The following is a 72,089-nucleotide window of genomic DNA, read 5'->3' on the forward strand; positions in this document are numbered from 1 at the left end:
AATAATCAACTATGCCAGATTATTTGTTCACAATGGCACATCCTCAATTCAGGTTCCCAAGGATTAGCCATGCCTAAACCAGTCTTTGCTTTCCGTAGGAATAGGAATCTCCAGAACCATCTGGTCCATTCTAAATTTAACACCACCGTCTCACCCCTCCAGAAGTCCATTACCGGTAGTAATCCCATCTATGGCACTCACAGATGCGGTAATTGCCACGCTTGTAGTGCAGCGATTATTTCATCAGAATTGGTATGGAGTAAGAGAAAGTTCCCCCTTAAGGAAATGACCAATTGTAGATCTGCTAATGTGATTTACCTCATACTGTGCCCATGCCCAAAGGGGTATATAGGGAAGACTAGTCGTGAGTTTAGAATTAGACTCAGTGAACACAGGTCTGCCATCAAGAACAGTAAAAGAGGGGCTCCTCTGGTGGCACATTGGCTGGAAAAACAACATTCATTGACTGACATTAAATGGAGAATCCTGGAGAAAGTACACAAACCACAGGATAATAACATCAATGGCCTGAGAGTGAAGAGAGAGGTTTATTGGATCTATACCCTTCAGACAGCGGTCACAGGCTTGAATGAATCCATACCCTGGCACAATGCGCTATTGTGATTCTGTCGGTCCATCCCTTTCGTTACTAGCCTCCTGTTCTGATAATCTGATATCTATATAGCCTTCTCCAGTATCTTGTTTTGTAATCTGCTTGGCTTGAGCAGCTTGTTTGGAGTATCTTATTATATATTCATACTTATTATTTTTCTGCCAGTTTTCTGTTTTAGTTTACCTTGCTAGTCGGGATTAGTGCCCGTTTTTCATTGCTGTTTAGCATTGCACCTTGTGAGGGATAGGGTGCGTTACCGGTTGGTGTTCGGGTTTATGTCTTTTTTGGGCCCGGTTCATTACGTGCCGCATATGGGCTTTGAGGTTTTAGTTTTATGGATGTGTTTGTGCCTTTTGAACGGACCACTTACTACCTGCTGATCTTCGGCTGTATTATGCTGCTAGTATATATTTATTTTCCCATATTTCCAACATGGCGCCTCCGAATTAGATCACTGCCCCCGTCAGTCCTCTTTCCGTGCTTGTGTATCTCCACGCCACGCAGGTGCGCGGAGTTGTGTATGATTGACGGATATATATGGAGGCCGAACGGGGTAGACTTTACTTGTTCGGCGTTACCCGTGGACGCCCTGCCGCTGCAGGACTTGCCATTTTGGGTTCAGGTATGTACCGGGAGAGTTCGTGTTTACCAGGATTCCCCTCCTCCACTTTGGGACGTTATGACAATTCGGTCCTGCCTAGACAGATTCTCTTTAATTTATCGATTAATTTGGCATCTGTCTTTTGTTTCATGCAGTCCCTGTGAATTACGAGGAAGTTTTTCTATCCTGGTTTTTGCTGTAGTGGCCATTTTGGATGCTACGTTCCTGTTTTGTTGCTAGAATTAGCTATTAGGTATGTGGAATTCTCTATCTTTTCCACGTTTTCTAGGACCTTTTGTTAACGATAAATCACGTAAGTCTTTTTTCCCTTTCTTCCTTATTTGTTCAGCATATAAGAATATTGGCTTACCCGGACGCCAGAGGGGCGTACTTTACGTCACGCCCTATAGCCAGGATTTTATTGGGAATAGTGTCATCGTCCTGTACATATTCAGGGTAAGTTTTACCTGCTGTGGTCCGGCCCTTTGGGCAGAATTGCATGTTTACTAGCCTCCCTGTATAGCATAGAGATCAGGCAGTGGATTAGGTGTGCATGATTTTAGTTTCTGTAGGATCTTCTTTTAGTCTTGTAGCCAGGAGCCCCCATCTTGGCCTAGTGTGGGATTGTTCTTTTATTATATTAGATCCAGGACGTATTTGCGTCTTGTTTGTACAATAGGCCCCCGAGCTCCATGTAACTTAGCTGAATCGTACCATAGTGATCGAGATAAACGTGTGTAGGATATGTTCTTTTTAGTATATTAGATCTAGGACATAACTACGTCTTCTTTTCACATTAGGCCCTCGAGTTGCTGGAATCTTGGCTTATATGCACCGTAGTGATCGAGATAATTGCCCAGGCATTCTTTCCTTCTAGGACATTTGGGTAGGTCTTCTTTGAGTACTGATTGATCTTTCGGTGCACGTAGGGCAGTCACTGATTTTCTGTTCTTTTTCACGGTTGGGTGAATAACTGATGTTGATCTTTTCTTTTTCTTTCTTTCCTTTCTGTTTTGCGGACACTTCATCACTTTTTCTTATTCTGGCACCTCGGAGTCTTAAATTTCTGTATATTTTGGTGAGGGTTCTTCCAGCAGCATTTCTCAATGGTTGTTTCGAATTATTTATATGTAATTATGCTTTGTCTCATTGTCCCCACAGATAATATACTTATGTGTATTGGAATATCTCAAGATTGAGCCCCCTTTTGTTATAACATGTTTTACTATTGAATTTTGAAGGCAGCATTGCTTCACAAGAATTGTATTCATTGCGCCCTGACGAAGGAACTGTGGACACTGGTCCTTTCCGAAACGCGCATCGGCGCCTCTTTACCTTTGTGTGTTTGTAATTGTCGCATTTACTTTTTTGTATTTTTTCTCCTTTTGCAATGTCTTGTTTAATTTATTGATTGTGGTGTAATTGTGTATGGTTGATTGGATGTATGTGAGGATGGTCGGTTGCTTCAGTATGTTTGGGGGTGGTTGTATATTTATAAGATGTTAATATGTACTGTATATATACATTTTCTTCATGTCTAAAAATAAATAAGAATTATGTTTTTCAAATAAATTGTTGTGGGACAATGTTGATATATACAAATAAATGGATACATTACCTGTGTACTAAATGCGTTACCTAGGACAGGTTCTGTTCTCGCTCCAATATGTTCACATGACCTTGAAATGAGCCATCTCCTCACTGGAAGTAAAACCACTCAAGATTTATCTAGGTGGAAAGTCAAAAGGCAGCTTGCGGCATCTTGTGTCCCATTCCCTATATAATTGAGCTTTTATCTGGAACTCTGAGTTTAAATGATGTAATGTTGGTATATGGAAGCTTGGAGATATGGACAGTTAGAGGGAGAATGGAGCCTTGACTAGGCCTACCTGCTGTTGTTGTACCCTAGCGACCTGACAAGAATTATTCCAGACTTTTGTATGAAGACAGTGCCCTCTACCTGCAACACCGTTTGTGTCTGTATTGTTGGCTGTTACTGCTCTTTTGCTTCTCAAAGTAGGTCTGTGTCAGTTTGTGACTTCAGGCACCAGATAGAGTCCAATTCCTTCTGGCTTTGTAATGCTGAGCATGTTGACCTGGGCATCTGACCCCTTCGCCCTGCACAACTTTTAACGTGGTGATCAAGCCTGCTTTCGGCTGAAGAGAAAGAGTAGAATAGCAACTCTGGCCATAGGGAGGGACTGTGCCACCCTGTTCCAAGGTCATAGATGAAGCCGGAGGAGGTCAGCCATATGCAAGTAATTCCTATCTCAGGGCCAGCCACTTTCATTTATCTCACTTTTATTTATTCTACTGTAATACTCCACCCGCTCTGCACATATGATCTTAGGGGCACAAGGCGACAAAGGGTGGTGTAAGACACATTGTAGGATTATTTTCCTCCCCAAACCCAGCACATCAATACTACGAGCTGCATTAAGCAGCTCTATAAGTTGTTCAAAGTGTTCATAAACCTGTAAAATTCACTTTATAAAATTGATTTCATTGAAGCACTAGAAGATAGCTCATGAAGAAGCCTTGCTCAATACAATACTTGTGACCAGGAACCGATGCAAGCCTACAGGTACTCACTTGTCAGGTCAGTCCCATTTATGAAGATGGGTGGTGCCAGTCCAAAAAGTTTCAGAGGAGCTATAGCATTGACAAAATCAGCCACTAGAGATATAGGATCAGGTTGGTAAAATATAGACTTTTTCTGTAATCTCTCAAAGTAATCTCTCAAAGAACCTACCACTAGGATTGCCATACCGCTATGAGCACAGCCCCTTCCTTCCCAAAAGGTTTCAATACGATATAGACTGACTTTTCGATATCCATTCAAAGGTGAACATATCCACCTAGAATCTGTGGGACCCCAAATAAAAATCCTTCAGAAGAAACATTGTTCTCAGCCCAAATAAGTTATACAATCACCAACAGAGGTCAGAGCTGTTGCCAACAGCTTCCCTAATCCCAGTTGTACGCCATCCCAGACTCCTCTGTTGTGTAGTGTTTTAAGATCCATGTGTAATTTACCGATTCATGTCCTAATATAGGTATAATTCACCGTGCCCTTATATAGGCACAGAAATAATAACCATATTAAGACATAGCCCATCCAGTCCAAATACAAGCATGGCTACTTCCACTATTTCCAAAAAGCCACAACGATTTCTTGGAAAACTCAGCTTCAGCAGTCAGGGACATCCCCTTTCTTGAATATTGAGTTGTCCTAGAAATCATGGAGTTTTCAAAGAACTACCATTCCCTTGGGGTTCTTTGGTGACCTTATTATGTCCGACTTTAAGTCATACCAGGCACCTTCAAGGTATAAATATGCCTACACTTGCCCTAGCAAACACACGGTGATTCGGAGCAGCTCGACTATCTACTTGCCCGATGCAGCTCGCTACAGCAAGTGCCGAAGGAAGTTGACCCTCCAGCTGACGCACTGACAGAGAGGCTGTCTTTCTCTCACTGAGAATCCAGATCCAGTGTTTCCAAGCTCCCCTTGCAGGGTGTTGGGAAATCGAGTCCTAGACAGAGATACCAGACCTCCTTCATTCTAAAACAAAGGTACAGAGCTGATTAGACCCTAAGAGAAATCTTGGATAGATTCTTGGCAAAGAAACTAAAAACCTATGCTACACCATACTTACTTCTTCCCTCGTACTAGACCTAGGTTAGGTGCATTGGGGAAGGCGTATTTTAGAAGTACCAGTTGAGTACCTTTTAGTCTTTGTTATTTATGTATCTATTTTATGGTTTAGAAACCATACCATGCTTTTACAGTATTATTTTATACTACTCGTTTTACTGTACGCATTATACTTTGCAACCAGTATTACGATCGTAGCAGTTCATTTCTTTTGCATGAGAAAGAAGACTGTTCAATAAATCCTTTTATTGAAAACGCTTGTCTCTCTATTTCTCTGCACCTCTGTTGAAACGAAGCATGCACGATTGACTGAGTAAAATATCTATCTATTGTTTACACGTTTATTCTTGGGGAAACAAAGTTGTCATGTTTATGCAGTTGTAAGAAACTAATCTCTTCTTGTTTATTCGAGAAAGTTTGTAGTGACCCCTGAGCTAGCTGGCACTCACAAATTAAGTCTAATATATTCGATAGAGACCTAGTTGACATAAGTCCTACGTCAAATCTATAGGATATGTTATTCCAATGAGCAGAGCCTATTGGTAATATAGGCACTACACTACATGGTGCCCAACGTTTGGTAAGGCACTAATTTAATGCTAGATTCTAGAGTAACTCAGTCGTGCTTTTCTCAGAGACCCCTTTTTCCTGTAAAATACTCCAATAGACATCTGGAGTGGGTAAAAGATTCAAATATTCACCATAACCGAGTAGGACGAAAATCCTATGTATTCGTTTTTTTGGTTTGTTCAACGTTGAAGGATACAGTGTTCCAAAATATTGTGCACCTTATCTTTGTTACCTTGAAACTTGCTCTGCAAACTTTCAGTCAACAAAATGTCAGATAGCGACACCGAGAACGGTGGACCAGTAGGCAATAACGCAACCGGTGGAACTGCAGCTGCAGCCCGACTGGGTTTTAATGTTACCGATTTCCAAGAAACCGACCCGGATGCTATAATCATCCCAGAAAATGTAAGGAAAACCATCACTATAAAGCTTATAACAAATGGCCTATCATCGAGATGTGGTAGGGTCATTTTTGTTATAGAGGCACATGAGTATCGGCAGACAGAGGTATTCTATTCATGGATTGTCTTCCCTGAAGCAAATCCAGTAACGCATGTGTTCCACTTCTACAAAGTAGAGGAACCTCCAGCGGAATACACTCCTTTCGAGGATGTTGAAATTCCATTAACATACCAAGAGCATACACTCTGGTTTAAAGGCGCCCTACAACATCAAAATCACATTACAAGGCTCAGTCTACTAGGTAGACCAGGAGCAACATGGCCGGTTTTAGCCAGCTATACACCACATCGTGCCATTGAAGAAATGACCGGTGCAGAACTATTAGTTCAACTAAAACAACTAATCAAAATACATAGACAAATGGTTCAATATGTCATGGGGACTCTAACAGTCCAACCTCCTATAAGGATTCCACAGCAAACCCCTCACCAGGGGAATACAAATAAAATTACACCACAGACCATACAATCAGTCATTGGTAAATTGCCTGCAAAAAGGGAACAAATTCTATTCTGGATAGCTTAAAAGATTACTCAATCGAGGCAGTATTTCCTCACAGTACACCTCATGAGAAACACAGGATTTTTACAATCTGTTTACCAATGGGGATCGCACCACATCTGGAGGACTGCGACACTTGGGGTACAGTCCTTGCTGCAATCTACACAAAAACACATGGTGTTCCGTCTATGGCGGTCATACCAGACGTCCTGAAACAGATTCAAAATGAATACGGGGCAGAGCCTGCTTTGAATTTGGTTATGAAATTACTGAAAGATTTCAAACAGTCTCACCTATAATATTAGCTAACATTAAAGATGAAGCAGCATCCGTGGCGATCCGTCAAAAATTAAGAGAAGTTGATGTAACTGAGCAACCATATGAACTGGCCAGAATAATATAAAAATCCTATGAAGAACTAGGTAGCGATAGTTTGGGTGGGAAACCAGTTAAACCCCAACTAACAGAAGTCCTGAAAAGGTCTTTATTAAAAACACTCTCACTACTCCTAAAAAGAAGTGGGAAAATACTACACAGTCCCTTTAAAAAGAGAAGCGTTCTCAATCCAGGAGGTAGGTCTCCTCAAAAGGAGCCCTTTGAAAAGAGGTATAACCTCAGGAACAGGGATAATTTGAGAAAACCTGATAGATATCAAGATACTGATACACGTTCCTCTCATACCTTTCAGACTTCCTCACAAAAATAAGAAAGAAGAGGAAGGTCAGAACACAAGGAAGAACGCGTGAAGTCCAAAGACGATCAACACGTTCCAAAAAATAAGAAAACCCAATTCACCAAAAAGAAGGTAGCCGGTCTAAAAATTAGAAATGCCGATGATCTTGAGGACACAACTCAAGAACGGGGAGTGGGCCCAGACATTGCTGGACAGCGCAACAGAAGTCACCATAGCTCGCAAGATCTTGAAGGATCATCTGGAGACAGTGGACTTGAATGAGTACAGTCAAGTTGAAACAGCTGATACCAGGGTTAGTGTACCCCATAAGTTATATGGAGTAACACTCCGGATGGAGCGAGACATACCTAGGAAAATAAGAGCACTCTGTTGGGAGAAGCTCTCTAAGGGTTATGACATTCGTCTAGCTGAAAAAGACTGGCCATCAAAACTTGTCAGGGAGTGCCCACATGGCGAAGACATCATTATGCCAGCCTTCTCAAATCATATTCCGATTCCCTTAAAATATACCTGTGCCAAAAAATGGGCTGTAGCCCAGGCTCCAGCATTATATAAAAATCATGTAGGATAGGATGAGGATTCTCCTCACCACAAAATCCAGTTAAAAACCCAACCAACTGCACAGAGGCAGTACCCAGTTAAGCAAGAAGCTAAAAAACAGGCCAGGGAGGTCTTAGATCAACTTGAATACCAAGGGGTGATTGAAACATGCACCTCGTCAATGAACAATCCTTTGTTTCCTGTCTCCAAATCAGACAATACATTTCGTCTAGTTTTGGACTACAGACATTTAAACTCCTGTTGCAAAACCTTTGCAGTACAAAATGCACACAGTGCAGCACTAATGAATAACATAGTGCGTAAAAAATATAAAACCACGTTAGATATTTTTAACGGTTTCTTTTGTCAAAACATTCCACATGAAAGCAGGTACTTGACTGCTTTCTCAATTATGGGGATCACTTCTGTCGTCTCCCCCAGGGATTCAAGAATAGTCTGGGTTAGTTTCAGCCAGTGTAACAGAGTTACACAAACGTATGATGATGAGGCATTATCTTATGTCGATGACATCTATCTAACAGACAATGACTTGGATAGGCACTTGAACAGAGTGAATACCATAATACTTGGCTTCGCCTCTGAAGGGTACGAATTCAACTCACCCACCTCAACGTGCTATTCTTGGGATACAAGATATCAAGGGAAGGCTAAAGCCTGGCAGCCAACTTTTTAGAAAAGTGTGCGCTGCTCCAACCTCCCAAAACACTGAAAAACTTATAGTCAATTGTAGGTTTCCTAAATTTCGGAAGAACATACTTTCTAAATTAATTAAAGGGTTAAACCTCTCTACGAATTAATCAAACCTGATTTTAAAACAACTAATTGGACTCAAAAACACAGAAATTTTGCATTCAGTGCAAACAGACATATTAGCAACATCCCATTTACAGACTGGCGTAAACGTATGCAACCTTGTAATCAGAATAATCCCAGGAAGATGCGGATTCATGTACTTAACCTTTAATGAAGGGGACAAAGTACCAATTGCTTATTAATCACACTTGTACACACAAGCTGAAATGAAATTCACTTCAACAGAAAAAAACTTCTGACAGCGGTTCAAACTACAGTAGCAAAAGAGAGAGCTCTCGCACAGGGTAAACGCATAATGGTTGTTACACCTGTACCTGCTTTAGAAGCAGTGACAAAAGCGAGCATTCCGAATGCAAAAGCTTTACATCTGAGATGGTTACAATGGGTTAACTCTCTTGCTGCAACAGACGTTGAATAAGTTTTTGACCCTTATTTGAAAACACAAGAATTTCTACAATACGAACAAGAATGTGCTCTGCCCACTGAGATTCTGCCTCTAGAACAATACAAATGTATAATTTATACAGACGGATCAGCACAGCCCGCAATTGGGGGTAAACAAGCTTGTAGTGCTGCTTGCGCGATCGTTAAAGGTCGCTGGCGCGATGGTAAATTCCGACCTATGGTCAGAAAAACTCAATCTCTGGGAGACTGTACAGCTCACCGAGCTGAACTACAGGCTTTCATGATGGCGCTTGAAAATACCGATCGCAAATTCCCCACACTCATAGTGTGCGATTCGTATTACTGCGTTCAATCTTACAATGAATACTTGCAGAACTGGGTTCAAAATGGTTTCAAAGACGCAAAAGGTGGCACAATCAAGCATATGTTGCTTTGGGAACAAGTAGTTATATTACAGAAAGAACTACAGAAGACTCACGTGATCCATACACTGAGTCGTCAGCGTGATGGCGTTCACGTTGCAGGGAATTCATTGGCTGATGAAGCTGCGAAGGCAGCTGTGCAAACGGCTTCCGTAGCTGCAAACACTCGTTCAAAAACAAAAATAGACAGCGAAATAATGCAGACTGTCACCACTTCCAACAAAGACAGCGGTAAAACATTACCAAAAGGCTTTCCACTCAAGTATTCATACATAGCTGATGCAAATAATGTTCCTTTTGCTCGAATCCCTTGAGTGGGGGATAGAGTAATTCCAAACAGGAAACATAGAGCAGCTTTGATACACGAAGCACATATGGGAGAGGGTCTGACACATCAAGGGATCTCTAAATCTATACTAGAATTAAAGGAGACGTACTGGTGGCCAGGGATGAATGCCCACATTCACGAATTTGCAATTAATTGCCATGACTGCAACAGAGATCGCAGCACAGAGTGCCGCCAGATACCTGACTACAGTGTAGCCAGCCCAGTGCAGACACCATTGTTAGACAGCATTAGACTATCTACACGCAGACGTCCTTATGGACAAATGCGTTCCCACAACTATTAGGACAGATTCATTTGGATGTGGCCTCAGAGCTCGGCTGACGCCCGAACAGTTATAAAAGATTTGCGAGTTTTTATCGGCACATACGCAATCGGCACGCTACATTCTGAACAGGGTCCTGGTTTAGCTCCAAAGCTTACAAAAAGGCCACGGCCAGCATGGGCATTGCGTTGCAGTCTTCAAGTCCATTCCATCCTGAGGGAAATTCTGTAGTGGAAAGAAAAAAACAGGACATAAAGCAATCCACAGATCAAGAACAGTGTTACTGCCGCCCCTTGCTGGAAGAAAGGAGAACAGGTTTGTTTCCATCGACCTGGTAAAACCACATCATGTAGCCAATCATAAGTAGTAGGCCAAGTGGACTGCAAAGATGTAGCAGAAGACCAAATCTTGCTGCTATCCAAGAGGTTCAAACTGAGAGACTCATCATCTTTGAAGAATCTGCAGTACGAAAAGAAGGACTATGCAACAAAGCAATGGAACTTGTGCCTCTTGAGACCCAAATAACAGTTCGTCAAGAAACTGCTGTCTACAATGATATAGCCTCTGACTATACTAATATGACAAGGGATCAAGCAGCTCCAGCGATTTCAAGTAATCCTGATGCAATACCGACCATTGACAGAACTGCCTCTGGCTATTTCATCAACTTTGATACGTTTTCTGAGGATCCCAGTGAGCCCGAAACGCCGCCAGCAAATAAAACTTTTAAAGATCAAGTAACAGAACTTTTTCAGCAACTTGAAAAAACTTATCTGGTTTCACCATGGGTTGAACTTTGGATTGTGCTAGGCGCACTTTTTCTTCTACTTTGGCTAATCCTTGTATTAACTTTGGGAATGCTGATAAATGGGAGATATAGTAAAATGGACACAGCAAGTAAGATCAACTTGCTACTGAAGCCACACAAATCATCTCATCGTGAAGAAAGAGACTTGACATCAGTGAACATCACAGCCATTCCTATACCTGGTGGTATAGCATGGGACAGAACTGATTATGACATTTATGGTCCTGCAGAGCTGTTGAAGATTCCACATCAATCCAAGGTTTCCTTGAGTGACTGTGTTTCACCCAGCACATTTTCTGATGATTGGGACTTTGAGACTGTCAATAATATGTCAGATTTAGAGATGTCTGCAAAATTTACAAAATATGAATACTTAGAAGGTTTATCAGATTATGAACAAATGTACTGTTATAATCATTATGGTCATCATTACTTGCACAAATCTGCAAACCCTAGAAATGCTTATACTTTCAATCAATGGGAACATTATCCAACGCCACTAAAAGGTAGCTCAAAAACATTCTATGAAAAATGTCCATACTTCTCAGGTTTTAATGTCTCAAATCCAGAAACATTTTACTTTAAAAATGTTAATAGGACAGGAATGAAAAGTATGTTGTCTAATACAAAGAATATGTATTCTGCTGCCTTTTAAGCTCAGCTGTCTTCATTAGTTTACGACTTTTGGAAAGACAACATTGAGACAAAAACAGTCTGGGGCACAACAGACTGGCAGGTGCAGAGACTAGAAGCTTTATTTAGTGCCTGAACCATCCCTGAACAAATAATGTTTTTGAATGACACTGTGCAACAGACATCCCGTCTTGGCCTGGCCAAGATAAAAGATTTAAACAAACCGACCATACCTACACCTACACCTGATAGTAAGAACACTTCAGAGGGGGTGGTCGACGTAAATTCACTTTTACTTAAAAACAGAACTGAACCTGAATGGAAAAAATTGTAAATCTGGCCCACAGACATGAATAACTGTAAAGATAGATTCTTGAATAAGACACAAGGGTTTACAGTAACTAGGCCAGATCCAAGATATATCCAGAGACAACATCCAGGGATAATAACAACTTACAGTGTAGGAAAACTGTGCCCAGAGTGGCTACAAAAATATACACTCACAGAGGTAAACAACACTTATCTTTACTTAAGGATGGGGTTGATCTGAGGAACTTCTTACAAGGTCCTCCCAAACCACGTCATAAACATTTCATATATGCCATTTATAATGAAGCTTGGAAAGCGACACAAGCAGAGACTGCAGAACGAATACGAGAAATTGATTGTATTAATTTAGAGAAAGCTCTCTTTGTAGTTATCATTGGGTTAATGACTCTGTCATCCAGAATGTATTCTTTGGACAGCATTTTATCCTCTGCCATAGACAAAATGGAACAGGACTTGCTCATGCTACAGCATGGACAGTCACAATTAAGTTCTATAATGCTTTTAGGCTGGACGTTACAAAATCTTTGTTCTGGATATGTGCCATGGCGTCTAATCAACACCACGTCATTGTTTTCTGTATTTAACCTTACAGATAAACAAATCACTCTGGCACAAAGAGGAGCAGACTATATGGTGCTGAGCATTGAAAAACTGGAAAGATTACCATTAACTGTTTCTGAGAAGCCAACAGCGGAATGGATAATACATAGGACAATCACTCTGCCTGTCATGATTTTCCACTTTCAATATTGTTTGAAACATATACCAGCGGGCGTGTATGAAAGGTTGGATAAGGAATACATGAAGTCAACCTGGGAATTACCATACACACACAGATGTTGGAGTGGGGGAAAAGAGGTATTTCTTAGTGGTACAAACTGCAAAAGCGCACTAAGCGGTACACTTTTATGTCAGGGTATTAATTTACACGGAGCCTGCGATGGTTCTTCGACCAACTTATCCTGCCACCTGCAAGGTTCTCTGGCAGCAGTGATAGATCCATTTTTTAGGCAGCTTTCTAATGGGAGCTACATCTTGTTGAATGATCACAGCTGTTGTGGAATTATGCCAGGAATAGCCTATCTCGTAACTATGTCAACCATGGTCACTTGTTGTATGCAAGTATTGTTTCCTAATGCTAAGACAGACGGGTAGTCGCCGCTATGGCCTTCACTGAACATCTCTTCCATTCAAATTGATACTTTAAGCAGAATGAAAGCCATTCTTTTACAAAAAACTGTGCCACTGACCTCGTCCAAAGAGACGTATGATCTGCAAATTGCAAGGTCCTCTGCAGAGATACATTCCCTTTTATCCACAAACTGTCCAATACATTTTGCAGAAATGTTAGGTCATATCTTAAACATGCCTGATACCAGTGGTATTGTACATGTATTTAAGACCGTTTTTTCGGGACTGTTAGCACCTTTTGAAGCAGTCCTAGGCATTTTTCAAACTTCGTGCACTCTGTGTTCGGCGGCCTGCCTCTTATTTTGGGACTCGTAGCAGGAATACTATTTTTGTTCCTTCTGCTCCGATATGGCAAGTCCAGTCATCAGCGACATCCAGATTACCATAGAGAACACTCTCCTGGCAATGAAGTATCGATAGTGCATGATACAGATCTTGGGCTTGGCTTGTTTGAGAGATCTGAATACCACGTGGTTTCTATCATTCCGACCAATCTGGCAAGATTGCATCTTATCTGTTCTACGATGCCTGCTATGTGGAGAAGAATGCGTGCTGGACATCTGTCTAACCCTTCCATCAGCACTGCCAACGGATGCTGATACTTTGCTTGGTTCGGTAACAGCTCATGCATTGTGTTGTCCTCAGCGGCTACCAATCCTGATGATGGTATTAATTGAGGTCTCACAGACGCAATCTGCTGACAGTGAGATACGTGGAACAGGCACACACGTACCATCTACTGCGAACATTGCTAATGCGACTAACACTGACGGCGAAGCTTCTCATCTGTGTACGATTGATCTGCTTAACGAGGTAGTCCAACTTTCACCTACTGTGGTAGACGATTTCTTTGCCAGCTTAGAAGATTTTATGTTTTCTCCGAACAACGAGAATTACTTTTGAAAGATAGCACAGAGCGTTCTACGGGACTCTGTATTTGACCTTCACTTTTCAAAAACAAAACTTCCAACGTCTATTTTCATGCGATTTTACTTTTTCCGAAATTAAACTTTTTTTTTTGAGCACAAAGTAATCTGTTTAAAGTAGAACTATTCTTAGAGAACAAGAATTCTTGGAAACACTTCCAGGTGACAATATTTAACCTTGTCCACAACCTAAAATATATTCTGTCATGGAATGGTCCCGACCTTTCTTCTGTATTTAAGAGCCATTTCATAAATGTTATTTCATGACTCATTCAGATAGCATTTCCAATGTCATACTATATGCTTTTGAATGAAAACATTGCCTTTAAAATGCGTACAGCACAAATGCTTATTTTTGTGTACAACCATGCAATTTTATGTATTTTTGGGAGGGTTATTAACACATCATGCTTTAGATATGTTTTAAATGCTTAGAATTTAGTAATATCAAACATAATAAAGTGGAGTGGGTGTTGTGTAGCATTTTAGGATCCATGCGTAATTTACCGATTAATGCCCTTATATAGTTAGAATTCACCTTGCCCTTATATAGGCATAGAAATCATAACCATATTTAGACATATCCCATCCAGTCCAAATACAGGCATGGCTACTTGCACTAGTTCCAAAAAGCCACAACGATTTCTTGGAAAACTCGGCTTCGGCAGTCAGGGACATCCCCTTTCTTGAATGTTGATGTGTCCTAGAAATCATGGAGTTTTCAAAGAATTACTATTCCCTTGGGGTTCTTTGGTGATGTTATTATGTCCAACTTTACGTCAAACCAGGCACCTTCAAGGTATAAATATGCCTACCCTTGCCCTAGCAAACACACGGTGGTTCGGAGCAGCTCGACTATCTACTTGCCCGATGCAGCTCGCTACAGCAAGTGCCAAAGGAAGCCGACCCTCTAGCTGACGCACTGACAGCGAGGCTGTCTTTCTCCCGCTGAGAATCCTGCTCCAGTGTTTCCAAGCTCCCCTTGCGGGGTGTTGGGAGATCGAGTTCGAGACAGAGATACCAGACCTCCTTCATTCTAAAACCAAGTTATGGAGCTGATTAGACCCTAAGAGAAATCTTGGATAGATTCTTGGCAAAGAAACTAAAAACCTATGCTACACCATACTTACTTCTTCCCTCGTACTAGACCTAGGTTAGGTACATTGGGGTAGGTGTATTTTAGAAGCACTAGTTGAGTACCTTTTAGTCTTTGTTATTTATGTATCTATTTTATGGCTTAGAAACCATACCATGCTTTTACAGTATTATTTTATGCTACTCTTTTTACTGTACGGATTATACTTTGCAACCAGTATTACGATTGTAGCAGTTCATTTCGTTTACATGAGAAAGAAGACTGTTCAATAAATCCTTTTATTGAAAACGCCCGTCTCTCTATTTCTCTGCACCTCTGTTGAAATGAAGCATGCACGATTTACTGAGTAAAATATCTATCTATTGTTTCCCCGACTCTGAAAACACGTTTATTCTTAGGAAAACAAAGTTGTCATGTTTATGCGGTTGTCAGAAACTAATCCCTTCTTGTTTATTCACGAATGTTTCTAGTGACCTCTGAGCTAGCTGGCACTCACAATTAAATCTAATATATTTGAAAGAGACCTAGTTGACATAAGTCCTACGTCAAATCTATAGGATATGTTATTCCAAAGCGCAGAGCCTATTGGGAATATAGGAACTACACTAAACCTCTATCTGTCTCCCCTTGCAAGAATCTGGGATAGACAGAGTCAAAGGGCCGGGTAACCCTTCTACACTCTATCAAACCCTATGCTTATAGGAGACCTCTAGTGCATCACTGGTATTGTCAACATACTGGCACAACAGAGCCAAAAATGTGGACAGGGTGCAAACAATACAGATGACAATGAGTTCTACAAAAAACGAGCAATGGAGTTAGCTCCACATGGTGAGCAGGGCCAAGAGCAAGAGACAAGAAAACAACGTGTTGATCTATCCATGTTAGACAAGTCCCTCCAGAATACATTTTATTGCATTGAGGATAAATATATCCACTCAGGCCCGCCTCAGGTCTCACTTCAGAAGGAACTTCCCATTGTTACCACTACGATTCCAATATGATAGGGCAGAATAGTGCCAAAAAGATATTGTCTAAAGCCAAAATGCAAGAGAGTCTATCTGCTCCAGCAACGAAATAAAAAGCCCAACTAACGAAATAACCCACACTGGTAGATTCACAGTTACAATATGCAAATTAGCACTGAGTCAGGAGGAAGATCGAACTAAAACTGGAACAGCTAAATAATTGCTAGCACTGTCCTCTGAGTCCCCATAATTAAGTGATTAAGGGTCAAAAGTATGTAAAGAAGCTAAATGTGATTGGAAAACACCAAAATACCTGATATCATCTGCTTTAGGTGAACAGGATTCAGAGAAAACAATTTGGGTACTTTAGATGCATAGTCATCCTCTAATAAAACCATGTTTTAAACCATACTCATGAAGATAAAACAAATCTCAAGAAGATTGTCCCCACAAATCAAGACACCAACCAATAAAATTGAGGCAGTCAATAATTGCTTGTCCACTCTGATCGAATCTTGAAAAGACACTGAGTCTCAAGTGACATCCTAGAAAACTGACGTTCAGGAGAGCCAAAAGAAGAAAATTCAAGTGAAATTCCTGCATCAAAAGTTTCAAAACGTGACCAATAGGTCATGATGCTCTAATCTAACAATCAGTGGAACTTCCCACCGTGCCAAAGGTTAGCACCAAACATATTTGATCCTATGTCTTAGCAAATTATTATAGGAGGATGATAGCGTGGAAAGAGTCAAAAATTTCTCTCCAGTACAAGTTTACCCTTTTACTAACAAGAATGGACTCAAATTCAAAGCTACATTTTCTTCTTTGAGGGGATAGATCTTTGGAGCCATATATGAATGGAAACCAACTCAAACCAAATCAGTCATCAACATAATTTACAGTTTAAGTTCAGTCAATTAAAGTGTCAGAATTGTTTTTTAAAAACCTTTATTTCTCATTAGGCGATTAGTAAGAAATGTTGGTCTTTTTATTCAAATTAGTAAATCAGGTATTCTGTTTACAGAAATCATCAAGTAAAAAAGAGATGGTTACAGTCATCAATAATGCAAAATAACAGCCTGTCCCATAACAAATTTGTCTCTATTCTATCTAAACGGAACCTAACCTAACAGAACCCATAAAGAGTTCCTGGAAAAGAGCAAGGTCAAAGGAGCATCGCATCGAATTCTAAACTAAGTCGAACTCCTCAGATAGAGTATTTCTTGAAACACAGCACAGGCTCATCTTTCCCAAAATCATTAGCCTACAGGAAGGAAGTTTAATTTCAGGTCATCGTGAATATGTTGCTTAAGCAAGAAATACATTTTATAAAGTTGGCACATTCTACAGTTATGATAACATCTAAGCAAGTCTCAATAAAGTCAAACTATTAAATACACTTGTGCAGGGTTCAGTATTTCCTAAAACCATCTATTTTATAGAAAAAAAGGCCTCGCTGAAGCCTAACAAAAGAAATGAAAGCATGGTACGTTTTGCATAATTTGTGTACATGTCATTTTCAAATGCATTTTTCATGTTGAAGCCTTAGGCAAGTTAGTTTTGTTTTTAGCTTAATTCTATAGCCTAATTTTCTACTTCTACAATCCCCTTCAGATGGTTATATTAACCATCACAGTAAAGTTATTTCACATGTGAAAGAATTCAAAGAGCACTCTCATCATCTGTGGAATCTCATCTTCTTCTCTTTTGATTTCAGTATTTCAGTGTTTTCATATAATCATCATCATTTATAATTCCTTTAGAGCCAAATGTTTGGCAAATCTCTTTTGAGATTCCTTTACCTCTGTTTTCGTAGAGAATATTTATTGTTCAAGAATAATGTATATAGAAACAGCAAAAAAGTCCCTATTATTATTATTGGCATTAGCATAGCTATTAGAATTCCTCTCCCTGCTGTTAGAAAACGTTTGAACTTCTTTTTCAGAATTTTCAATTACACCACGTGTCTCCAATTCTAATTCAGGCTTCAAATCAGAAATCTTCTTTGCAAAACTCTCACTCTCCTTACTCTCATCAGAATTATATGAACAGCAATGTGCTAATTTAAGCATTTTACAGACTCGGGCCATATGTAGGTAAATGGAGAATTCCGAATCCTTAATACCGAATTTTACCGAATCGGTATTAAGGACCCGGTAAACGCGATGTATATAAAATTTCGTTTAAGTTTACCGATTCGTTAAAATTCGGTATTAAATACCGAATCAGAACGAATCTGTAAAAAATATAATTTAAAGAAAGGCAAATACCGAATCGGTGTTACAGAATCCATTACCGAATCGTAAATACCGATTCGGTAATTCAAAAAATCGTAATTTGTTGAATCAGCCAATCCTGATTCACCCAATTACCTCCCAAACAGGAAGTGGCCACACCCAGCCAGATGCACAGGACCTGGAGCTCACAGTGAGGCAGGCAGGCAGGCAGGTGAGCTGAGGAGCCAGCAGCAACACAGCCACACAGCCACAAGCAGGACTGAAATACTACAACAAGCATTGAAATGGCAAGCCAGGACAGGGAGAAGGAGGGAGGCGACAGAAAGAGAAAACTCAAGTTCAGTGACAAGGAGCTGGAGGTCCTGATCCAGGATGTCAGCCAAGAGCACCACAAGCTATTTGGAGCCCAGTCCCACCAAGTGCCAGAGTCACAGAAGAGGCAAATCTGGAGTGGCATCCGGGACAAAATCAATGCCATAGGTGTGACCCAACGCACCATAGAGGACATTAGGAAGAGGTGGTACGACCTCAAGAAGACAGCAAAACTGAGAATGGCAGAGAGACAGAGGCAGGCCGGCAAAACTGGTGAGGGGAAAAATCGAGCCCCAGCACCAACACCACTAGAACTGATGGTGGAGTCCACCATCCAGCCGGAGAGTGTGAGTGGCGTGGGAGACGCAGACAGCTCCGCCAGAGCAGCTAGAAAACAAGGTAAGAAGCATGCCCAGCATGCTGTGCTACCCCCTCCCCAACCCCAATCCCCATAGTGGCAAAGGGGCTCCCACTCCACCCCATGTCTTACTGCTTACCTGCAATGCATTATGGTGATGTAGTCAGAGGGAACTGATGAATAGGACAGTCAGGCTAGCAAACACAATAGCATGGTAAAGTAATTGGCTACGTCAGGACAACCACTGTGCTCTGTAGGCATGTTGTTTAATGTAATTCCATAGCAGACAGAGCAGTGAGTATATCTACATTTGTGTCATTACAGGCGAGTCATCTCGCAGTGCAGCAGAGAGCAGCTGAGCTAAGTCAGCCAGGCCAGAGGGGAGGCAAAATGAAGACGTCAGCATGCCTGCAGGGACCAGAAGCTCTGCGTCATCACAGCCATCTATTCCTCCACCACGGCCATTACCACAGCGCCAGGGAAGTCCGCAATCCCCTCTCACACAGTCCCCACTGCGAAGATCACCAACCCCCCCCACCACCACAGTCAGGCAGGAGGCATGCCGTGGCCACCCTCCAGCAGATGGAGGAGTCAGAGGAGGAGGGCAGAGGGGGTGAACAAAGTCCCATAAGAGAAAGATCCAACAGGGAGAGGTCTGGTACTGCATCCGAGGGTGCCCACATCTCATCCAGACGCCGCAGGGCAAGGCCGGACAGTCCAGAAGCAGCCGAGCAGGGTGGCAGTATGTTTGCTGGACTGGAAGGCAACATGCTGAAGGTCCAGCGCCTGCAATGGAGAGAGATGAAGTCAATGCACAGGGAGGTGGCACACATAAACAAGCATATGCACAGGATGGAGAACTTGTGTGCAGGAATGGAGAGAGTAGCTTCTTCGGTGGACAACCTCTGCAGCCAGCTTGAGCAGGACCGTCTAGCCAGGCGCAGGGAGAGACAGAGGCTCCAGGCATATACCAAGTCGGTGAACCGGCTGGCCACTGCAACATCACTGATGTGTCGCAGGTCCATCGCCATGCAGGAGGAGATGGCGCATTGCAGCAGGGATGTGGCCAGGGGGATGGTGTCCATGACCTCAGTGCTAGAGCAAATGCAGAATGCTAAGGCGGCCACAATGGAAGGGGGGGGACAGTGAGGAGGCCACCAGCCGTGGTAGCATCACGCCCTCACCCACTGAGTGCAGAAGGCGTAGTGAACGTAACGTGCCTTCATAGGAACAGTCCAACACACCGGACAGTTTTGATAGGGAACGGTCACGGGCAGCGCGTGGCCGCAGGAAGTAAGGACCTATGGCTGTTACCATGCATGAGATGGGTGATGTAACCCATGTCCAATTGGACATTGCTCACAATACTGGGGGTGTGCCTAATAAACACCTTAACATGTAACTGTAACTGGCTCTGTGTCGTTACTCACTCAGAAATAGTTTGCCGTAATCTCTGCCCGTCTCTGTCTCCCATCATGTTCAATAGCAACACCTGCTGCGCAGGGCTCTGGCTGAGGGTTGTCCTCGTCCTCTGAGTCAGTCAGTTCCACTGCTGTTCCTTTTTTTGTGGCCAGATTGTGTAGCATTGCACATGTAGCAATTATCTTGCAACATCTGATGGGGCTGTACAGACGTGCACCTCCAGTTTTGTGGAGGCAACGGAATCTGCTTTTGAGCAATCCAAATGTGCGCTCCACCACGTTGCGTGTGCTCCTATGTGCCACATTGTATCTCCTCTCCCTTGGGGTTGCTGGGTTGAGGTATGGTGTGAGTAGATAAGGCCGGAGGGCATATGCGCTGTCACCTATGTACAGATGTAAGTGGCATTAATTTGTGTGACCAACAGCTTTAGCCGGGGTGTACATCAGGGTGTGTCACATTTACTTACCTAGTATGTATCCGTCTCCAAATTCACCTGCAAGCAGACGAGTATGGATGCCACTGTTCCGAAAGATGTATGCGTCGTGGCTACTCCCGGGGAATTTGGCCACGATGTCAGTAATTATGTACTTGGCATTACATGTCACCTGTACATTGATGGAGTGGGTGGATTTGCGGTTCCTGTATATGTATTCACTTGCTGCAGGTGGGTAGATGGGTATATGGGTCCCATCGATGCAGCCGATGACGTGTGGGAAGTGTGCAATTTGGTAAAACTCCAGCTTGGTCCTCTGCAGCTCCGCCTGTGTACTGGGGAAGGAAATGTAATGTTCCATTCTGTCCATCATGGCATCTAGGAAGGTGTTGAAGAAACGGGATAGACAGCTCTGTGACACTCCACCCACTGCAGCTATCACACCCTGGAAACTTCCTGATGCAAGGAGGTGCAGGCAGCAGAGTACCTGGACATGGGTGGGGACAGCGTGGGCCCTTGGTGTCTGATGCTCCAGATAGGGTTTTAGGTCCCGTATTAGGTTCAGGATGGTATCAGGGTGCAGTCTGTATCTTTCATGGATTTCTGCTTCAGTCAATTGGAACAATGTGATGCGCAATCTGTACACCTGCTCTTCCCGTCTCCAGATCCTCACTCCTGCTGCTCTCAAGCGTAGCCGCCTTGCTATGAGGTAGAGGCCCGCCATTGTGTTCACACAGATTCATTTTGGGCCTGTTTTTATGCACTGCACCTGATTACCACATGCTCCTGAAAAGTGGTAATTACCGAATCGTTATTACCGAATCTGGTCATATTCGGTATTAACGAGGTTTGCTACATCGCTTTTTTGGGGATTATTCCGATTTGTTATTTCCGATTCGGTATTCTTTGTTTCGGTAAATTTAAATCAGTAAATAAGGAATCGGTAATTTTTTACCGATTCGTTATTATCGATTCTATTCGGTATTACGTACATCTCACATGGCTAAATACCGGTCGGTAACGCCGAAAAGTGGCCTTTTTCGGTGTTACCGACCGGTATTTGGCCACCTACATATGGCCCTCTGTTCTTTTCTGCAAGTAAAATGTGTAATGGAATACAATCCTGAAGTACCATGGGTCATATAGCAAATAATTCAGTGTTAATTACTAGCAAAGCTTCAGAAGTGCTTGTTGTCATTTTGTCGATAGCTGCTGCTAGCTTTCTAATCTTTCTGCAATTTAGTATAACACCAATAGGTGGAATGATTGCACCAAACATATCTCCTACTAATTTAGCTCCAGTTTCAGCACTACGCTTATGTCTATATGCAGGTGTCATTGTTAATGCATCTAAGTTCTGCACATGGCATGTTTAAGAAATCAAAACACCTAAATAGCAAATACCCTCCCAATCAGCAGGTAGCCGGAAATAAGCTTTTGTCCACAAGTAAAATAAGCTCCAGGAATCATAGAATCTTCTCCCTGTAAAATTTGCCATGTTCCCACTGTTTGTTTAAAGGTGTGTTCGTAACTACTAATTCCTACATATCTAGATCGTGTTGGTGTACTATTTCTGTAAACACAAATTTTCTCTTTGTGTTGACTGTCTAACCATAGCTTTGGGTATACAATGTTTTCTTTCTAACTTCATCTTCCTCCTTCTTCCAAACACTTTTCAAAAGATCACTAAGTTTATTTTTAGCACGTCATGTTCATGTATCTCTCCTCTAAAGCCATAATGTACGATTTTGCTAAAGGTTTCCTCAAGCAGGTAAGATTATTTTTATAAGCCGTAACACTATCTATGGGTCTATTAGGAGAGAAGTAATACCAAGCAGTGTCCATTTCCTTTGCGTGCAGGTGGAAATTCATGCTTTTATCAGGGGTATCTAGAAAGTATTAGATCATAAAATAAAATCCTATTAATACTATGGTAATCATTATTACTGTTAGTACGAAAATTGAGGACATAATATATTTATACTTGTTTCTAATGCAAAACATTTCTCTCAAATCAATCTAGGTATATTTTGACATTCCACAGATCAACAATTGAGCAGTTCAGTTGTTCAGCAGAATTTTGTTAGTAGTATTTCCAAAGCAATCTTTAGTATTTGAACTTCAATTTCTAACTAGATAATCCTTAACCCTACTCTGTGTTCTTCTTTAGTTATCCCTACTCAGGGCTAATTTGATCTTCAGTAAAATAAGAAATTAAAATATTGGAACAGGACAGTTAATTCACATTGCTCAGTTATTATTTTTCTTTTTTAGTTTCTTAACAGTTCTCAGTTTCTTTTCAGCATTTCCCAACTCTCGTTCGAATCTCGACATCAGGGTGGCTCTTACAATTGCAGACCTAATATCACACAGGTCATCTAGTGTGACATTCAGTACTTGATCAGCATAGTACATCCACTCCGGTGCTGAATACCTTCAACAAAGCACTCATGATTGTTAATTTTGCTCTATACCACTTTCATCACTTGACTCAGTCTATTCAGGTATAGTTGCTGGAATATGATCAACTGATGTACTTTTTCTCAGTCTATCTTGTTCTTGAAATTGTGTCTATTGATTTCTGCAGGTGACTCGTCTTCTTCCAGTGCTTCTTCCTTTACCCGTATCTTCCATTAATAGGGCTGGATTATCTGCAAAGTCTCAGTTTTCATGACCAGTTTCTGCTTCTCTTTCGTTAGAGACTTCAATGCCTCTTTGTATATCTTCAGGAACTTGAATCTGTCTTTCGACTTGCAAATCTTCACTCCTCTCTTCCTCCTGCTGTTCTTGCGGTGACGGAGCAATTGGTCTGGTTGGTCTCTCAACTGGTGGTGCAGTCTCCACTGCTCTTCGCACAGGCTCAAAGACCACAACTGCTTCTTCTGGATTTATCACTTGCTTGCTGTGAGAAGCATGAATTCATTTTCGAACTCTAGCACACTTAACAGCTGTATTTGTTCCCAGGATAATCTGGTGGGGGCCTTTCCATCTTGGCTCCAATCAAGTCTTTCAAATGTGCTTCTTTTTTTAGTCCTCATTTACCTTGGAATTCAGCTCTGCCCCCCCCCCCAAGTCCAGCACCTATCAGACCAAATTAATTATACCAAGGGTCTTAATGTCTCATAACGTTCTTCCTTGTTTCTCCATCCTTGCCCCAAACTGGCCAAACTGCAGAGCATCTAGGAGAGCTAGGGGACCGTAGAGAAAAGAGGGATAATCATTGGACCAAACCCTTCCCTTGACATCCCGCTTCATTTCAACTCTAACCACTTAAAAACAGGCTTCCAAAAATGATTCCTTTTCTTTTCCGATGTTCTATTCAGACGTATTATATTTTTAACAGCTTTTATCCAACCTACTTCATTTGGCGGCAAGTTTCTTATCCACTATTTATATATATATCTCTACATGCCAAAAGAATCAGGTAAAAAAACAACTTTTTTGTCATTAGTAAAATCAGCATGCACAGACGATTTCCAAAAAATACCAAAGGTAAGCTTACTTGGAATTCAGTGTCCACTATATCTGAGATATCTCTACTTACATCTTTCCAAGATTTCTGAATCCCAGGACACTTCAAGAACATATGGATATCATCTGCCTTCTATTTGACAACATTTTACACACCTTGATGATCTTCCTTCCCCCAACTTCAATAGCCTGTAAGGCGTCCAATACACTGTTTGGAGACAGATGTGGTTCTTTCTTAAGTTGGCGGGATACACTGTCGAATAAAGGAAGTTAAAAGATACTTGCCATAGGTCTTCCTGCTGCAGCATCAGCAAACACTTTCCCCATTGATTGGTAGGAAGTTTGAAGTCGCCCCCTAAAAGATCCACCAGTACCACCTACTTCTTTTGTTCTTTAATCCTTAGGTTCCAACTCATTTGACGTACCTATCTCCACCTCAGATGACTGAAACCACCCTCTCATTTGTAGATATTTAAACCTGGAGAGATTATTATTGGACAGCTCTACCAATTTGTCCCAAGTTACCTATACTCCTTCTTCCGCAATATCCCCCAATCCCCACAATCCTGCATCGTTTAGCGGACTGGCCAAAGAATCCTTCATCCACTCAGGAGATCCTGGTGTGCTCCAAATCAGCGCCCACCACCTATTTTAACTTCCTTCCTGATCGTAAACCATAGTTCTGCCATACTTTGTAAAAATTTGAGGCGTACTCTCTTAAAGTACTTGGGGATGCCGAACTTGTACATAATACCTTGCAGTCTGACAGCCTTCAGTGTCTGACAGCATGCTGCCAAACATTTTGCCAATGTCAGAATTGTCTGGTTTGGTTAATAGCATCTTCCCGTTCCTTAAAAGAAAAGCCCAGGCATAGTACGTTAGATCTGGGAGACATAGACCACACTTTTCTTTCCTTCTGCCTAGTTTTTTCCAGGCAATACGGGGGGCTTTTGAGCTGCATATAAATCAGTTAATTTTACCCTGCAATTTCTTTAACCACTCCACCATGAATAGGAGAGGAATCGTCTGAAAAAGAAATGTACATTTTGGAAGAATTATCTTTTTCATCAAATGTACGTTGCCTATAAACGTCAATGGCAGGTGAGACCAACTGAGCATCCAGTTTACAGCTTCTTTCATTACCCTAAATAAATTAGTTTCAGGGAGGTTCTCAATGTTCTGAGTGATCTTTATACCTAAATAACTCATCTGCTTTTTGCAAATATTTAAGTTTGACTCCAAATTCCATGCCACAACCTCTGTTTTCTCCTTTTTTACCGAATACCCAGAAATACGGCCAAATTGTGAATTTAGGTAATTTAATAGAGGGACCGATCGGACCAGATCTGATGTAAAAACCAACAAATCATCTGCATATAACGCCACCTTATTCTCCCAATCCTTGTAATTAAAGGGAACTATTTGGCTGTCTTTTCTGATCGTAGCTGCCAAGGGTTGATATATAGAATAAAAAGGAGGGTGGATAGTGGGCATCCCTCTTGAAATACTAAAGGGCGCAGAAAGATTACCGTTTATCAAAACCCTGGCCCACGGTTTTCTATATATCATGGCTATTGCCTTACAGAAGTTTTCACCCAAGTTTTAACATCACCTGCAGATAAGCCCCGTTTACCCTAGCTAAGGCTTTAGTGGCATCCAATGTAATAACTGCTAAGTTTATTTGTGGACGCTACATCTGCTGCCCCTATCAGGTTGAAAGTCAACTCCTAGATTCATGGATTCCTCTTCCTCTCACAAACCCTTTTTGGTCAGTATGTAAAAGGCCCCTTACACCCCGCCTCTCTGCCAGGATTTTTGCATAAAACTTATAGTCACAATTTAATAGAGAAATTGGCCTATAAGAGTCGCATAAATTCAAGGCCTTCCCTGGTTTTGGAAGTAAAATGACCATTGCTTCATCCCAGGATGCTGGAAGTTCTACTCCCTTGTCAAAAAATTGAGCGAACATCTTTGTCAAGTGTGGCAAGAGAACCTTCTCAAGTATTTTATATAATTCCCGAGGTAACCCATCTGGGCCTACTGTCCTCCCCGACTTCCCTGCCCTTTTTGCATTTCTTATCTCTGTAGTAATTATGCTGCTGTTTAATTCTGCACTAATGATATCAGGAATGCCATCCGGAACTTCCTGCCCCAGCAATGCCTTAACATCTCCCTCAGTGACTGCCAGGTCTTCATTGTATAAATCTCCAAAATAATTCTGAACGTTTTCCTCAATTTTCTTGCTTCCCGCAAGAATATTACCGGTTTTCTCAGGCCTAACCTCTTTAATAAAAGATCTTGCTTGGTCTGCCTTCGCTTTCCATGCAAGGAGCTTTCCACAAACCCTCTCAATACTCAAAGTGCGCAATTTTGCTTGCCCTCTATCTTTTCCTTAGCCTATCTTAAATTAAACAGACAGTGCCTCTTTTACAACTTGTAAGGAAGCATGTAAAGTTTATTTCTCACTTTCCCCCATCTCCTCTAAAAGGTCCTGCTACTGCTGTTGGATAATGATTTCCAAAAGCCTTACTTCTGCAGTAAACTCTTTCCTGTTTAGTATTTGAATACTGGTTATTTTCCCTCCCAAAAACGCCTCAAAAGCGTCCCAAACTATGCCTACTGGTGCACTGTCCATATTTACAGCAAAAAATTCTTCTGACTCTAATTTTAGTGACTCTGTCACTGTTTTATCTAGCAAGAGAGGGTGATCCAAGTTCCACCTTCTTTGTGTTATTTCAGTACTCACTGCTAGTATCATCGCAAGTGCCGAGTGATCTGAAAAATGGGCTCCCACGTGCGTGGTCGTTTGTACAAAGTCTCTAAGCCCTTCTTCGACTAAAAAGAAATTGATTCACGATTGGTGCCTATATTTTTTATTATTATATGTAAAAACCCTTCTTAGCTCCTATCCTCTCTCTCCATATGTCCCACCATCATATTAGTACCATGGAGTCCTTGATTAATGATCACATCTTTCTCTTTATAACTGAACGGCTATTTATAATAACGTCCAATGAGTCATCCAAAAACTCATTAAAATCGCCAGCCAAAATAACTAGGTCTGAAAAATTCAATAGTTCTGTCAACAGACCTCCAAATAGCTTTGTATCATCAGTTTTGGGACCGTAGTATACCACTACAGTAAACCCTTGATTAAAGATTTTCAGCTTCACAATGACCCATCTTCCTCCACTATCTACCGTACTACTTTCTACCAAGATGTGTGTTTTTTGAAAATCACAATTGCCATCCCCCTTATCGTCAAATGTTGGTTAGTATATACCACGACTTCCTTTCCTCACAGGTGAGGTGAGTTTCCTGTAGAATAATAATTCGGGCTGAGACATCTTTCCAATACTGCAGGATCTTCTCCCTCCTTCCTTTCATTCTTAAGCCATTGACATTCCATGACAAGATCTCGACCTTCATTGTCCGAGCCTCAACCATTTCCTCAATGGAAACCTTTCCCTACATGGAAGCTCCCTAACCAATTCTTTTGGTAAATGGGGATGATTTTTTTTCTTGTTTTTTCTCCCTTGAATGCTCCTCACCTGGTGGCCCTACCCACAAAGCTACCTCTCCTCTCCCTTTACCTTGGAGAACCGTCCTTCCTTCCTCATGGCCGAAGCCTATGGGGCCACTAGGGCGGGGCTGACTATTCAAAACTACTATGACAAAGATTAGGGGGCCAGCAACCTACCACCTAAACGTGAGAAAATGTGCTCAAGAAAAAACAAAGCAAAAAAGTAATAGAAAACTAAACTACCATTTATATTCCTGGCATCCGGCCAGAGACCAAAGGGCAGGGTGCAAGACAAAACTATCAGGAAAACCTGCAAAAAAGCCTCTCTTAATCCCCCTTATGTCATCACCACTTGAGGAATAGATTCTGTGAATTCCTTCGCATCCTCGACTCTCCTGAAATTGTGGATTTTGTTTTTGTACATTACACGCAAAGAGGCTGGAAATTTTAACTGTGCCATAACACCTTACTGTCTTAATGGTTCCAGCATTTTGCCTCGTTCCCATTGCTTTTTTGCAGTGATCTGGGAGATGTCCGACCTTATCGCCAAGTTTATATCCTCAACTTTAAGGGACTTCATTTTCAGTGCCTTGCTGAGAATCTCTTTTTCATTTTGTATGTTGGAAAATTCACCAAAATCTTCCTAGGCTTTGCTCGATTGGATGTCAACCTGAAAGGGTCTCTATGTACTCTCTGTAAATCATCCATAATCTCTTGCTCAGAATACTCCACCTGTGTCCCCACTTTGACCAGTTTTGTTACAAATTTTTTCAGGTTGTCTCCTTCTGCCCCCTCTGGGATTTTCAAAAGGTGCAGATTATTTCTTCTTTGATTATTCTCAAGTGACTCCAACTTTTCCTGCATACCTGCCCAGCTTTCTTCGTCTGACCCCGCTTGCCGGTTCTGATCTTTAACTGTGGATTCCAGCACTTGAGTCCTGACAGAGAGATCACCAAACGTTTTCTCCAAACTGTCGCATGCCAGTCTGATATCTTTTTGGTTTGCTTCAGATGTTTCAAACCTACTCCTTATCTCCATAGTTAATGACTGGATCAATTCAGACACTGGGAATGATGGTGCAAGTATCTGGGGTAGCTCCGCAGATTCCGGGTCTTTCCTTACACCATTTCGTGGATCGAATCCTCCTTCGTGCCCTGTTAAGTTTACGTCCTCTACAACACCAGCTCGAGACCCTGCTTCCCGATCTGAATCTGCTATTGCTATATCTTGTACAGCCTCTTCTGGAATGATACATTATTCTACAGTCAAGACTTGAAATCTATATAAATTAGTCTGAACAGGCCCTCCCAGTTTTACCATGTCGCTGTGCTCCTTCGTCACCTTCTTCTTACTTTGAGCCAGGAGCTCCACCTGTTTACCATCTTCTGCCATATTCAAAACCAATGTTTTTGGCATTACGTTTTAAAAGGTCCGTAGCGAGGGGTTATCTTTAGCTTTTGACCTTGGGTTCCTCCCCCTTTCTTTGATCTTGTTGTTTTCCCCCTTCCACCACCTCCTTCCATTTATAATACCTGCTCTCCCAGTGGTGCTTAGTGTATGTTACAATGTTAATCTTTGCTAATTTGTTTTCTGGTAAACACAATGCCTTAACCCGTCCTTCTACCAATGCACTTCTTGTGCTTCTTAAAACATATATGTTATTCCCTGTTCCACAGATTTGTCCTCCAGTAGCGGGGTATCTGTCTCCCCCTCTGCCTTCTCCCCCTCTGGGTTTACTTGACTCCACCCCTTCCCCTTACCCTTGGCGGGCGTGTGCTCTTGCTGGTGCTGCTCCTCTTACTGCCTCCTTTACCTTATATCTTCTTACTCCTGAGTTGCTGCATGCTGTCTGCTGACTGCTGACTGCTGTGTAATGGCTCTCAGCTTCTTTCTCTCTCCCTCTGTTAAGCCAGCGCGGCGTTGCTCCTGGCTGCCAAGGCAAACCGAGTGCTCTCTGCCCCTCCCTCCCTGGAAGAGAATCCGAGCTGCTGCTCCTCAACACCTGCGGAGCCCACACGCTTCAGTCCAGCGCAGCCTGTCTCCAGAAGTTTCGGAAATCCTTAAAGACCTACCTTTTCCCGCAGGGAGTCTGAGTCCGTTGTCTGAGGATCATGGAAGCTTGCGGTGTGTACCAGCGCTGGGACGCTCTTGGGCAGTCCCTTATCTGATTCAAGAGAAACTGGCATCCCATAATGTGGAATCAAATCTCCCAATGACACTTTTGCTACAGTGAGACTGTCATTTCTTCTGGTAGGGTAGGCTTCCATCCATCTCAAGAAGACACACACTATCACCAGGATATATCTTAGCCCACTGTAAGTAGGAATCTCAATTAAATCCACCTGCTGTCTATTGAAAGGACCAACTGATCTCCCTATGTGACTCAGTGTAACATATGTTCTCATTCCTGCATTCATCTGTTGACAAATTACACATCTGTGACAAACTTCCTTTGCAAGCATTCTGAATCTGGGAGTGAACCATTTCTGCCGTAACAGATGGATCATAGCATCTCACCCTAAATGTATATACCCATGATAGTACCTTGTTATTGGGAGCAACAAACTGGTAATACTGGTATCCCACCTGCTAACATCCAAATGTCATTTGAGTTTTTCTCACAAATCTGCTTTAATCCAGCTATTTTGCTCTGTTTCTGACAATTCTCCTGTACTCTTTTCAATTCATCCCAGATATCAGTTACTTTCATCAGAATGATGAAAGAGGTCTCCCCTTTTGATTCACATGTGAAATTTATATTAAAAGTGCAAGCCAACAAAGCACAATACCATGCCACTGAATCAGCGTACCTATTCCCCATGCCGATGTATCCATTGGCACTGTGTTGATCTGCACATTAAACCACTGCAATTTCTTCCGGTAACTGTAAAGCTTTTAACAAATTTTTAACTTGCATTCCGTTCCTTATTAGTGTACCTGAGGAAGTAAGAAAACCTTGTTGTGACCATATTTGCCCAAAATTATGGACAACATCAAAGCCATACTGACTATCAGTGAATATGGTCACTTTCATGTATGTAGTTAAACTGCATGTTCTTGAAAGGGCAATCAATTCTGCAACTTGTGCTTATGTAACCCCTGGAAGCAAGGAAGCTGCAACAACATCCTTTATTTTGCACAAGGCATATGCTGCTCTCAGCGCACCTTCATTATTTATAGGACATGAGCCATCTACAAACACCACATGGTTGAGCTCAATCAGGGGTTCATCCTTAATATCAGGTCTTGGCTTGGTGCATAATCTGTGACATCTAGGCAATCATGTTGAACATCATCACAAACAATATCATCAATTGGCAACAGTGTGGATGGGTTTAATATCTGACATCTTTTCAAAATTACATTATCAGTAAACATAATTGTCTGTTCACATCTGTACAAACGATTATGGGTCAAGTACAGAGTTTTCCTTTTTGTCAATAGAAACTCCTCACCATCGGACCATAATAGTTAAAGAGTATCCAATCATTATATACTCACTCTTTTCCAAACTTGTCCTCACTGCAGCAACTGCTTTTAGGCAATATATATGTATATTGTAGACCGGATGGTAGGAGCTGCATCGTGTGACCTCTGTAAAGCTCAGGGCATTTGGGAGGAAAGAAATATATATATATATGTATATATATATATATATATATATATATTTATGTGTGTATATATATATATATATATATATATATACTATACAAGCACTGATTTGTAGGGCATCTGTAATGATTCCAAATTCTTGTTTAGGATCAGATTAAAAATAGGACTTTCTGTATACCCTTGTGGGACACAACACCTTGCAATACAAAGGAGAATAAAATTGACTTTCTTCATATAATGACACTGAAAAAAAGCCTGGCACATGTTAATCACTGTAAACCATTATGTAATATATGAAATTTAAAACAAGTGTACATACATTACTCCTTCTATTTCCCTGTAGTGATAGGTTGTAGACTCTCCCTCATTGTCTTCATCCTTCTCTCCTGTCACTTCAACTTCCCACTTTTTCTTTTCGTACTTCTTTGCCCATTCAACTTCCATTTTTTCAGTTTCATCCCATTTGCGAATACATTTCACTAATTCCATAATATGCAACTGCATTCCTGTTGAACGCATATTTTCAATTGTTACATCATCCAATTGTACCCTGTATCTTTTCCGTACATGCAAATTTTTAGAAAGATCAATTTTGTATTTCTGGGCAAATTCTGATAGCTTATCATGTATGACAGCTGCTCATCCAGTAATTTCTTTACACAGGTAAATTAATGATTTATTTTGGTATCTTAATGTTCTGGCTCTAAACAACCTCTTATTATCTACTCTGATTCCACTTTCATTTGGATAATGTTCAAAGGTCTTTCTCGCTCTTCAATAGGATTTATGTCTCCGGGGGTCGCAGGAGCTCTGAAATCCAGCATCACTTTATCTATAAGCGCCTGTATTATCTGTGAAGTTGCGACAAGTCCTGTTACAGGTGTACTCATACTGCTCCTTGAAAATCTGACATCAAATTTACATTTTGTGGCACATTCAGAACTGGCACCATGCACTACGGTGTACTGGTGTCAGGATTCGCCCCTTTCCCGACCCCGTGGAAAAATCTGGGAACTCACCTCTTGTACACTCCCCTTCTTATTTTCAGCTCCCGGACATGGAGGTTGCTGTTAGTGATCCGGGAACGTTTGACATCCAGGGCTTCTGGCCCTTCAACTCCAAAGCCAGACTGCAGCAAGGCCCTGCCCCTGGAAATGACGCGAGAAGGGATTTGTCTCTCTCAAAAGGGTGGACCTCCAATTAGGAAGACACCGGACAGACGATCCGGAGCGAAGCAGAACTGGAAGGAAGGACGACGGCTGCTGCAGAACCGAATCCCGACTTCGGACCGAATGCCAGGGAGCCAGGAGGCGTTCCCCGCTTCGCGACCAACCACGGTAACCCCCTATGAGTATGTGAAAACGGTGATCCTCGACCATTTAGGAATTATCGCCTGAGGTTCCGCCTAGAAAAACGGGCTCCCGGCAATAGTCCTAAAACCTTGTATTTTAAACTGAAGTTGGCTGCTGAAAAATGGTTGAAGCCCAACAACCAAACAAAAGAGGAGATCATGAATTCTATCATCCTAGAACAGTTCTTGGAAGCCCTCCCGCATGCCACCCAAAGATGGCTGAGACAACATGCTGGCTTAACCATGGATAAAGAGGTTGAGATGGCAACATCCTTTGTCGGGCCCGACCTCGCGCTATCCCTTGGGAGCCGGAGAAAGGGATGAAAAACAACACCTTACCCAGGAGACCGCTCAGGCCTATTAAGGAACCTGAAAAAGTCAGAGCGCCAAAACCTGAGCCACTCATCCTACGACAACCTCAGTGCTTCGAATGTGGTGAGTGGGGTCACATTGCCCGGGTCTGTCCCCGTAGGAAAACAGACAAACCTATAGACGTTAGCTACCTGCCACGCAATCTTATGTAAACAGCTGAAATGGGGACCTGTTTTTACGTAAGTGCTACCATTAACACTCACTCTGTTACTGCACTGTTAGATTCAGGGTATCTGCAATCAATGATCATAAGCCACTTGATCACACCAGAACAGAGGATTCCAGGAGAACAGGTAGCGATACGGTGCGTCCATGGAGACGTTTGCATCTATCCCACAGCCAGGGTACCCATTCACTGTCAAGGGAAAGAGGGCCCATCGCTTGTCACTGTAGGCCTTATGTCTAACCTCCCTGAGGACATTATACTAGGTACCGACAACCCAGACTCACTTTACCTCTTTTTGAACACAGTGCGTACTACAACCAATAAAGACAGTCCCCCTGCCTTTTTGACTCAGGAGCCTTGGAAGATAGACAAGAACTTCCCTGGGCTCAAACAAAAATGACGCCACCCTTTCCCATGCCTGGCAAAAGGCCAGGAACCCTCCAGCTGGCCATAACATAACTTATCCCACTTTTACAATACAGAATGGTCTCCTCTACAGAGCCGCTAGCCCTACAATGCCTCCCAAACTCCTAGTACCCAGGGACTTTAAGGAACAGGTTCTATTTTTCGCCCACTCCCACTTGTTAGCCAGTCACGTGGGAGCCCAGAAATTAAAAGAAAACATCCTAAGATATTTCTATTGGCCTGGCATCTATGCACAGATAAAGAAATACTGCAAGGAGTGTTCCGTCTGTCAATTAAAGAACCTCTATCACCCACCACCGGTTCCCTTACAACCCCTGCCTATCATAGGCCAGCCATTTGAATGCATAGGCATGAATCTTATAGGTCCCCTTCCCCGAACCTCAAAAGGGTATCAATACGTCCTGGTGTTAGTAGATTATTGTACCCGTTTCCCTGAGGCCTTTCCCATTTGAACCCCCACTACCCCGGTTATTGCAGACAAGCTGCTGCAGTATTTCTCCCAGGTCGGTTTCCCCCAACAGATTCTGACAGACCAAGGAACCCTGTTTGTCTTGAAGCAATGTCTCAAGTGTGTAAACTGCTGGATGTTAGAAACATCAAAACTTCAGTTTACCACCCACAGGCAGACGGTTTAGTTAAGAGATATAACAGCTCCTTAAAGCTGACCCTAAAGAAAATGTTGACGAGTGAAGGAAAGGACTGGGACCGTCTCCTTCCCCTGGCTCTCTTTGTCGTACGAGGACAGACTCAGAGCAGTTTGGGGTGTTCTTCATTTGAGCTCCTCTATGGTAGATAGCCTCGGACTCTGTTAGAGATTACGAAGGAGACCTGGGAAAACGAAGAAAATAACACTCACAGCCTTCTAGAATACTCCCTACATTTACGGTCTAGGATCGGTAAACTACGAGACCTGGCTCAAAAGAATCTAGAAAAAAGTCAGGAGAAACAGAGACACCAGTACGATAAAGGGAAAAATGGCGTTCCCTACAGATAAACGATTGGGCCTTGCTTCTGTTGCCATCCTCTTTGTCCAAGGTGAAAAGCTAATGGAAGGGCCCCTATAAAGTAGTAGGGACCATAGGACGGACCACATACCGCCTGCAGATAACCCCTCAGAAAACCCAGTCCTATCACATGAACCTCCTAAAGAAGTGGTTGGGGGCCCCTCCGCAAACCATCCAATTGTCTCTCCCTGAGGAAAGATATCCCTGTATCCTGGAAAAACTAGTAGTAAACAAGGACCTTCCCAATGAGAAACGCACAGAGCTAATAAACATTTTCTTTCCTCACCGAGATCTCTTTTCCGACAGTCCAGGAAGAACCAGCCTAGTGGAACACCACATAGACACAAAACCAGGCGAGGTGATAAAACAGAATCCCGTCGGGGAGCCGCCTCAGAAGAAATTTGCAAAATGTTGCAGATGGGTGTGATTAGACTATCACAGAGTGAATGGTCATCCCCCATCGTCTTAGTCCCTAAGCCGGACGGTTCCATTCAGTTTTGTATTGATTTTAAGAAGGTAATGCTATCTCTAAATTGGACACCTATCCCTTGCCCCTGGTAGATGAGTTGACTGAGAAACTAGGGAACGCCCGGTACATCACCACTCTGGATTCGACCAAGGGATACTGGCAGCCCTGCGAAGCAGTGATCAAGAAAAGACCACCTTTTCCACCCCTGACGGTCTGTTCGAATTCACTGTTTTGCCTTTTGGTTTGCATGGTGCCCCCCCGACCTTTCAGTGGTAGATGAATAAGGTCTTACGGTCCCATCAGGCATACTCCTCTGCCTACCTCGACGATAAGGGTCAGACAACTCTAATGCGTACTTCCTCTCCCGGATCTCATGCATTCCGGGACTAATCATAGGGAGGGGTGTGTCAGGATTGGCCCCTTTCCGACCCCGTGGAAAAATCTAGGGACTCACCTCTTGTACACTCCTCTTCTTGTTTTCAGCTCCCGGACATGGAGGTTGCTGTTAGTGATCCGGGAACATCTGACATCCCGGGCTTCTGGCCCTTTAACTCCGAAGCCAGACTGCAGCAAGGCCCTGCCCCTGGAAACGATGCGGGAAGGGATCTGTCCCTTTCAAAAGGGTGGACCTCCAATCAGGAAGACACCGGACAGACGATCCTGAGCGAAGCAGAACTGGAAGGAAGAAGGACGGCTGCTGCAGAACCGAATCCCGACTTCGGACCAAACGCCAAGGAGCCAGGAGGCTTTCTCCGCTTCGTGCCCAGCAACAGACCCGGAAGTTCATGGCTCCAACAGGTGCGTGATTGGCTCCAGGGGTCAGGGCGACGGGCGGATACCTCCTCCCTGGGTGGCAACTAAGATGGGCGGGATCCATACCTTTGCCTAGCGGGTCAACCCCAATCCTGGTGCTGGTTCCCCCCTTGCCCTCACGGTCCGGCCACACTTCCCCCTCCCTCAAAATAAAGTAGCCTGATAGTAAGGCTGTGTTTTTCTTTTCTTCTCCTTCCCTCCTGCATATCGCTGACTGGAGAGTCCGTGAGAGACAACGCGACCCCAGAAGAAGCAAGGAGCTAATTCCCCAAAGAAAAGTGCCAGATTGCCAAACATTGGATTTTCTTTGTTTTTATGTACATTCCGGGACTTGCCTAAAACTTAAATAAAACACCCTTGCATTAGAACTATCTGCCTCGAACATTAAGTTACCCCGCAACAACTGGTCTCAGTGGAAACTGCTACTTGTGGTCAAGCCACAAATGGTGGAACAATTTGAAGTATCTGCATTGGTCTCTCATTCTGTACTGTACTCATTTCGACAGGAGCCAAAGTAACTATACTACTTGTACTACCACTCGACTCACCCTGTTCAATTAATATTGCATAAGCTGAAGTTCTTGAAGCCAATATTTATTGTAACATGTCATTACCTGTATATTTTAAATATTTCTATCTTCTTTTGAAGTTATGGTACCTCACACCCGAATACAATAACCTCTGCAAACAAGAAAATTTAAAGTGCCATCTACACTCCTCTAAATCTATCATGCATATCCTGTGTTCTTAGACTACAGCGAGTCTGGAACGCTTCAACTTCTTCACATTAAACAAACAACATCAAACTAAATCACAATTCAAACTTCCGCTTTTGAAACAGGGCTTACCGTGTCTTTGCTGCACTGCTGAGAGAGGAGCTGCCTTGCCTTCCGCCTCCCGCCGCACGTCTCCAGAGTCTACAGGGAGGCTGCCGCTGAGGAGAGCGGGCACCGGGGAACTTCATCCCCCATCCACCATCAGGACAGCGCACTCGGCGCTACGTCATCCAGCGCCAGGAGGCGCATAAATTAAGTGCCACACCTGCAGAGCGGGGGAAAACTTCCGCTTTTGAAACAGGGCTTACCGTGTCTTTGCTGCACTGCTGAGAGAGGAGCTGCCTTGCCTTCCGCCTCCCGCCGCACGTCTCCAGAGTCTACAGGGAGGCTGCCGCTGAGGAGAGCGGGCACCGGGGAACTTCATCCCCCATCCACCATCAGGACAGCGCACTCGGCGCTACGTCATCCAGTGCCAGGAGGCGCATAAATTAAGTGCCACACCTGCAGAGCGGGGGAAAACTTCCGCTTTGAAACAGGGCTTACCGTGTCTTTGCTGCACTGCTGAGAGAGGAGCTGCCTTGCTTCCGCCTCCCGCCTCCCGCCGCACGTCTCCAGAGTCTACAGGGAGGCTGCCGCTGAGGAGAGCGGGCACCGGGGAACTTCATCCCCCATCCACCATCAGGACAGCGCACTCGGCGCTACGTCATCCAGCGCCAAGAGGCGCATAAATTAAGTGCCACACCTCCCTCACGGGACGCCCGGGGCTAAGCCCGGGCAAAGGGCGGGCCGTCTGTGGCCGTCCGAGGCTGGCCTAGGTTGGGTTGGGCTAGGGTCCCTGCCCGAAAATTCCTGCGAACTCTTCCTGGACACAGTCTGGCTTGGACTGCATTGGGTAATTGAAATAACTACTGAGTTCTGTGAGTAAACATATTGTTCTGAGTGTATTGCCCATTCTAACTATGCCCGGAAAAACACCAACCCCAGTCAATAACACCATGAACAATTATCTCTTCCAAGTTGTGGCAAAAATAAATAGCGACAGGAGATCCTCGTTGGGATTGGATTCATTTAATCAATCTCCTCTGAACGATAAAGAAATAGAGGATCCTTTTGCACTAAATAACAGCAGTACATCTGGTGTGGTACATGATTCTCTTAATGATATAAACACCATCCAGCCTAGTGGCATAGTGGCTATTACTGAAGATAGTAGTGACAGCGAAGTGGAGACAGTGATATCCACCAATAACGAGTCTCCTCTCCCTGCCCCAGCCCCTGTTCCAGCCCCGAGGGTTAGAGCGGGCAAAGGAAAGGTTATGCCTAAACGGGGGGGTTTAAGGTCTGGTAGAAACAAAGTTGCAACCCCACCAAGGAAAAAACTTGAGGAGGAGGAGGTTGATCTGACTAATGAAGCTTATGTGACCCTCTCCAATGCTCAATTTAATAAACTATGGAGCATGATGGACATAAAAATTAAAGGTATAGTCAAACCCTTGGTTAGTAAAATAGACAAATTAACCGCTGAGGTTAATAGATTGGGTGGCTTATTAGAGAAAACTCTGGTGGAGGTAGAAAATCTCCCTGAAGAAGTTGTGACTAGGGTAGAGTCATTAATGAGTAAAACACCCTCTGGCGAAAATTGTGGACCTACTCCTATCCCTGCGCCAAATCCGCTAATGGTACCACTGACGAATCCAGTTGGTAGTGCTCTAGGTGTTGTACCCCCTGTTCCTACCACTGCTGATTTCAATACTGGGAAAGGGTCTTTTGAGCTTGTGGTAGAAGCTTCTCCATTAGTTCTCGTTCTTGCAAATGTCCCCCCATTGGTATCTGGGGAGGTTGAAACTACATCATCTTTGGTACATAAATCTCTCTCGTGGCTTACTAACAACATGGTAATACCTCCTTGGGGAAGGCAACAATTAGCTGAAGAACTTGTAAACGCCAAAAGGGTAGAGTGGATTGGTAATAGGGTCAAGAGGTATAAGGGGGATTGTGTTGTCCTTAACTTCTCTGACCCTGAGGTATTGTCAAACATCTTGCCCAACATCTTACCTCCACAGCGAAGATCAACTTCGATTGTTCCACTGACTTTGGATTTTTTCTACCCTCGGACAGGAAGAGGCCCGAATCCTAGTATTTTAAGAACAAAATGGAATGTGGTGACCAAAAGGGGTAGTAATGATGTTGGTTTTACTGAGGGGGGAATAGGCTTGGAAAATAGATTCTCTGCCCTCTCAAACCTGAATGCCTGTGATTGACTACCATTTAACTCTAAGCCTTTGTTGCAAACTACATTTGATGTATGCACTACAAGGGAATTTGGTGATCTAGTAGGCGCTCGAACTGAGAATGTCAACCCTGTGGTCACGGTTGGACCAATCAATGAAAATGAAAATAACAATGGTATCGATGACATGGTGTTGAGTGGGTTTGTCTCTAGCCCTAAACTTGAAACGGCATATGGTACTGGGAACTTATTATCCTGGAATGTGGCTGGGCTATGCTCCAAGCTGGTCTGCGGAGACTGGTTTGGGTTTGTTAGCAAGTATGATGTTTGTATTTTCCAGGAGACATGGGCCTGTGATCCTGTTTTTGCTCTAGGGTACTTAAATTTCTATGTACCAGCCATCAAGGGCCCGAAAGGACGTCCGATGGGGGGCCTTACTATATGGGTCCGACAGTCCCTAAAGGCTGTAGTAAAAAGTGTGGCGCTTGATCAAAAAGATATCCAGCTCATTAGGCTCACGAGTGATACATCCATTTCCCTTGATATCTATAACATATATGCCAGAAGTGGAAATACAGGAAAATCTGAGGTCCTTCTTACCCTGTATAATCTACTTGAGACACATTCTAGTAGTAAGAACATAATAATTGCAGGCGACTTAAATCGTACGTTTGAACCTCTAGATACCGGCGAGGCTTCCTTAGGTACAGAGGAAGATAAGCAATGGGATATTCCCATATTAGATACTACTCCAGTAACTCGCTGGACTGAGGATATCTTAGGTCTAAATGCAATGTGTCTCGAACATGGGTTAAGAGCTCTGAATGGCAGGACAAAGTCAGATAGAGTACCAGCTATGACTTTCAATAACGGGAGACACCAAAGCCGCATTGATTATGTTATTTGTAGCATGCCCCTTTGGTCAACTGTTAGTGATATGGTTGTAATGGAAAGGCTTGAGAGTGACCATAACCCTCTATGTGTTTTTCACAAATGGTGGTTGTCCGATGGTATTGTTTCTAACCCCCGTGATGATTTTTTACCCCCACTGATTGTACCAACAAATGACATGCGCAGGTTGAGGTGGACAAGTGTCAGGACAGACCAGCAGGTCTTAGAAAAAATAGGAGTTGCGACTGACAAGGCTATCATGGCCCTAGAGTGTGTGGCAGGGGATCCTCCGGGTCAAGATGACACTACAAAAGTACATGAGAATTTCTTTAAAGAAATTAAATGTTACTTTTTAAAACCTGTAAGTAGAAAGAGGTTATGTGCTTATAGAGCTGCTAAGTGGTATAATCATGATTGCAAGGTGGCACGAACCTCTTTGGGAGCCGCAATTAAGAGTAAAAATTTGGGGGCTATTCGATCTGCCAGGAAGAATTATAAAATCTGCATTGCTAAGGCGAAAAAAGATTGGGACGAGGCCCATTGGAATAAGTTGAAATGTGCAAGTGATCGAAAACATTCTAGGTTATTTTGGCACATTGTAAAATGGGGTCAAGAAAGGTCTGAAGAGCCAAGTAACAACAATGTCCCACAGGATGCCTGGGTTAAATTCTTCAGTGACCAGTATGCTACTAGGGACCAGATTGTAACTAGTACCTGCCCTGTTCATTTATTTGCAGAAGACAATGTCTTCACGCAGAGTGAAATACTGTCTGCCCTCAAAACTGTACATAGCGGTCGTGCTCCCGGCGCAGATGGGGTCCCAGCGGACGTTTTTCTAAATGACACTGGAAGGTGGTGTAAATATATTTACTTGCTAATAAACCACATTTCCAAGGGTGCAGATATCCCGGTATCATGGCGGGGTGCTGTAATCATTCCTGTGTACAAAAAGGGAGATCGTGCCCAGCCTTGCAACTATTGCCCAATCAGTCTAATTGATACTGTCCAAAAAATTGTGGGACGAGTGATTGTAAACAGATTAGTTGACTGGGCAGAGGAACACAATATTTTATCTCCCTTTCAGGCTGGGTTTCGCAGGGCAACTAGTACTGTGGATCAAGTCTTTCGATTCCAATTGATCCAGTGGAGGACCGTGGTGCTAGGTGGAGGCAGTCTTTATGCGGCATTTGTCGATTTGCGGGCTGCCTTCGACCTGGTACCAAGGGCGAAGCTGTGGGAAGTGCTTGCGGCTTTAGGGGTCCCAGGGGTCTTGCTGACCTTGATCATGAGATTACATGAAGGTACTTATGCCAAAATCCAATGGGGTGGGTATGGCAATGACACTGCCGAATTTCCTGTTGAGCGTGGGGTTCGGCAAGGGTGCTCAATGGCACCAACACTGTTCACCCTTTTCATTAACGGTATTGTCCCCCGCATGCAATCACAGGTTGTGGATGCTCCTTCTCTTGCAGGTGTAAAAGTTCCTATTTTAATGTTCGCCGATGACACGTTAATTTTATCTAAAACCCCAAGTGGTCTGCAAAAATCATTGCCCATTTTTGATAAGTTTTGTGGGGATTACGGTCTGGAGGTGAATGCGTCTAAAACCAAACTCATGGTTTTTAATCCACATAGAAATTTTAAATCCAAAATTATCATGAGTGGACGCATTCTTGAGGTTGTAAAATCATTTACTTACCTGGGGATCCATATCTCTAATGATAATAGATGGACCCACCATTTAAACATTGCAACATTAAGGCATAAGCAACTAGCTGGTACCATTATAAAGGAGCATAGGAAATCGCTGACCAAACCGATTAAACCACCCCTGATTATATATGAAGCAAAAGCAATTGGGTCAGTACTGTACGGGGCTGAGTTGTGGGGGCATGAAAATCTGCATGAGCTTCAAATTACAGAGAACAAGTTTTTTAGGAAACTTACAGGTACTCCACAGAGTAGTCCGTTATTGCCTCTGAGATATGAGCTTGGCAGGAAAGAAATCTCGGAAATGGGAAAACTACGACCGATTTTATACTGGCGTAGGCTCTGGACTACGCCTAGGCTCTCCCACTATGAGGATGGGTTTATTGATGTCATTAAAGCAGATCGCTTTAATAAAATTAGCTGGTTCAAATCACTAAAATGTGCACTATTTGAACTAGGGCTAAATACATTGTGGTTTGATCCAGCTGGGGCATCATTTCCCACTAAGACAACCCTAAAGAATATTTTCTGGGAACGGGTTGCTAATAGGAGTTTGCTCAGTACCAACAGCGGGTCCATGACCATCAGCTTTCTCGAGGTTAAACTGATCCCTGTATATGAATTGTATTGGGATTACATATCCAACCCTATGGATAGGAAATTGTTCTTTCAACTGAGGGCTGGCTCTCTCCCTCCCCGTAATTTAACATCTAAGTGGAGGGTAGGAGGTTCAGCTACTTGTCCAGTCTGTGGGGAAGGAAACGAAACCCTTGGTCATTTTTTGTTCTCCTGTAAAGTATATTCTGCTCCAAGGCGAGTCTGGTTGGCACCTATGTGTAAGAATTTGGGTACCAAAAGCAGTATGGTAGCTTTGCGTATTGTTAGGTCTACTACTCTGACTTGGATCACAATTGCCACCGCAAAGTACTTGGGGTGGGCGTGGGTATTAAGGCAGAGACTGCTAGTAGGGTAACTACTCTCTGCTCAGTCGTTCAGAGACTGCTAGACTATTGTCTATTCTCTGTATTGGTACAATTTACGTGTCATGTTGAATGAAATTTTGACGATTTTAGCTTAATGATATTGTAATCTTTTTTAATCGTTATTTTAATAGTAATGAACTTTTACACCTGTGATTATGTATATTTGCTTGGTGGATAACTGTCTTTTTGTCTTTTTAACGAGGCATGTGCTTATGTCAAATATGACTTTTGTAAATTTCATTGTCTTTTTATTACGTGTTTGTACGTCTGCTTTTATGAGTATTAACTCGAATAAAGAACTTTTGAAATTGAAATTGAAATTGACAATTCAACACCACACTAACATTCAAAGCACAATTACACTTAACAATGCATACCCTATTAATACTTACACCTCCAAACAGCAAACGTCTTCAAATACCACCATGTCAGATCTTCAGGTTCTGGGCATTGGATTTTAGGATTCAGATATTTTAATCTAACTTGGGAAATTATATATAGTTCCATTCAAGGTGTGAACCGTACTTTACTAGAGCAGATGTACCGGGAGGGATTAAAATCAGTCATTATGGAATATTTTTAAATAAACGTGGGAGCTGTAAGGGGGAAGATACACTTTGAGAAGCATTTAAAGTCACAATCAGAGAGGTTTGTATTAGCACACAAGCTGGGTTCTTGACAAACATTTGAATGGAACTGCACAAGATAAAGAACATGCTGTGAACACTGAAACTAGACTATGAAACTAAGCCCAGCCCTGATCTACTTGCTAACATTAGAGAACAAATTACAAACTACAGTGATATGACGGAGAGAGAGCTTTGTTACCTCTCTCGATGGCATGGGGTGCTGGCTTATGAGGAGGGAGGCTACCCTGACCGTAAGCTGGTCCATAGATTGAAGTTCACCTGGGTGCATAGCATGTTGTCAAAGTCACTGACCCTGACGGAGGGGAGACGTATGGCATAACGGTGGTTATGACCGCTTTCTCTGACTTTTATACCTCTCTCTATGCCACTTGCAGTTCCGCCACTGTAACAGTGATTGCTGAATACCTGGACAATGTGGACCTAGTGTTGCTGTCCACGGGCCAGTGGGAATTTCTGGTGCAGGAGGAAAGGAGGCTTCACACACGCTCCCCAATGGCAAGGCATCGGGACAGGATGGCCTCACGTGCGAATTTTATAAAGAGTTTGCAGACCTGTTAGCACTGCATCGTCACACGCTGTATGCGGAGGCATAATCTAAGCAAGTTCTACCCCCGCTCTTCGCAAAGCCCTGATAATCGCATTACTAAACCCCGACAAGCAACCAGATGTTTTGCAAATCATACCACCCACCTATCGCTCATTAATACTCATGCCAAAATATTAATGAAAATCCTGGGTACTAGGCTCCAACCACTGCTGACGAACCTGGTCCCACAGGACCAATCAGTTTTCATACCAAACTGCTCCATCGCACACAATTTGCGTAAACGTTTTGCACTACTGCACCAACTCGACCCCAATATGGAGGCAGCAGTGGTACTGTTAGACGCTGCTAAAGCCTTTGATTCTATTGAGTGGATGTTTATGGTCACCATTCTGCGTTGCATGGGGGATGCCCAAGGATTTCCGGTTGTGGGTACGTCTGCTATACACTGACCCAGTGGCCAGAGTGAATATTAATGGGCACATGTCAGAGATATTGCCTATATATAGAGGTACAAGGCAGGGATGTCCCCTATCCCCAATTCTATTTACCCTCATGCTTTAGTCCCTGGCATGTGTGCTCTAACAGAGGCATGCAGACTCGGCATGGTGCTTTAGATTGCGGCCAATAGGTATCTCCCTCTATGTGGATGAAATGGTACTCTACTTTCGCAATCCCACACCACACCTAGCACCAATCCTTCGGGAATACATTCGATTCAAACGGCACTGCAGCCTTGGTATGAACGGGCAAAATCGGTTGTACTCCTCTTGACTCCGACCATGCAGCCGTACTCGTTGGAATATCCTCTGGAATGGAGCACAGATTTTGTCAAATATTTAGGGTTCTGGAACTATAGAGAACCAGACCTGGTAGTTTGTGAAAATTATGGGACAGCAGTGTTGAAATTAGAGGACCAGGTGGCCCGACGGTCCAGGCTACCGCCGTTGTTAGCAGACAGAGTGTTGGTCATGAAAATGATAGTACTCCCAAAGTTCCTTTACATTTTCACTAACATCCCCATAGGGCTACCACTGGCATGGGTGAGTAGACAGCCCAGGGTCAGCTGGGACATAATGACACTCCCTTATGAACAGGGGGGCTTTGGTGCGCCAGATTTACATCTATATTTTGCACCCGGCACAATTCGCACATTATTGGTATTAACCTCACTCACATCAGCCACAATTGAAAGTTGTATGTAATGACGTGCAACCCATTCCACTCAACGCTGTCTTGACACACAGATGTGACTAGAACAGAAAGTAACAGAATCCGTTGCACCACAACAGCCTAGAGGACACTTCGAGCAAGAGCTAAAAAAAATGCCTCTGTATGCCCCTGTGCTCCTCTGGAAATTTCACCCTGCCTCTTCGGTCAGCCATGAGGCTGGCACGCTCGCTCGCTCTGTTTGATAAGGCGGGGTGAAAATCAATGGGAGATATGCATCTGGAAGGGCAATTTATTAATTTAGTGAACTAATCACACACGCAATGCAAAACACCGCTATTGACATTCACATATTATCGCCTCTGGGCTACCATGAGGGAGCTATATCCCTCGTTTCCAGTAGAACCACCCACGCTTAGAGCACTCCAAACTCTGCTCACTAGCACCACGTGCAGGAACCTAGTTATGCAGTTATATACTGCGTCCCAAGGGGATGGACTGTTAGCCCAGAACCCAGCATTAGATAGATGGTACACCACCTTGACACACCCCTGATATTGGAGGACTGGGGTTTCTGTTGCACGGTAACAGGAATGCTCATGCCAAATTGCAAGCTGCGCATAACTCCTTTTAAATATCTATAGCAGATGTATTACACTCCAGCTACGCTGTTTGGATACAGTTTATGAAGAGGTGCACCCTGCACACGTTGTGGAGCTTTGGAAGTGGACTGTATATGCATAGTCTGGCTGTGCACCCCTGTCCAGCAGTTCTGGGTACAGACAGTAAAAGACCTGCCAAACATGCCACTGGAACCAGTGGACAGCACCCCTCACATGTGTTTACTTGCCCTAGTAAAATGGCTACAACCAGCAACTCAGAAATGTGTGGTGTGGCACTGCTCATGGCGAAACGAAGGGAGGTCATGCACTGGGGAATAGATCCACACCTAAGCTCAAACAATGGCTGCTGCTAGATATATTGGAAAGACGAATTGCAACTTTTTGCAGAGGAACTTCCAGTGCCATCGTGCCAAAGAGACATTTCGGACCCAATCACAGCTTACTTACTGTTGGCTCCTAAAATGTATAATGAGATATAGAGGACACGCTGAAGTGACAATGGGTTTGAAATGATTGTACTGATATCACTGTTAATGTACCATAACTGCAATGTGTTTTCCTACATGAGGTAAATGTTATCATATTGTTTGTATGCTAAAAATCTCAATAATAAAACATAGATATATAAAAATATATCTATCTATCTATCTATCTATCTATCTATCTATATATATATATATATATATATATATATATATATATATATATATATATATATATATTACCTACTGGCGGTCGTCAGTAGGTAGTTATAGTTAGGATTGGCTACAATAGGAAATCCGCAACATTCTATTGAGAATAACTTTGGCGCAGTTTGAGGAATTTGCGTGTAACTTTCCAAAATGTTGGCCAGCTCCGCTGCGCTCCTTCCCTGGAAGTTTCGGTGGGATTCGTGAAGTGGGGGCTGAGAAAAAAGGGGGGTCCCAAAACGTGTTTTCCCCATGTTAATTTCCATAGGACGGTCTGATGAGTTTACAGCCCGAACCGCTGAACGGAATTACACCAAACTTGGGAAAATTGTAGGGACTGGTACGCAGATGTGCCTTTGCTATGTTTAGTGAAAATTGCTCCAGTGGTTTTTATGAAAATTAACTTAAAAAACACATATATATCTATAGCAGCTCACCCTAAGCTTACTCCTAAGCTTACCGGTACGCGTACCGTACGCGTACGGTACGCGTACGTGCGCGTACCCCTACGTGCACGAGCTGCATGCTGATTGGCTGCCATTGTCTGTCAACACTCTAAAACAGAAATTGTGGGCAGCCATCTTGTGCCTCGGTAGAGTGAGGTACAGGAAAGCAGAAAAACAAATGTGTAGAACTCAAAAAGGGGACAGGGTAGAAGCACCCTGACCCCCTAGGCCTGCTCAGGTGGTCCCACAATGAAAAAAAAAAATTTAAAAGTTGCGGGGTACGCGTACAGTATGCGTACGTACGCGTACCCCGCGACTTTTAAATTTATTTATTTTTTTAATTTTTTGCCTTGGGGGTCCTTGTGGTACCCCCTGAGCAGGCCTAGGGGGTCAGGGTGCTTCTACTCTGGCCCCTTTGCGAGTTTCACACCTTTGTTTCACTGCTTTCTTGTGCCTTGGTTCTAGCAAGGCACAAGATGACTGCCAACACTTCCTGGTTTGGAGTGTTGACAGACAGTGGCAGCCAATCAGCATGCCTTCCAGGGAAAGCTGCATGCTCATTGGCTGTCAACACTTCTAACCAGGAAGTGTTGGCATCCATTTTGTGCTAGTGTTGACAGACAGTGACAGCCAATCAGCATGCCTTTCCCGAGAAAGCTGCTTGCTCATTGGCTGTCAACACTTCTAACCAGGAAGTGTTGGCATCCATCTTGGGTCTTAGTAGACTGAGGCACAAGAAAGCAGAAAAACAAACGTGTAGAACACAAAAAGGGGGCAGTGTAGAAACACCCTGACCCCCTAGGGCTGCTCAGGTGGTCCCACTAGGATATTAATATATTTAAACGTTATCTGCTAATAGAATTAGCATTTAAAAAACCTTGCAAATTCACTGGAAAAACTATAGGTTTAAGGCCTTTTATAGTTAGAAACTAGCATTTAAAAAGCTTTGAAATTCACTGAAAAAACCATAGGTTTCAGGCCTTATATAGTTAGGAATTAGCATTAAAAAAACGTTTGAATATATAAAAACGTTATCCGCTAATAGAATTAGAATTTAAAAAACCTTGCGAATTCAATGAAAAAAACCATAGGTTTCAGGCCTTATATAGTTAGGAATTAGCTTTTGAAAAACCTTTGAAATTCACTAAAAAAAACATAGGTTTCACAATTGTTATAGTTAGGAATTAGCTTTTAAAAAACCTTTGAAATTCACTAAAAAAAACATAGGTTTCACACTCGTTATAGTTAGGAATTAGCATTTAAAAAACCTTTGAAATTCACTGAAAAAACCATAGGTTTCACACCAGTTATAGTTAGCTGAACATTTTACTCTTACAAAACCATTGAAATTCCCACGTTATAGTTAGTTGGACTCATTATAACTCGCGCGCCCGCAATCCACTGCTGATGATGTCACATATTACATCATTCATGACATGGTCAGTGACATCACTGATGACATCACTGATGACATCTCAAATGACATCACTGATGACATCATCCATGTGATAATATAATGCACCTCCTCACACTCTAATCTAACCTTTGATACATCCAGTGTTGAATACAGACTACCATTCCTGAAACCATTGACACACCAATACAATTTACTACATACACACTCACTGATTCCTAAGTCTACATACACATCCACTCATTCACCCATACAATCACTCATACATACAGACACTCATCAATACAACACTATCATATGCACTCATACACCTACACAGACACTCACACAGTGCCACTCATGCATGGAGTTACTCACAAACCTAGTCAGTTATGCAAAGAATCAACCACACTCCCATTTCCTCATCTATACAGTTATACACACATAACCTTACTTATTGAAACATATAATAACACATACAATCAATCAGTTGATGTTTTTTTTACAAACACTGATACAACTACACATTGATCCATACAGCCACTTACACAATCACAGGCTCCCATGAATAGTCATTGATATATGCCAACTCTCATATGCACTGTGTTTGACATATGTACTTACTAGGACATGTAGCACTGAGATATCCATTCACTCTTCAACACAGCCATGCACACAGTCAACCGCACATACAACTGTTTCCATATGCACTCTTGTACCCATATACCTGGTGAATCAACTGCTCACACATCTATGCAGAGAGACACACACCTCCCAGCCACCCACACACACACTCAGACTCATATACAAATACTTTGGCAACCAATCAATAACCCATATAGCCACTCATATAGCTATTGATCAACACATGCAGCAGCTTGCACAACAACAGACATACTGATGCACACATTCAGACAGTTTAGTCACTAACCCATGCATTCAGTAAGACGCATTTAATCACCCACTCATACAGTCAGACACGCACCTACTAAATTGTTTATCCAGACACTCATATATACACTCATTCTTCAATATGTTAAACATATTTTAACTTTACAGAAACACACAGACACTGGATGATGTCATCAGTGATGTCATCAGTGATGTCATCAGTGATGTCACTGACCATGTCATGAATGATATAATATGTGACATCATCAGCAGTGGATTGCGGGCGCGCGAGTTATAATGAGTCCAACTAACTATAACGTGGGAATTTCAATGGTTTTGTATGAGTAAAATGTTCAGCTAACTATAACTGGTGTGAATATATATATATATATATATATATATATATATATATGGTAACACACACTCGTTTCTTCGATCGAAAGTAGACGGCACTCTGAGCTTGATTTTAGAAAAAGTGATTTATTGGCAGACCCCCCTGCCCCCTCGACAGACGCGTTTCACTGTTAAGGCTTCCTCAGTGTCTAAAAAAAAATATATATATATATACATTACCTACTGGCGAGTTATAGTTAGGACCTAGTTTCCATAGAAAAAGTGTTTTTTCTTTTCCCAATAACTTTGGCACCAGTTGATGAATCTTCGTGAAATTTTCAAAACTAGTGGTCCGCTCCGGTCAACTTCTGCTTTGAACGTTATGGGGTGATTCATCAATACGGGGGCTGAGAAAAAACGCGTTTTCCCCATGTTAATTTCCATATTAATCTTTAGACAAAGCTACAGACCAAACTGCTGAACGGAATTACACCAAATGTGGCAAAAAGTTAGCCCTTGGTTCAGAAAAAGCCCTTTTTTTAAATAGTGTAAATCCTTTCAGTAGTTCCTAATAAATTAGAAAAAGAAAATTTCGATATCTGAGCACCGAGGAGGGTTTGCGAACACTCCCGGGCACGATCTTCACTCTGATTGGCTGCCAACACTCCAAACCAGGAAGTGTTGGCAGCCATCTTGTGACTCGGTAGAACAGAGTCACAAGAAAACAGTAAAACCAATATGATAAACAAGAAAAGGGGGCAGGGTATAAATACCCTGCCCCCCTAGGCCTGCTCAAGGGGTCCCCTTTTTTTAAAAATAATTTCGGCGGAATTCGCATTGGGGTCGCGAATCCCGCTGAAATTATTAAAAAAATGAAGAGCGGGCTCCCGCGCTTCATTTTAATGAGGCCTCCGGGTGGACCAGGTCCCGGGGGCATTTTCATAAAATAATAGCGGGGGCCCATGGAAGCCCCCGCAGGCCCGGGGACCGCCACCTTCCCGGGGCTGTGTTGATTATGTGCGGGGCTTTTTAAAAAAACAAATGTGTGGGGGTTCCACCCCCACATGCTGCCCTGGGGACCGCCACCTCCCTGGGGCTTCATTAAATAAGGGTGGGGGGAAATTGCGGGCCCCCCAAGCCCTGCGGACCACCAGCTTCCCGGGGCTGTCAAAATTAATTGGTGTGGGGGGGCTCAAGCCCCCCACACTGCCCCAGGGACCACCACCTCCCTTTGTCCTGAGGACCTCAGGACACAAGTGGACTTCATCCTCTGAGCAGCAGTGCGCCAGAAGCCGCGTTTGCAGTGTGGTGTAAAAAGGGGCGTGGCCTCAGAACACCTCTCTGCAACGCAGCTCTGTGGCGCTTACTGGCCAAGAAGTCCACTAGGGACCTTCAGGATTCAAGGGGACTTAATAGGGATGTTATAGTTAGAAATTAGCATTTAAAAAACCTTACAAATTCACTGAAAAAACCATAGGTGTCAGGCACGTAATAGTTAGAAATTAGCATTTAAAAAACCTTACAAATTCATTAAAAAAAACATAGGTTTCAGGGACATTATAGTTAGGTGGACATTTCACTCGTACAAAACCATAGAAATTCCGCCATTATAGTTAGTTCAGCTAACTATAACTTGCGCCCCTGCAATGCACTGTTGATTACATCACATATTACATCATTCATGACATGGTCAGTGACGTCACTGATGACATCTCAAATGACACCACTGATGACATCATCCATGTGAAAATCTAATGCACCTCCTCACACTCTAATATAACCTTTGATACACCCATTGTAAAAATACAGACTACCATTTTCGAAACCATCAACACATCAATACCAGTTACTACACACACACTCACTGATTCCTAGGTCTACACACACATCCACTCATTCACCCATACAATCACTCATACATGCATTTACTCATCAATACAATACTATCATATGCACTCATACACCTATAGACACTCACACACCACTACTCATCCAGAGTTACTCACACACCTAGTCAGTCAAGCAAAGAATCAATCACACTTCCATTTACTGACCTATACAGTTATACACCCAACACATCACTTATTCAAACAGAAACAAACAACACACTTACTCACTTATACAACACTGATACAAGTACACACTCATCCATACAGCCACTCTCTCAATCACTGACTCTCACGTACAGTCATTTATATACTCCAACTCTCACATACATTGCCTTTTATATATGTAGTTACTTGGACATGCACCACTGAGACATCCATTCACTCACCAACACACCCATACACGAGGAGGAGATTCGCGCGCAACCAAGATGGCCATGTGAGCTTAGGGCTCCGGAGACCCTTGTAACCTCCCGCATCTATCCTGTCGTCTATCCTGTCCCTTATTGATGTCTTCGTGAAGACGAACCACGGGTGAGGCGAAACCTGCATTCAGATCCCGAACCGGACCCCGGGAACCGGTGTTGTGGTGCTCCGAAGATTGCGGCCTACGTCTCCGTGATGCCCGGCTGTGGAGTTGGCATGGTGCCCGAGCTGTAGTTGAATAACATCGGCCTGAGGGGACAGGGACGACCGGTCCGGTTGACTTTCACTTTCGATTTGTCTTCCACAGAGATCTTCGACTGGGAACAAACCCCCCCGTGCTGAGGGCTGTTATCCTGCGTTGCACTCGAGTGTGCTCTTTCATTGCCGTGCTGGTTTTGGGAAGACACTTGGCCGGTGCCCTCTGGCTGAAGCTGGGCCTCCGCTTGGGGGTCCCAGGGGCCGCCATCTTTCTATTTAGTCTAACCGCTCCAAGTCGGTCTCCATCCCGTAATGGCGGGGAAACCGGAGGGGGAAAAGCAGAAATTTAAGACCACTCGGCGGGTTGGCTATACCCAGACTAACATCATGGATCGCTACGCCCAGGCTAAGGGATCTCCCGGTGGACCGGGTAGGTCGCTGGAGGACACGAGAGATCCACCGAATTCGGCAACAGAGCTGACCCTGCAGGACGTTATGGCCGCTATCGATGGGATCAAATCCTTCCTTGGGCAACAAATGGAGACTCTCGCCCACAAGCTCGATACTGTGGAGATAGATGTCAACCTGATCTGTACGGACTTGACGAAAACGAACGAGAAAGTCAAGTCGTTGGACATTAAGACTTCCAGTCTGATGGGTGATGTCGCTGACCTGCAGACGGAGGTCCGCAACTTGAGGGCCTCCAGTGACCTCTTTGCACGTCGTCTGGAGGATTTTGAAGGAAGGGCTAGGCGGAATAATGTCCGTATCATCGGGGTTCCGGAGAAGGCGGAAGATCCGGCAGCTGACCTCTTTGTCGAAGATCTCATTGTTAGCCACCTTGCACCCAAGGGACTGAGTAAGTATTTTACGGTCGAGCGGGCCCATAGAGTTCCGGGCGGTAAACCAAAGTTGGGTGCCCCACCGCGGCCTATAATCGCAAGATTTTTTAATTTCCGTGATAGAGACGCTATTCTGCAGGCCTCACGGATGGGTAGACCTATAAAGTTTGAGAACCCTACCATCAGCTTCTACCCGGACTTTACCCAATCGGTCCAGAAGCAGAGACTTGGTTTCCTAGGGGTAAAGAGAAGACTGCGTTACATGGGCCTTAAGTACGCTATGCTTTTCCCGGCCAAGTTGAGGATCTAACATGCGGAGCGGACTTATTTTTTCGATAGACCGGAGGGGATGGCCGACTGGCTAGACACTCTGCCGAACCAGCGTGCACAGGAGGAACAGTCTGGTGGGGCGGAAGGCGGACCGATGGAACAGGAATAGACACCTGTTATCTGGTTTCTGGGGTCTCTAGTGGGCCTCGAACTGTGGTTTGCTAATTCTGTTATGTGATTTGATGTGACATTCGGGGGGGTCGCGGGGCTATTGGTGGGTCTCTTTCCTCCTCTGATTGACTTCTTGTAGCTTAGTTAGATGTGGGGGCGACAGACACACTGCAAGTTGGGGTGGCTTTCTAGTCTCACGCAGGGGTGCAGGGTGGGGGGGTTTGTAATGGGATGCTGGTGGGGGGGATGGGGGCTCTGTTGGGGTGTGTGTTTGTTTTTCTGCAAGGCAATGTTTTGTTAGACCTTCTGATCGAAGTGCTGGATTCTTACTGGGTTTGGATCTTCTTTCTCTTTCGGGATGGGGGTAGGGGGTTGAAACTGATGAGCTGGAATGTGAATGGGTTGGGGGATAGGATAAAACGTGGGGTAGTACTGCAGTTGTTGAAACGTCTCTCCCCCGATCTGGTCCTTCTTCAGGAGACGCACTTGATAGGTAATACTTGTCATGCTATGAATAGGAAGGGGTATCGTTTGTTCGCCCATGCTGGTTTCTCCTCTGGTTCCAGGGGGGTTGGTATCCTTATTAAGAATTCTCTCCCGCTGGAGATTGACGCCACGGTCCTCGATGATAGAGGGCGCTATGTCACTCTTACGGGTAGGTGGGAGGGCCGGACCCTTTCCCTGGTTTCTGTGTATGTCCCCCCTGGCCTGCAGTCAACTACTTTTGCGGACTTGGGGCGGGTTATCCTCGCTCTCCCCGAGGGGTCACTGCTATTAGGTGGCGACTTTAACGCTGTAGTTTCTGGTATGGTTGAACGACATCCACCTAGGGATCTTAAGGGGGCACAGAATTGGCTTCACGATTTCATTGACACTCTGGGCCTGGTAGATTGCTGGAAATTGTTACACCCCGCTCAGCGGCAGTACACGTTCCATTAGAGCGCTCACGGTAGCCTTTCACGGATCGATTATGTTTTGGTGCCTGCTGCACAGGCACTTTCTATTACTGAGGTTAAGCATTTGGCTCGGGGAATTTCCGATCACTCTCCGCTATGGCTTTGAATGGAGTTGAATTCCGGGACCGAGGGACGGGTAGCCCCGATTAACCCCTGTTATCTCCGGAACCCTAAAACTCGTGCTGACCTAGTAAAATCTCTTGACCAATATTTTCTGGAAAACAAGGGTTTTGTTTCGTCTGCGGTATCGCTTTGGGAGGCTTTCAAAGCCGTCCTTAGGGGCCAGGCCCTGTCGTTAATCGCGGGCATTAAGAAACAGAGGGATGAGGAGGTGGTTAAGATCGAGACGGAGATAGCGGACCTAGAGCTTGGCCTAGAGCAGGAGGTTACCCGTGCTAAGACGCATGTTCTGCGACTAAAACAGTTGGAATACAGGGCGTTGGTTACTGACGCGGCTAAGGCCATGAGTAGAGAACAACAGGGACGTTTATATGATGTGGGAGATAAAGCAGGCAAACTGATAGCATGGCTGGATAAGAAAGATAGGGCTAGTCGTGTGGTGCCTGTGATTGAGACGGCGAGTGGTGCTCGGGTCACCGACCCTGAAGAGATTGTTCAGTCTTTTGCGGGTCACTTCCAGACAGTGTACTCCTCCGTGTCGGATAGACCGGAGGAGGACTCACATCTATTTTTGCGTGATATTGCTTTACCGCGCCTTTCTGATGTTGATAGGGAACAAATGGACGCTGCAATAACCACGGATGAGGTGGCTCTTGCGATTCGCTCCCTGCGTTCAGGGAAAGCTATGGGTCCCAACGGTCTGTCTATTGAACTTTACAAGTTGCGGCCTGACAAGATGGCCCCCTATTTAAGGGATATGTTTTTGGAGGCTCGTGAGTGTGGTTCTCTCCCCGCGATCAGTGTCTTGCGACCATTGTGGAGATTCATAAGGAGGGGAAACCAAGGGATAGGTGTGCATCATACCGGCCGATATCTCTTTTGAATGCGGAACCTAAGATCCTCGCAAAATTACTGGCTAACCGATTGATCACCGTTATTAGCGAGTTGGTACATCCGGATCAATTCGGTTTTATCCCGCATAGAAACACTGTCCTGAATCTTAGGCGTCTGCATGGCGTTCTCGCGAGGGCTGCGAAGTTGCGTGAGCCGGCCATCTTGGCGTCGTTGGATGCCACGATGGCTTTTGATACCGTGGAATGGCCATATTTATGGGCCGCGTTGGCTAAGTTTGGGTTTGGACCCGGTTTTATTGGCTGGGTGGGGCTTCTCTATGAGGACCCCCATGCCCAAATTGTTGTGAATGGTCGTGTCTCTATTCCGTTTAGTCTTGGGAGAGGTACTCGTCAGGGTTGTCCCTTGTCGCCGCTCCTGTTTGCCTTAGCCCTCGAGCCCCTCGCTGCGTGGATCCGGTGGGAGCCCTCGATGAAGGGTATTCAGTGGTCCTCTGAGTTTGAAGATCGCATCTCGCTTTATGCAGATGACATCTTACTGTATCTGACCTCGCCCCGGAAGTCATTGATGGGTTTTGTGCGATGTTTTGACCTCTTTTGGTAGGAACTCCGGCCTGATTATTAATTGGACGAAATCCTACCTATACGTTCTTTCTGGTGACGTCCCTCTTCTGCCACGTAACTGTCCCATTCAGGTGACACAAACGGGGTTTAAATACCTCGGTATCTATGTTTCATTGGACCCTGCAACTCTGTATGAACAGAATCTTCTCCCACCCTCGACTAGATTGAAGCAGGACGTCGCGGGTTGGCGTAAGCTTCCGCTTTCGCCGCTTGGTCGTGCGGCCCTCTTTAAAATGATGCCTCTGCCTCATTTTCTTTACGCTCTCCAGAACACTCTTGATATAGTCCCTGCTAGCTATTTCCGTGCAGTTGAGGGTCTTCAAAGGAAGTTGATATGGGACGGTAGACCCCGTATTGCACTTGCCAAACTGACATTCCTGTGGTATGACGGGGGTATTGCTCTCCCTGACATCAAACGTTATTATTGGGTGTCTCAATTGGGGGCCATTAATCATGGTATGTATGGTCCCGAATTGAACCCCGCTTTTGCTATGGATAGATGGCTGTTGCCTGGGGGTAATTACTATAGGGCACTGTATTCAAAGTCAGTGGTTAAGGCTTTGTCGGGGCCTACGAAGATGGCAGTACGTATGTGGCGGGACGCAACTAGTTCGATGGGATGGAAAGACCGCTTGACTCTAGTGACCCCGCTTTTCGGCTCGGATAAGCTTGGTAAATTGTGGAAGACCAAGGGGTTCGATAAGTGGGACCTCATTGGTATTAGTAAGGTGGGAGACCTCTGGGTCAAGGGTCAGGTGAAATCGTTTGAGATGTTAAAGACGGAGTTTGAATTGGGTGACACAGAGTACTTACGCTATGTTCAAGTTCGCCATGCCTTGATGTCAGTTTTCCCAGTGGGGGTGTAATTCCAGAGTCATCCCCACTTGAAGATAGATTGTTGGACGGTCATATGCCTGACAGTACTATCTCCCTTGTCTACAAAAACTTAATTAACGATAGGTCGGACCTCCTACTGCATCTTCGGGACTTGTGGACCCGTGACGGTCTCGAGTTAGATGACGAGGACTGGCAGTCTGCGATCTCCTCTCCCAAGGGGGTCGCAATTCCAGCTCGACTCCGACTGGTACAACTTAAGATCCTCCACAGGATATACGTCACGGGCCCCCGTTTGGTTCGAATGGGCTTTTCTGAGGAAGGCCTGTGCAAGCGGGGGTGTGGGCAGGTAGGGACATTTCTCCATATTATTTGGGAATGTCATGAAGTTGCTGCTTTCTGGAGCAGGGTACATGAGGTAATGAAGGAAGTGACGGGTGTTGCTCTCTTGCCGGAGGCCAGGCGCTGCTTGTTAAATGTCTGGGAACCCACGGATTATAATGCAGCCCAGACTCAGTGGGTGACCCTGGGGGCCATGATTGCCAAGCGAGATATTGCTCAATTGTGGGGGTCCCAGAGGCCTCCTACAGTCGAAGTATGGAAGGAAAACATGGACTGGTGTATGTTCAGGGAAAAAACTGTGTATTTGGCCCGGGGCCGTCCCCGGAAATGGTGTAGAGTGTGGGGACCTTGGAATAGTTATCGTGGGGATATATGTACACCACCTGTAGTAGATAACACTGATGTCCCACTCTTCCCCTGACCCCACATTCTGACTACTTCATTGTATGTGTATTGAGTTGGCCCCTGTCCCCCCCTCCCTTTCCTTATATTGATTGCTGATTTTGTTGTAATGTCTTTTCCTTCCTCGTTTGAACTGGTACTTTGTATAACAATTTTTCTGCCTTGCTTGTTTATATTTTAAATAAAAAGAAACAAAAAAACCACACCCATACACACACTTACCCACCCATACAGCTATTTCCACATGCACTCTTGAACCCATACACCCAGTGAATCAACCACTCACACATCTATGCACTGTCACACACCTCCTACCCACCCACACACACTCAGGCACCCATACAAATACTCAGGCAACCAATCAATAACCCATATAGACGCTCATGGGGAGTGAGATGGTATTATGCTGCTTTCCTGGGGTTTGGGTGTGAGAAATACATGTTTTATATGTTTTACTGTACTGCATTTTTTAAATTGAAATTGCTGCTAATCCTCTCTTAGACTGCTTTTAAAAACGGAAAACAAAATTACACTTACTCCCATGCATCATGCATTCATGGGGAATCCCAATGAGACAATCTAGGCCGCCATTTTGCCGAGGGCGCGCTCTAGTCGTTGGGGGCAGTTAGACATAAATTATGCATGTTGAGCAGATGCCAGCACCATAGGGAGCAAGGTGGTGGTATTGTGCCGCTTTCCCGGGGCTTGGGTGTGAGAAACACATGTTTTATATGTTTTACTGTGCTACATTTTTAAAATTGAAATTGCTGCTAATCCTGTCTTAGGCTGCTTTTAAAAAACGGAAAACAAAAGTACACTTACTCCCACGCATCACACATTCATGGGGAATCCCGTTGGGACAATCTAGGCCGCCATTTTGCCGAAGGCGCGCTCTAGTTGACTGAGGCATTTAGACATAAATTATGCGTGCTGAGCGAACGCGCTCTGCGGGCGCACTGCTGGTGCGCCTAAGGCAAGCCCGTCTGCGCCCGTCAGCACCCCGGAAGCGGCCAGCGCCAGTCATGCTGCCCATTTTACGCAGGAGCTGCCAAACAAGCACCTGGCTCTTAGCCGTGTAGAAATCAGGAGTATTGGCTCCCACATGGGTAAGTGTGGGCAGCAATGGATGGTTCTGGACAATACTGTCAGCATCTGCCAGCAGTGCACCTTCTGTTTTAGGAGGGACTTAAGCCCCAATATTCCCACCAAACGCGTCCCTACTGCCTCACAGATCACCCAGCGCATATGTGCTGCCCTTATCAATGCCCGCTCTATGGTGAAACATGCCTTGGATATCTTTGAGCTTTTGTCAGATAATCGGTTGGATATACTATTTATATCAGAGACATGGCTCACTGAATCCTCGGCACCGGCCATTGCTTTGGCCATTCCAATGGGGTATAAAACAGCAAGGGCTGACGGCAAAACAGGCAGAGGAAGAGAGGTTGTGGTAGTGTTTAGGGAATCCTGGGTTTTTATGCAGGCAGTGATCCAAGACATTGGTGGGGGGTAGCCCTTGGCTTCTCCCTCGCATTATCCCCACCCTGTACGTTGGGAGACACCATGATATATCGTCCCCCTGGCCCCTCTGTTGCCTTTTTGAAGGCATTAGATGAAGCTATTGTGCCAAGAGCGCTGCAATACTCAAATTTCTTACTTTTAGGGGACTTCAATATCCATTTGGATTGTGTGGAGGCCACCGACACAAGAGAATTTAGTGACTCTCTGAATCTTGCCCATATGACCCAATGAATTAGTTCCCCATCCCATATGGGGGTTCATATCTTAGATGCAGTTTCTTCCAACTTCCCCATAACTGCTCAGGAACCACTTCCTGTCTCCTGGTCCGATCATTTTTTAATCCAATTTTCATGGACTATCCAGATACCCCATCCAACTATAAGGTCACCTTTTGGATATGACCTCCCCAACAAATCGAGCCTGCTGCCCTTTGTAGAGTCCTGTTAGATACTCGCCCCCCGCCTCTAAGGACCTGACAGCCGCTGTGGGGGGGTTTTAACACCTGGATCACACAGGCTGTGGAACATTTTTCTCTACCTCTACTCAACAAGAGAGTAAGAAACACTCCGTCCAAACCTTAGTTCTCAGAGGAGCTCTAAGAGCTAAAGCAATCATGTACAAAGTTGGAGCGCAACCGGAGACAGGCCTACTGCCCTGTGGCTAAAATAACACTAAGAAAATTCCAGAAAGATTATTACGCCCCTCTTAAGATCGCTCAGTCAAAACATAACTCAAAATAATGTTTTTCTATTGTCCAGAGTTTTCTGAAGCCTTGCGCGGAACGTATTGTGTGTCCCGCCTCTAACTCTTGGTGTGAGAAGCTATCCCGCTTCTTTATAGACAAGATCCAATCGTTCCAGGACAGCTCCTAGCCTAGCAGTCACGCGCAGGTGGAATACCCCTCTTCGACTGTTCCGGCTTCGGACCCAATCCGCACGTCCCTGACAGCTTTCTCGCCCATTCCCTTGTTGGATACATTGGCTATTCTAAAATCTCTTAAATCAGGTTGCCCAGCTGACCCCTGCTTAGCTAGGCAGTTAGCAGCTGTGGCAGAGATGGTTAACCCTGAAGTGAACAATATCATCAGTCTTTCACTTCAAACCCCAAGGTTCCACTGGAGTGGAAACAGCCAAATCTACTCCCCCTGCTAAAAAAGAAGCCCTCTTTAAACTCTGCTATACTAGCCATTTACTGTCCCATCTCACTTCTCCCAACTGTGGCTAAGGTGTGTGCGAAGGCAGCCTACAATAAACTCTCCAAATTTGTTGAGACTACTGGTGCACTCCACCTAGCCCAGTCGGGATTCAGGGCCACATACAGAACTCAGACTGCCCTGGTTGAGATGTCGGAGGCCATCAGAGAATGCCTGAATTCTGGCGGCAGAGCGGCCCTGATTTTAATGGACCTTTCTGCCGCCTTCGATACGGTGCCCCATGGACAACTTTTGGCCCAACTTTCTAACATCGGAATCTCTGGTTCGGCGTGGGATTGGATTGAATCTTTTCTAAAGAATAGAATGCAGCAGGTTTGGTTGTCTCCTCAGTACCAAGAAATGTGACCACAGGAGTTCCTCAAGGGTCTACTTTGAGCCCCCTCCTCTTCAAGGTATACATCACTCCGTTAATCTATCTGGTGGTGGAGCCGGGTGCCAAGATCATAGCCTACGCTGATGATACCCAGCGCCTCTTTACATGGAAGGAAAAAGATTTGTCCCTGGACTCTTTAAATGTCTTGCTGAAGCCCAGCTCAAATGCAATGAGGACAGGTCTGAGGTTCTCCTCTATGGGTCCTTCCCCCCGCACATCAAGGAGAATCTCTGGCCTGAGGGCTACCCCATGCCTAACTCAACGGGAGTCTGGTGGAGAATTTGGAGGTCTGGTTCAGCAAGGACCTCAGCTTTTCTTCACAGATACAAAAGCTGGCCGGAGTATGTTTCAGCATATTGAAACTACTCAGAAAATTGTTGCCATTACTGCCCAGATCAGTGAAAGAAATGGTGACTCGTACCTTATCTTGTCCCGCAATGATTATGCCAAAGCGCTATATATTGGCCTCCCCGATTATCAGCTGAAAAAGCTTCAGACCAGTCAGAATGCGGATGCGGGAGTGCTATTGGGCATTCCTGGTAGGTATAGTACAACCCAACATCTCCGGGATTTGCATTGGCTCCCAGTGGGGCAGCGTGTTCCATTTAAGGCCCTCACTCTTGCCCATAGTGCCTTATATAAATCCGGTCCGCACTATCTTAGGAGGTGCTTCAATTTCTATGTGCTTCTAAGATATCTACGCTCCACAGGGCAATGCCTTTCCGTCAACCCGAGTTACAGCCTTGTTAGAACAGGGGGAAGCTCCCTTTCATTCAGGGCGGCCAAAGCCTGGAATGCTCTCCCTTATGCTCTGCGAAACACCCAGGACCTTAGGCTGTTTAAAAAGCAGTTAAAAACCTTGCTCTTTAATTAACATCCAGCCGCGTCCTTGGCCCACTGTCTGCTCCTATCTGGCTCACGCGCCGGGACACTCCTGAGTATCCATGCGCGATATGAATGTCATATAACATAACATAACTCATGTAGTTACTGACCAACCTATGCAGCAGCTTACACAACAACAGACATACTGATACAGATATTCACAGTTTAGTCACTAACCCATGCATTCAGTAAGACACATTTAATCACTCACTAATACAGTCAGTCATGCACCTACTAAATCCTCCATCCAGACACTTATACACCCACTCATTCTTCAAAACACCTTGGCATATATAAAAAAACATATTTAAACTTTATAGAAACACACAGTCACTGGGTGATGTCATCAGTGATGTCAATAGTGATGGCATCAGTGATGTCACTGACCATGTCATGAATGATGTAATATGTGATGTCATCAGCAGTGCATTGCGGGGGCACGAGTTATAGTTAGCTAAACTAACTATATCGTCGGAATTTCTATGGTTTTGTACGAGTGAAATGTCCAACTAACTATAATGTCCCTGAAACATATGATTTTTTCAGTGAATTTTTAAGGTGTTTTAAATGCTAATTTCTAACTATAACGTGCCTGAAACCTATGGTTTTTTCAGTGAGTATATATATATATATATTCACTGAAAAAACCATAGGTTTCACACCAGTTATAGTTAGCTGAACATTTTACTCATAGAAAACCATTGAAATTCCCACGTTATAGTTAGTTGGACTCACTATAACTCGCGCGCCCGCAATCCACTGCTGATGATGTCACATATTACATCATTCATGACATGGTCAGTCACATCACTGATGACATCACTGATGACATCTCAAATGACATCACTGATGACATCTCAAATGACATCACTGATGACATCATCCAGTGACTGTGTGTTTCTGTAAAGTTTAAATATGTTTTACATATTCAAGAATGAGTGGGTGCATAAGTGTCTGGATGAAGGATTTAGTTGGTGCATAACTGAATGTATGAGTGAGTGATTAAATGTGTCTTACTGAATGCATTGGTGAGTGACTAAACTGGGTGAATGTGTGCTTCAGTATGTCTGTTGTTGTATAGGCTGCTGCATGTGTTGATCAATAGCTATATGAGTGGCTATATGGGTTATTGATTGGTTGCCCAAGTATTTGTATGTGAGGCTGAGTGTGCGTGTGGGTGGCTGGGAGGTGTGTGACTCTGTGCATAGATGTGTGAGCAGTTTATTTACTAGGTGTATAGGTACAAGAGTGCATGAGGAAACAGCTTTTTGGGCGGTTGACTGTGTGCATGGCTGTGTTGGGGAGTGAATGGATATCTCAGTGCTACATGTCCAAGTAAGTACATATATAAAACACAGTGCATGTGAGAGTTGGCATATATAAATGACTATACATGAGAGCCAGTGATTGTGTGAGTGGCTGTATATATCAATGTGTACTTGTATCAGTGATTGTATAAGAGAGTTAGTATGTGTTAGTATATGTTTGTATATTTGAGGTGTTGTCTGTATAACTGTATAGATGAGGAAATGGGAGTGTGATTGATTTTTTGCATGACTGACTAGGTGTGTGAGTAACTCCATGGATGAGTGGCAATGTGTGAGTGTCTGTATAGGTGTATGAGTGCATATGATAGTGTTGTATTGATGAGTGACTGTATGTATGAGTGATTGTATGGGTGAATGAGTGGATGTGTGTGCAGACCTAGGAATCAGTGATTGTGTATGTAGTAACTGGTATTGGTGTGTCAATGGTTTCAGGAATGGTAGTTTGTATTTAACACTGGGTGTATCAAAGGTTAGATTAGAGTGTAAGGAGGTGCATCGTATTATCACATGGATGATGTCATCAGTGATGTCATCGGTGATGTCATTTGAGATGTCATCAGTGATGTCATTTGAAATGTCATCAGTGATGTCATCAGTGATGTCACTGACCATGTCATGAATGATGTAATATGTGACATCATCAGCAGTGGATTGCGGGTGCGCGAGTTATAGTGAGTCCAACTAAGTATAACGTGGGAATTTCAATGGTTTTGTATGAGTAAAATGTTCAGCTAACTATAACTGGTGTGAAACCTATGGTTTTTTCAATGAATTTCAAAGGTTTTTTAAATGCTAATTCCTAACTATAACGAGTGTTAAACCTATGGTTTTTTCAGTGAATTTCAAAGGTTTTTTAAAAGCTAATTCCTAACTATAACGAGTTTGTAATCTATGGTTTTTAAAGTGAATTATAACTTTTTTTAATAGCTATTTTTTATAGCTATTAATTATTATAATTTTTATCAAATTATTTAAATAATGTATATTTTTCTAACATTAATTTTTCAATTAATTTTTCCTGTGGTTTTAAAAAAAATCTTTTTACCCTGGAGCGCTCAAGGTACTCGCACCCGTAAACGCACCCATACACGTAGCGAGAGCGCTATTCCCGTGTGCGAAAAAATATATAATTATGTATTTAAAGTAAATCATAATGCAAGACATTCAGTGACATACTCATAAAAGTACTCATTTTCATTTTTAATAACCGTATTTCACCTTTAAACGCATTTAAGAAAATCTAGTAAAACTGCATTCTGACGCGCCGCGTAAGCACCCCCAGAAGCGCCTACGTACGTGCCGCGTAAGCGCCCCGGAGCGCGTAGCGTAAGCGCGCGTCAAGCCATGTGAACTTAAAACAACACTTTTCATTGGTTAATAACAGTTTTTTTTCACAAGTGGTGAAACACCCCACCCATTTCCATCACAACCTCATTGCTTTTGCAGAGACAACACCCTTGTCTGTTCCTGCCAAAAGAAAAATCTAATTCCATAATGTCTGGTTCCCAGAATCCTTCCCAGGACCAGTCCTCAGACTCTTCAGATGGATTCCTGCCTGAGGAATCCCCACAGAGAAAAGTGAAGGACCACTTCATATGGAAGTTTTTCTCTTTTCGAGAGGGGCAGAAAAAATGCAATGCTGCCAAAGTCACGTGTAAGATTTGTGACACTGTTCTATCCCGTGGAGATCCCACCCGGAAGTATAGTTTCGGGAAAGCTACTTTACTCAGGCATGTTGAGAGAAGGCACCCGATTAATTTTGCATGGGAGAGCACCAGAGCCCTAGCTTCCAATCCACCACAAGATGGCCCCTCCACTTCCACCGGAGCATCAACATCATCGGTGAGAGGAAGACCAGCAGTCATGATACCAAATATTCAGCCTGTTTTTGCAGACATTACAATTCGTTGTAAGCAGTGTGACGAACTGCTTTGTTATGGGGAGCAGAGCATTCAACTAATTGTTAGAAAAAGAAAAGAACACCGCTGCGCCCCTCGGCTCTAATTTTTCCCCTTTTTTTGCTCCTGTTGAGCAGTTTTGCATTCCCTAGTTTTGTTTTTGTTCTGAAAAAAATACCAAAAAAAATTAAAAACGTTCAGAAAAAGTAAAAAAAAAATAAAAACTAAAAAAGAAGAAAAAAAACAGTACTTTTTAGAACTACCTCCAATTCTCCAAAAATAGCTATATTCCTTACAATTTCTGAAGGAGTGAGTGAAGTGGAGTACAGTGATAGAGGAAAGGAAAATGAGTGAGGGAGCGAAGGAAGGGAAAAGAGGGGAAGGGAAGTGAAGCAGGGGGACTGAAAGAAGGTGAGTGTGGGAGGTGAGTGATGGGAAGGAGAGTGAACATGGGGAATGAGGATAAGTGAGAAAAGCGAAGTAAAGGAACGGGGATGAGGAAGGGTAAGAGAAGAGCAGTGAGGTTGAGGAAAGAGTGGTGATAGAGGGTGGATAAAGGCAAGTGAGCGTGAGACAAGGGGAATGAGGTAGTGAGGAGCCAGAGGGAGTGAGAGAAGGAGTGAGTGAAGTGGAGAAAGATGAGTGAGGGAAGGGGAATGAGTGAGTGAGCAAAGGAAGGGAATAGAGGGGAAGATGACTGAAGCATAGGTACTGAGAGAAGGTGATTGGGGGATGAAAGTAAAGGGAAGGGGAGAGAAGGATGGGGATTGAGGGGTAGCGAATGAACCGGAGTAAGGGAACGGGGGTGAAGGAGGGTGAGAGAACAGCAGAGAGCGTGAGTAAAGAGGGGTGAAAGAGGGTGGATAAAAGTGAGTGAGAGTAAGACAAGGGGAGTGAGGGAGTGAGGGAATAGAGGGAGTGAAGGAAAGAGTGACAGAAAGGGACTGAGTGAGCAAAGAAAGATAAGTGAGGGAGTGTGGCTGAGTTATAGGGAGTGAGCGTGACGGGAGAGGAGTGAGAGAGTAAGAGGACGGAGAGAGTGAGGCTAACAGAGAGAGAGTGAGAGAAGGGAAGTGAGGATGTGAGAGGACAGTGGCAGTGAGAGAAGGAGTGAGTGAAGTGGAGTAAGAAGAGTGAGGGAAGCGGGATGAGTGAGGGAGCAAAGGAAGAGAAGAGAGGGGAAGGGAAGGGAAGTGAAGCAATCGCCTGTTTTGTAAGACTGTACTGCCTTGTTCTAGGAAATATTGCAGCTGGTTTAATCTTTATTTTCTCCGGTTCTGCTTTTTTAATCAATTCAGTCTCTTTCCCAGTGTAATACCATACCTCTTCTTTGAAAGTATGTCTTAAATCTAGATGTAGATCTTCTTTTGTCAAGATTGTGTACAACTCAACTCTCAAATCTTCTGAACTAAGTTTTAAAACTAAGTCCTTATCTTGCATTTCAATTGCAAAACCATACGATGTACAATATATAACACAATTCGTTTTACAGAGGAAATCCTTTCTGAGTTAATTCACAGGACTCAAATTGCATATGATAAACTGATGCTTATTGTCCATCTGACCAGTTTTAACTGGAACATCTGCTGTAACTTGATTAACAATTTGTTTATTGCTGATCCCTACAACTTAGTCTTCTCTTCTAGAGAGGGGCAGTGTTGGAACTTCCACAGAATTAACTGTGGAACAGGTAGCCCCGTATCAACCAGAAATAAAATGGGATAGCCATTGACAACTCTGTAAATATATGGGCCACTTTGGTCTACTGTTGAGATTGCTCCCAAGCAAACAATTCTCCTCCACCCTCAGGCATCGTCATTGTGAACTTCTGCTTGCCATCTTGTGATTCAGAATCATAGTATTTTCTTGGTATCCTCCATTATATGACATTTTATTTCTCATGTTTTGTTGCGTAAATAGGGTTGTCAGCATAGTCATTAAAAATTATTTCTGATTCTGCATGTTACACTTTCAATTTTGCACATTCAGCATCATATTATATCTCTGTGTCTGTTCAATTTGTTCTGAATTTACCTGAATCCTATTAGTATTTTGTCTACACTCCCTGGTCTAGTGTCAATGATCCCACAAAAATGACACACAGCATTAATTTTTAACATTTACATTTGTCCCGTCTCCTTTACTACCTTGCATTACCGGATTCCTTCCATTCACTCAATTTTATACAGATATCGCATTCGAAACCATTTGATTCTGTGACTCTTTCTCAAATTGTCTTGCCTGAGCAATCACCATCTTCTCCTTTAACAACTTCTGCTTTGCCTCACGAAGATCTCATCCATGCCCTTCATCTGCCAACACAATTCACTCTTTTGAATATGATTACTGATCTCTCACCTAAATCCATTCTCAAAAGCAGAAACAAAATCACTAATTCCATCTTTCTTAGGATTTTCGACTCCATTCGGTTTCTTGTAAATATACACAAGCCTCGCATAAAAGGAATGCACTGATTCCTTGCGTTCCTGTGTGGTCCTCAAAATCTAATGCCAGTTTATATTTTTTGCAAGAACTTGCCTTTTCAAATGCTCAATCACAGCCTGTATTTGTCTGCTATTTCTGATTCTGGTGTGTTATTAGGACCAAGTCTAGTTGGTTTGGTTCTTGTGTCACCCGTCCAACACCAATCTTACATTCTAACCACAAATCTCCAGGGACTACAATTTCAAACAATAAATTTGAATCAGCCCATAACATTAGGGACATATGTGGGAATGTGTATATTTCATCATACCATTTTGCTGGCTCCTCGCGCAACTTTGGAAAATCATGCCAAAAAGCAGACAAATTAGCCCTTTTCCATGTGACAGGAACAAATTCCCTTCATGAACTTCCATTAAAGGAAACTCCAAAACAGAGTTTGTCCCTACCTCTGAGTCACCTGCAACATTTCTCACCTTTCCCTCGATGCCCATCATTTTCTTTTTATCTTCTGACTCTTTTGTCCATCTCTCTCGATATTTCTTCAAGTCACTAAATCAGACTTTACCATTAGAGAGGGTTTTTCATTACAATTCCAAATACACATGAACAGGTTACCTGCTCCCATTTGGAAATTATTACCTATTAAATGTAGTAAGGTAACGCCAATGTTAGTCTATGGGGGAGGTAGGCCTTACATTAGTGAAAAACAAATGTAGGAGTTTTTCAATACCAGGACATGCAAAACTAAAAATGACCTGTACCACTTTTTAAATACACTGCACCCTGTCTTTAGGGCTATCCAGGGCCTACCCTAGGGGTGACTTACATGCATTAAATAGGAAGGTTTGGGCCTGGCAAAGGGTTTATTTTGCCAGGTCAATTTGACAGTTTTAAACTGCTCACACAGGCTGTGGCAGACCTGAAACATGATTAAAGAGCAGCTTAAGTGGGTGGCAAAATCAGTGCGGCGGGCCCACTGGTAACTTTTAATTTACAGGCCCTGAACACAGGTAGTGCTTCTTTACTAGAGACATGCAAGTAAATTAAATATGCCAATTAGGTATCAGCCAATTCTACCCTGTTGTAAGGAGAGAGCACAAGCACTTTAGTGACGGTCAGCAGTGGCATTCCAAAAGGGAAAGCAAAAACGAAGTCAGCAAAACAGGAGGGTGGAAGTCAAAAAGTTAGAGGAAATCCACTCCAAGGATGCCAGATCTAAAAGTAAACAATCACAGCACGACTTATCAATGAACCAGGAAAACAATTGGAAAACCTCTCTTAAATCAAAACTAAATAACCCTTTGTCTGTTTACCCTGGAAAGGAAAAGAAAAGCCAAATCCAGCAAATAAAATGTTTCAAGCTAATACTCAAACCAAGACAAGAAACAATAATTCTATTTGAACCCCACATTAGTCATACTAGGTGAACTCCCATCCAGCAGTCTCCTATCCTGAACAATGTGCTTGGTCTAGTTATTATACACTGGGTGCACTGTGTAAAGTTTCAATCACAGTAAATGCGTTTTAAGGACAATCTGCATTTACGTCAGAGCACCCTGTGCTCCTCGGAAACTGTGAGGAGAGAAGACTCACATCAGTGAGTTTTTGATTGGTGGGGAATGCGAAGGAGCAAGAAGAGTAGAAAATAAGAAACTTCATCCATTCCATTAAAATGGAGTCTAACACGAAAATGTGTCATAACTATATTTCATTATTATTAATCACATTTCTAACCCACCTAACAAAGTTGTTTCAAGTGCAACTTCATTAGTTCATCAGTTATGAGTCTGAACATATATGCATCTTTAAAATTACCCATTCACACAAGTAGTTTGTCACACAAATTTGCACATAAAAAAAATCTTTAACAGTAATACAATCCAAAGACGTGCAAAATCATGCTATGCAATATCATGTCTTTTAGCTCGGTTCGTGCTTCATTCAAACATGCTACCTGGTGCAAGCTGATGCATGTCCAATTTTAGATTCATTCACTATATGCTAAATCCACAGTCCAGAAACTTCAATCCTTAAGGCACTTCTGAGTTGAACAAAGGGATAACGCTTAGGAGTATCTCACTTGTACATGAAGGAGTTACTATATCTTGCTGCACTGTTTTAGACATCACACATCCAAATGGGAAACACTGTTTCACCACTCCTGAGATAGTAGTTGCTTTTTCACAATTCTATACACACCTTTATATTGCCTTAACAAGGAATCATGCTGACAAGCCTTTGACCCTTTCTTGGATTAAGTCTTACTACCAACTTAGGCCCTGGCTCAACAAAAGCAACTAGTTTCTCCAATTCTGCCAGAAAAACCTTCAAGGGTAATTTGCGCTGTTCCACTAGCCCAGGCGGCGGGAACTGGCGTGATTCTGAATGATTAAAAGCAATTGAGAATGAAGCAAATTTGTTTGTTTCTTTAAGTAACTAACCAGATCATACTAGCTAGGGGCACATATACTTTCCTCCTGGAATTCTGCTTGAAGGATAGCCTTTCTCAGAAACTAAAGACCACCATTATAACTTAACTCCTATTATCCAATCTCATGTTCATATTATAAATGTATGCTTGTCTCATATCTGAGAGACTTAGTCAAATAACAATTCAGTTAGTGACCTCTTGGCAAGATGGGGTTATCCCTGGTACAGAAACTACAGGAGGTACTAATCTTGCAGTGGCATTAATCACTGGACATCCTGGACAAAACCTGCTATTCTTTATTACTTTTGATGTCAAAAAGGCATTTGGCTGGGTGAAGTGGCCTTTTCTGTGACAACGGAGAGGGAAGAAATGCGCAGGTAGAGTGAAGTAACATAGAGGATGTGGGGAAGCAATGGTGAGAAGCACATGGGTGAGCACAACAGTGAGGGAGCAGGGAGTTGCACTCAGGTAACAGAGAGCACACAAGTGCAGGGGTAGAGAAGTGCATGAGGGAGACTAATCAAAAACTCATACACTCTGATGGAGTGCTAAACACAAAAGAAAAAAGTAGTGCTTGAAATGCAAGCAGGGAAGCAGAGATGCCAGCCACAAATAAAAAGCAAGAGAATGAGAGTGACAAGAAAGCCAATGATTGGTAAGCAATGGGCAGGCCCCAAGCCCCTCTATATTCTTTGTGAGCTACATTATACCTCGCCACAGATGACGTATGTGCTGTTTAGTAGGCTCAACCTAAAACGCAATGCCAAAGACAACAGATATGGCTTTATTGTTCTAACACATGCAAACAAAGGCATGCACAAATACTGTTTTCACAACAAATTATACCTATTGCATGACAAAAGTATATTGTAGACCTGACATAGGAGCAAAGAATGCTCTTATCTGAGGTGTATCATCATAAAAGTTTATGCTACCTCTGAGAAGGCCTAGCCACCACTTCACACATATATTACAGGGCTACAACCAGAAGATCCAGACACACTAACTTAAGCGGAAGTGCTAACTGGTAACTCTTAAATTTAGATGTTGAAAAAAAGATTGGTGTGCAAAGATAGCTTTGGGCACCGATAAAAGAGACTCCACAAAATCCTCTTTTTTATGATCCCCAGATGTAAGGCATTCAAGATGGCCAACACATAGTTAAAATTGTCTGGCCTCCTGCGGTGCAATTTTGAACAGCTGCAGAAAAATATAATATGCAACACTCAAAGCCAGCACTGATCATAAGCCTGAAAGTCACATCCCAAGTTAGTACACCCTTAAAAAGATTAAATTTACAATGTGGAATATGCCATGTCAACCCCTACTGTACCACTCTAACAGCATGATCACCTTTTAGAGTACACCATAAAAGAAATGCCCCTTACTCTGAATCAAATGCTCTACTGATATATTTTTTGGATTAATGGATACTTCACACCATTCACTCCGCATTTAGCACTTGTGTTAAAATCACTACCGGTATGTTGCCTAATTGTTTACTCATTAATAAGCCTTTCACATTTATCTGCTTGCATTGTGAGTTACCATTACGAAATGGAAAACAGAAAGTTGTATGTGTACATTTTATTAAATACACTTTATACAAAACTACATTAGGGCAATTCTCATAGTACATTTAAAGCATATTTCAATGCATTAGGAACAGGTTCAAGACCGATTTGCATATGGCTGGGTCCAAACTGGGGTGATGTGGTGAGCAAAAGAACAACAGATTAAACCCAGATCCTTGTGACTGGGGGAGAGTGTCTGATTTATTCTGCATTCCGTCCATTATTTGGTGCTGCAGCACTTTTCACCATAAGTGGGATGGGTATGCCTAGACATGGGACCCTTGCTGGTTATGCCACTGGATTCTAGCTAGCCTAGCAGATGAAAGGTGAAATACCCCGAAACCGGTCCCAGGGTGCTTGTTTCCAGTCCAGAGAGGACCCTGCTTGGCAGTTCAGGCTGGACTGTTCCCATGAGGAACAGGGACACGACTGATTTGCATATGGCTGGTTCCAAACTGGGGTGGCATTGTGAGCAAAAGAACAATGGATTTAACCCAGATCTCTTGACTGCGGGAGGATGTTTGATTTATTCAGTATGCCATCCATCATTTGTTGCTGCAGCATATATATATATATATATATATATATATATATATATATATATATATATATATATATATATATATATATATATATATATATATATATATACATATATATATAAGAAAAGCGAAAAGGAAAAGAAATCAATTCAACGACAAACAGAATCAGGAGATGACACTTCCAGTTTTGACTCACTTTCAAGTATAGAAGTGAGTGAAACAGAAGGAGCAGCAGCCCCAGCAAGCACGGGTGAAAAAAACCTCAATTTTTTAATCGAAATGAGAGATGCGGTAGAAAGCCGCAAAAAGAAAATCGAACAACCACAGAGGGGAAGAGGAAGAGGAGGAGGAGGCCGAGGACGGGGAAGAGGAGACAAACGAGAAGAGGCCAAAGGGGGAAACACAACCCCACAGGAGGACATATGGTCAAGGAATCGCCTCAGACAACTGCGCAAATAAACACAACGGGAGCCATTGCGCAAGAACCAAATATCATTAACCTCTCAGATAGAGAACTGACAGAAACAGAAACATACATCCTCACAAGAGGTCTCAACGTTTGTCCTACCTCTCATATCAACACAACTGAAGTAAGGATTGACATATACAAATATGTAAGAAAATTAAAATTGGCAAAGATTTATGCGGAGAAATCAAAGAAAGAAACAAAAAACTTAAGTGGCAATCAACCTGGACAACTGCTGGTAGAAGATCTTGGGTGCTTAAACACACTTTTCACCATGGGAGCAACATCACTATCCCAGGAGGAAGAAGCATCAAGAATCCTGGAGGAAGA

The sequence above is a fragment of the Lissotriton helveticus genome, chromosome 5_1 (genome assembly GCF_964261635.1).
Source record: "Lissotriton helveticus chromosome 5_1, aLisHel1.1, whole genome shotgun sequence".
NCBI lineage: Eukaryota > Metazoa > Chordata > Amphibia > Caudata > Salamandridae > Lissotriton > Lissotriton helveticus.